Source organism: Myotis myotis, unplaced genomic scaffold, assembly GCF_014108235.1.
Source record: "Myotis myotis isolate mMyoMyo1 unplaced genomic scaffold, mMyoMyo1.p scaffold_m19_p_4, whole genome shotgun sequence".
Classification (NCBI taxonomy): domain Eukaryota; kingdom Metazoa; phylum Chordata; class Mammalia; order Chiroptera; family Vespertilionidae; genus Myotis; species Myotis myotis.
Window position 1 is genome coordinate 82215912 of NW_023416346.1, and position 72089 is coordinate 82288000.

At 41.9% G+C, this 72089-nt stretch overlaps 3 pseudogenes; 2 read left to right on the plus strand and 1 right to left on the minus strand.

Annotated features, from left to right (window-relative positions):
* Window positions 1–4830: 4830 nt before the first annotated feature.
* On the minus strand, window positions 4831–5360 carry LOC118653723 (annotated as a pseudogene).
* Window positions 5361–18241: 12881 nt separating this feature from the next.
* On the plus strand, window positions 18242–33103 carry LOC118653499 (annotated as a pseudogene).
* Window positions 33104–67117: 34014 nt separating this feature from the next.
* On the plus strand, window positions 67118–68419 carry LOC118653500 (annotated as a pseudogene).
* Window positions 68420–72089: the final 3670 nt, after the last annotated feature.

Consider the following 72089-nt stretch of genomic DNA (forward strand, 5'->3'; position numbering starts at 1 on the left):
CTGGCCTCTTAGTGATTATCAGATAAAAACCCAGCCTCAGAGGGCAGGAGAGAGAGGGGGAGAAGAAGAGGAGAGGAGCCAGGAAGGGCTACAACCTTAACCCAAGGACAGAAGGGTGAATAAGAGGTGGAGGAGGGCAGAGGTGATGGGAGGAACCATGGGGAAACCCAGGGTGCAGGGGGCTTGGCATGGAGCCGGACACTCCGTTTCTCTTCTCTTCTCTGCTGCTTCCCAGCTGTATGACTTGGGCCTGCATGCCTACTCTCTGTGTCTCAGTTTCTTCATCCATAATATGGGACAATAAATACTGTCTCATTGAGCCACTGTGATGAGAGGCCTCAAACTGGGGGTAGGTGAGGGGAGTGCCTGCACTGAATCCAGCTCCTGATGTGCTTCTGTGGCCTCCACTGGCCTTTAAAATACTTAATTGCCATGAATAAAAACTTGGGAAAGTTCACATTTTAAAAAAATAAAGTCTATTGTGTCTGGTATAAGTACTGCTATCCTACCTTTCCCCCCCTGTTTCCATTTTCATGAAATATCTTTTTCCATCCCTTTACTTTTAGTCTATGTTTGTCTTTTGATCTGAAGTGGATTTCTTGTAGGCAGCATATGTGTGGGTCTGGTTTTCTTATCTATTCAGTCACCCTAGATCTTTTGATTGGTTCATTTAATCCATTTACATTTAAAGTAATTATTGATAGGTATATAGTTATTGCCATTTTATTATTTATATATTTTTTATCTATTTTTTCTTCTTCTTAAAGAAGCCCCTTTAACATTTCTTCTAATATTGGCTTGGTGGTGATGAACTCTAGCTTTTTCTTTTCTGGGAAGGTTTGTTGTTTTTGTTTTAAAAGATACATTGTGGTATATTTTTATTTCTACAGAAAGTATACCATGCTATATATATTCTGCAAGTTTTTTCATTTGATGTTTTAGAAACACTTTTATTTTGTTACATCTAGGTTTCCTTCATATAGTTTAATCCTCACCCGAGGATATTAGGTATGTGCCCTTGACCAGCAATTGAACCCGAGACCCTTCGGTCTGCAGGCTGATGCTCTAACCACTGAGCAAATGACCAGGGCAAGATTTAATTCATTTTTTAAAATGGGGCAAAAATATAGCCAGCTAATGTCTATACTATGGTTTATTTAATGATTCCTTATTGATAGACTATTAGATTTCCCCCAATTTTCTGCTTTTACAGGTATTACAGGTATACCTCAGAGATATTGCTGTTTCAGTTCCAGAGCACAGTAATAAAGTGAGCATTGCAATAAAGTGAGTCATCTTTTTGCTGGTGGAGGGTCTTGCCTTCAATTTGTAAAAAACACAACACCTGCCCGACCAGCAAGAGGAACCAGGAGGTCATGGTTCGATTGCCGGTCAGGGCACATGCCCAGGATTCGGTCTTGATCCCCAGTGTGGGGTGTGCAAGAGGCAGTGGATCAATGATTCTGTCTCATCATTGATGATTCTTTTTTTAAAAGAACTGTGACCTCCTGGTTCGACACTCAACCACTGAGCCACACCAGCCAGGCCAAGGACAGTCTTAAGTCTGTGGTGGTGAAAAAAACAACAACACACGACTACACTTTGCTGCCACTGCCTTGATGAGCACTAAGGCACCAGCAGTTTTACCCATCTTTGCTTTTTCTTTTCCTTTTACCTTTGCACCATCAGTGCAAATGCCAACACAGTTAAAACAAAACACCAGCAAATAATGTCTTAATACTATTATGAAAATAGTTTTGAATCTCATAGACCCCCTGAAAGGGTCTTGGAAATGCCTGGGGATCTATGAACCATACTTTGAGAAGATCTGATCATCTTCTCTGGGGTATGTACCCAGGAGTGGTAGGTATCATAAATGATTTGTCATCTTAGAGTTACTGCTGAATGCCCCTCCAACATGACTCTACTAGTTTATGCTCTCCCCAGCAGGGTGTAAGAGGTCTCACTTCTCCTTACTCTTACCAACACTGAATATTAAGTTTTGCCAGTATGATAGGTAGAAAATAGAATCTCATATTTTTAGTATTTTGCTTAATAGGGTTGGACACCCATTTATGTTTGTTGGCCACTTGTATTTTTTTTCTGTGATATACCTGCTCATATCCTTTACCTGTTTTTCTATATTGTCTGTCTTTTTCTTATCCAGGATAATTAAAGAAAAACAGTCCTTTGTTTTATATATATACTAGAGGCCCAGTGCACAAAAATTTGTGCACTCAGGGCGGTGGGGGGGGGGGGCCCTCAGCCCGGCCTGTGCCCTCTCGCAGTCTGGGACCCCTCGGGCGATAACGACCGGCTGGCTTAGGCCTGCTCCCAGGTGGCAGAGGGCAGGCCCAATCCCTAGGTGCAGCCCCTGGTTGGGCTCAGAGCAGGGCTGATTGGGGAGTTGGGGCGCTGCCCCCTGTCATGCACAGAGCAGGGCGGATCGGGAGGTTGCGATGCGACCCTCAGTCATGCTCAGGGTAGGGCCGATTGGGGGGTTGAGGCACCGCCCCCTGTCACACTCAAGGCAGGGTCGATGGGGAGGTTGTGGCGCCACCCCCTGTCACGCACAGAGCAGGGCCAATCAGGGGGTTGGGGCGCTGCCCCCTGTCACTCACAGAGCAGGGCCCATCAGGGGGGTTGGGGAGCTCCCCCCTGTCACGCACAGAGGAAGGCTGATCAGGGGGTTGAGGAGCTCCCCCCCTGTCACTCACAGAGTAGGGCCGATAGGGGAGTTGGGGCACTGCCCCCTGTCACACACAGAGCAGGGCGGATCAGGGGGTTGGGGCGCTGCACCCTGTCACACTCAGGGCAGGGCCAATGGGGAGGTTATGGCTCTACTCTGTAACACACAGAGCAGGGCCCATGGGGGGGTGGTTGGGGCGCCGCACCCTGTCACACACAGAGCCGCAGGGCAATCAAGGGGTTGGGGAGCTCCCCCCTATCAGGCACAGAGCAGGGCTGATCAGGGGGTTGGGGCGCCTTCCCCTGTCACGAACAGAGCAGGGCGGATAGGGAGGTTGTGGCCCCGCCCCCTGTCACACACAGAGCCGCAGGGCAATCAGGGGGTTTGGGCGCTGCCCCCTGTCTTGCTGATCCTGGTGCCAGGAGGCATATTACCCTTTTACTATATAGGATAGAGGCCTGGTGCACGGGTGGGGGCCGGCTGGTTTGCCCTGAAGGGTGTCCTGGATCAGGGTGGGGGTCCCCACTGGGGTGCCTGGCCAGCCTGGGTGAGGGGATGATGGCTGTTTGCAGCTGGTCACACACCCTTCAGGGTGGGGGTCCCCACTGGGGTGCCTGGCCAGTCTGGGTGAGGGGCTGAGGGCTGTTTTCAGGCTGGCGGGTGACTGAAGCTCCCAACAGCTCCTTTTTTTCTTTTTTTTTTATTCTGGGCCAGCTTTAGCTCTGAGGCTTGGCTCCAGCTCTTAGGCCTCGGCTGCTTAAAGCAGGTATCTGGTTTGTTTGGGTTCTATAATTGAAACACTGTTTCAACTCCAGCTCTGAGATCCTGGCAGGCTGAAAGCAGGTTTCTGGGGTTTTGTTTAGCTTCTATATTTGTAACAATGTTTCAAACTGCAAGCTCAGAGGCCGGCAGCGGCAGGCGGAGAACGTTGGAGTCCTCCGTCACTGAAGCAAGCAAGCCTCATGTTTGCTTCAAGCTGCCTGGCTGCCAGCCGCCATCTTGGCTGGCAGTTAATTGCATATCGCCCTGATTAGCCAATGGGAAGGGTAGCGGAGTGACACCAATTTGCATGTTTCTCTTTTATTAGTGTAGATATCTTTGTTTTATATACATCAAATATTTTCTTTTTGTTGATCTCTTGCCTTTTAACTTTGTTTATGGGATCTGTTATTGAATAGAAGTTTTAAATTTTGAGGTCAAATTTATCAATCTATTCTTTTTTTTAATTTTGACTTTTGTGTTTTGTTTAATAAGATCTTCCATATGGCAAGGTCATAAACATTCTTCTGTGCTTTTTAATACTTATATGGTGATTTCTTCTTTTTAAAAAAATATACTTTATTGATTTTTTACAGAGAGGAAGGGAGAGCAATAGAGAGTTAGAAACATCTATGAGAGAGAAACATCAATCAGCTGCCTCCTGCACATCCTCTACTGGGGATGTGCCCATAATCAAGGTACATGCCCTTGACTTGAATCGAACCTGGGACCCTTCAGTCCGCAGGCTGACGATCTATCCACTGAGCCAAACCAGTTAGGGCTGGTGATTTCTTCTTTAAAAAATATGCATTCATTTATTGATTTCAGAGAAGAAGGGAGAGAGAGAGGGAAACATTAATGATGAAAGAGAATCATTGATTGGGGGCCTCTTGTACACCTCCTACGGGGGATGGAGCCTGCAACCTGGGCATGTGCCCTGACCAGGAATTGAACTGTGCCCTCCTGGTTCACAGGTCAATGCTCAACCACTGAGCCACACCAGCCAGGCAATGCACCCCAGATTTTTAAAGTAAACAACAGATCCAGTCTGGCCATACAAAAACAAAACAACAACAGATCCAGTCCCTCCAACTTTTTTTTTTTAAAATAACAGAGTTTGTAGAAAGTAAGTGATGAACTCTGCCTTCAGCATACCCCTTTGTTTAAACAAATGTTTAGAATCAAATATTTGAGTTCTCAGATTTTAGGAATGTATTGAAGCACAGAAAAAAGAAGACTAAAGGATTAATGATTACTTGTGAATAAAATCTAACAGGCTTTGTCAGGTTAGCATAAAAATGCATTAGAAATAAAGCTTATGGCTCATGTTAGTAGAAAATAAAAAAATCAAAGATATATTTAGTCTGATCAATTTGATTCTGCTAACAAATCCCATTTAGAAATTACCCAAGTATTCTTTGGAAAGCATCACCTGCATATCCAGTCCACATGACACCAGGCTCTGAGGCCTTTGAGGCCGAAAAGCCACAGAAGAACAGATGTTAGAATGTCTCTTCAGCAACCTGCTAACTTTCTTATTTTCCAAGTCTAGGATTTTGATTGCCTCGGAGTCATCAGCAGAAGCCAGCAGATTTTCAGTTTCATTCAATGAAAGGCAATTGATTTATTCTTCATTCACATGAAAATTGTCCAGGGAACCTTTGAGGGATCTGACATCCAGTATGCTAATAGTTTCTCCATGCAAGGTATAGAGCTTGGTGGGGCAGGAGGGAAAGAATAAGACACATGTAATGTCGTTGGCCCCTTCAAAGCTTGTGTGTCCCAATGGAGTCCCATCCTCACCCCAAGCCATGAGATATCCACCCTCTGCTCCAGAAGCCACTAGCCCTTCTGAACTTGCATTCAGGCAGAGAATAGGAGAAGAATGTCCACCAATCCACTTGACGGCCATAACAGCTCAGAAGACTGCACTTCCTGCTTCCCTCCACAGCACCCCTTATGACCTTCTATATGATGATTTCAATCTTTAATCCAGCTAGGATTTATTTTTGTGGATGGTGTGAGAAACCTATATTTTTTTTGTTGTTTGTTTCCAAAGAACTTTCTGTCTTGGAACATAGCAGAGAATAGCAGGATATTAAAATTGTAAATCTCCAGGACTCCTCAATTAAACTCTTGTCCATGATGTGTTCTAACCTTAGCAATGGGACACACTTGATGGGGGGGGGTGGCATTTCCTATAAAGAAGGATCCCATTCAGAGCCCAACATTCCCACACCCAGCTCTCCTCCACTAATCAGTGAGAACTTCCTATATGGCACTGGTCCTTTCCTGGCCTACATTGTAACGCTGGGAAGAAGTGGCATATGGGTGAGCTTAACATCTTCCTAGAGAAATCCTCATCTGGGTTTCTTTCCCCCTGCTGCCTTCTCATTTGTGTTGACCAAAGGGGGGGAAAGAAGCAGGTCTAGTTCCAGGTATCTTCTGGAGGATGGAAGTGGAAGAGTCATCTAGCCCATTCAGACAAACAGCTCTTAAGGCAAGATAGCAGAAAAATCACTAGGTGCTCGCTCTGCACTTACTCTGGAGAAGAAGTTCTTTAAGCCTTTCTTGTTTTAATGGGTAGTCCTAAGGGTTTTGTTGAGGCCAACCATCTTTTCTTTAGGATCCAGTTTGTTCCTCCATTTTTTCCTTTTAAAATGGGTGTGTTAATTCCTGTTGCTGCTGTAACAAATTACTACAAACTTAGTGGATTAAAACAGCAGATTTATTACCTTACGGCTTTGGAGGTCAGAAGTCCAAAAATAGGTCTTATGGGGCTACAATCAATGTGTTTCTAAGGCTGTGTTCCTTCTAGAGGCTCTAGGGGAGAATCTAAACCTTTCCTTTTCCAGCTCCTAAAGGCTCTCTGCATTCCTTGGCTCATGGTACCCTTCCGTCTTCAAAGCCAGCATTCTCCACTCCAACTTCTACTTCTGTTTTCACATCTCCTTTTCTGACTCACCTGCCTTCCTCTTTCACTTATAAGGACTCTTGTGATTATGTTGAGGCCACCAAGATAATCTCCCTATCTCAAGGTCTTTAACCTAATAATATCTTCAAAATATTTTTTTTCTCTTTTGCCATATAAGGTAAAATATTCACAGGTTCTGGGAATTAGGACATGGACACCTTTTGGCCTTTAGCTACCACAGTGGGTTACTTCAGCTGAAGACTATACTTATTCATTAGATATTGATTTATAGTATAGAGAATAATACCTTGGTTTTAGACTTGTAGGATTATCTGTAACAGAATTTGTAACACTTCCATAATAATTTTCCAATCATATTCTGTCTGCCTTTGGTTGGATATAGAACAGTGATGGCGAACCTATGACACGCATGTCAGAGGTGACACACGAACTCATTTTTTAAAAAAATTATTTTTAAAAGACTCAGTTTCTTTTTTTCCTTTTTTAAAAAATATATTTTATTGATTTTTTTGCAGAGAGAAAGGAGAGAGATAGAGTTAGAAACATCGATGAGAGAGAAACATTGATCAGCTGCCTCCTGCACATCTCCCACTGGGGATGTGCCTGCAACCAAGGTACATGCCCTTGACTGGAATCGAACCCGGGACCTTTCAGTCCGCAGGCCGACGCTCTATCCACTGAGCCAAACCAGTTTCGGCCGTGAACTCATTTTTTTTTTTTGGTTGATTTTTCTTTGTTAAATGGCATTTAAATATAAAATAAATATCAAAAATATAATCTTTGTTTTACTGTGGTTGCAAATATCAAAAAATTTCTATATGTGACACGGCACCAGAGTTAAGTTAGGGTTTTTCAAAATGCTGACACGCCGAGCTCAAAAGGTTTGCCATCACTGATGTAGAGGCATTATGAGGTAGAAGAGGAGAAGCTCACAAAGGAAGCTGAGGAATGGAAGAGATGTAGGAGGAAAACCAAGTGGGTAATGTGTCATGAAAGCCAAGGGAACAGAGTATTAACAGAAGGAAGGAAGGAGTATATTTAATAATGTATTAAATGATTCTGAGAGACCAAAGTAAGATGAGGACTGAAAGGCATCTGTTAGATTTAGTTAGCTTTGCAATAGCTATTTTTGTGGATTTATAGGAAATGGGAAGAACACTGAGTACATAGCTCATCCAAGAATTTTTAAAAATTTATTTTATTAACCAATGTCACCCAATAAATTCAATAAAAAATAAAAAGAATTTTCAAATTTTTCTTTATTTATTGATGAGAGAGAGAAACATCAATTTATCGTTCTACTTATTTATGAATTCATTGGTTGATTCTTTTTTGTAAAATAAATCCTCACTAGAGGATATTTTTCCATTGCTTTTAGATAGAGTGGAAGGGAGGGAAGGAGGGGGAGGGAGAGAGCAAGAAAGAAACATCAAAGTGAGAGAGACACATCGATTGGTTGCCTCCCAAACATGACCTGATGGGGTCGAGAACAAACCTGCAACTCAGGTATGTACCCTTGACTGGGAATCAAACCCAGGACCCTTCAGTGTGTGTGCCAATGCTCTAATCTTGAGCACCCCAGCCAGGGCACGTATACATCCAATTTTTAAAAAATTGTTGACACTGATTGATTCTTGTATGTGTCCTAACTGGGGATCAAACTTGCAACCTTGTTGTATAGGCACAATGTTCTTAACCAACTGAGTTACCTGGCCAGGGCTCAAAAATTTTCTCTGAAGGAGTAGAGAATGGCAGGATAGAGTTGAGAAAGGATTTTTCCCCCTAAAATTGAGAGAGATGTGCCCAGCCAGTGTATCTCAGTGGTTAAGCATCAACCTATGAACCAAGAGATCATTGGATGAATTCCAGTCAGGGCACATGCCCGGGTTATGAGCTTGATCCCCAGTAGCGGGTGTGCAGGAGGCCACCGATCCATCTTTTTCTCTCATGGATGTTTCTATCTCTCTATCCCACTCCCTTCCTCTCTCTCTAAAATCAATAAGAACATATTTTGAAAAAAAGTTGAGAGAGACTTGAGTCTATTTAAATGATGATGGAGAGGAGCCAGTAGAGCGGGTGAGGTTTATGATACAGAAGAAACTTTGAATTCTCATGGGTTCAGTAATCTGATTCCTAAATGTGTGGTTCTAATCAGAGCTCTCTCCCAAATCCCAGACCTGTATAATCCAATTCTCTATTGAACACATCCACTTGAAAATCCTTCTCAAACTTAAAATGTCCAATATTAAACAAGCCTCTGAACTGATGGTCGCCAGATGGGAGGCAGGTTGGGGGTCTGGGTGAAAAAGGTGAAGGGATTAAGTATAAATTGGTAATTACAAAATAGTCTCAGGGATGTAAAGTACAGACTAGGGAATATAGTCAATAATATTGTAATAATTATGTATGATGCCAGGTAGGTACTAGACTTATTGGAAAGATCACTTAGCAAGTTACATAAAGGTCTAACTCTAACCACTATGCTGTACACCTCAAACTAATATAATATTGAGTATCAACTGCAATTGAATTTTTAAAAAAAATTTTAGAAAAATTCTCTGTTGTTCCTTGCCTGCCCCCTTTTATTATTTCTCTTCTGGATTACTAAAGTAGCTTTCAAAGTGGCCTTTTTATGTCTACAACTACTGACCAATTTTTTGCACAGCAGCTAGAGTGATCTTTCTAAAACTTATAGGTGACTCCTCTAAGCTTTAAAAATTCCATATTGTTTTTACTGTAAAAGCCAAATCTTCTTATCTTTATGAATTCTGTGCTTCAAACCTGGTGAATTACCAGTTCCCAGAGAAAGCTATGTTCTCTCATATGTTCATGCTTTCATATAAACAATTGCCTCTGCCTATAATACCCTCTTCATCTTTTTGTTCCCACCTACATTTTTCTTGGCTAATTTCTACTCATCTTTCAAAACTCATTTCAGGCTTTCCTTTCTAATTCCTCTGGAAGCCTTCCTTGTTTTTCCAAGGCTGGGATTAGGTACCCCCCTGTATGTTCGAAGCACCTGTGCTTTCTGGTATGCCTTGTGTCCCCACAGCACCTGTTCATTCTTTACTTACCATACTTTCTGTAGATGACCCATTCATTTTTTCAACTACAATTTATATTCAATATTATTCTGTATTAATAACAGGTGTGCAGCATTGTAGTTAGACAATCTTATACTTTATAAAGTGTTCCCTCTGATATTTCCAGTACATACCTGGCACCAGACATAGTTATTACAATATTGATTATATTCTCTATGCTGTACTTTACATCCTCATGACTATTTTGTAACTACCAATTTGTACTTCTTAATCCCTTCACCTTCTTTAAAATAAATCTTTATTGTTCAGATTATTACAGTTGTTCCTCTCCCCCCCCCACCCATAGCTCCCCTCCATCCAGTTCCCACCCCATTCCATGCCCTTACCCCACCCCCACTGTCCTCATCCATAGGTATAAGATTTTTGTCTAATCTCTTCCTGCACCCTCCACACTCCCTTCCCTCCAAGAATTGTCAGTCCACTCCCTTTCTATGCCCCTGATTCTATTATATTCACCAGTTTATTCTGTTCATCAGATTTTTTATTCACTTGATTTTTAGATTCACTTGTTGATAGATATGTATTTGTTGTTCATAATTTTTATCTTTACCTTTTTCTTCTTCCTTTTCTTAAAGAATACCCTTCAGCATTTCATATAATACTGGTTTGGTGGTGATGAACTCTTTCAGGTTTTTCTTATCTGTGAAGCTCTTTATCTGACCTACAATTCTGAATGATAGCTTTGCTGGGTAGAGTAATCTTGGTTGTAGGTTCTTGGCATTCATCACTTTGAATATTTCTTGCCACTCCCTTCTGGCCTGCATAGTTTCTGTTGAGAAATCAGTTGACAGTTGTATGGGTACTCCCTTGTAGGTAACTAGCTATTTTTCTCTTGCTACTTTTAATATTCTCTCTGTCTTTTGCTCTTGGCATTTTAATTATGATGTATCTTGGTGTGGTCCTCTTTGGATTCCTCTTGTTTGGGGTTCTCTGCACTTCCTGGACTTGTAAGTGTGGTCCTCTTTGGATTCCTCTTGTTTGGGGTTCTCTGCACTTCCTGGATTTGTAAGTCTATTTCTTTCACCAGGTAGGGGAAGTTTTCTGTCATTATTTCTTCAAATAGGTTTTCAATATCTTGCTCTCTCTCTCTTCTTCTGGCACCTTCATAATTTGGATGTTGGTTTGCTTGAAGTTGTCCCAGAGGCTCCTTAACACTATCTTCATATTTTTGGATTCTTTTTTCTTTTTGTTTTTCCGGTTGGTTGTTTTTTGCTTCTTCGTATTTCAAATCTTTGACTTGATTCTTGGGATCCCCTAGTCTGCTGTTGGATCTCTGTATATTATTCTTTATTTCAGTCAGTGTATGCTTAATTTCTGCTTGGTCTTTTTTCATATCCTTGAGGGTCTCACTAAATTTCTCGGGGGTTTCTAAAAGATTCTTGAGTAACCTTATAACCGTGGTTTTGAACTCTATATCCAGTAGTTTGCTTTCCTCCATTTCTTTCATTTGTGACATGTTTCTTTGTCTCCTCATTTTTGCTGCTTCCTTGTGTTGATAGAGTGGCTTTCGATGCTAGGTGTCCTATAGGGCCCAGTGGCTCAGCCTCCCCAATTACGTGAGGAGGACACTCTTGGTGCACCTCTTTGTGGGCTGCATGCACAGTGTTGTTGTAGTTAAGCCTTGATTGTAGTTGGTATCACTGGGAGGAATTGACCTCCAGGCCAATTGGCTCTGAGGACCAGCTGTGTCTACAATGGGAGAACTTCTGTGCTGGAGACACCATTATGTGGCAGGACTTGCTTCAGTGGGGCTTTGGTGCTCACTGAGCCTGCCCCCTGAGTGTGTTGCTTATGGATGTGAAGAGTTGTAATATGGTATGGTCTCACACTGACCACTTGGTAAACTGGCTCCTGGATCTCCAAGGAGGTGCAAAGTCAGCCACTTCCTGAGGCCACCCAGCAGGAGCTACAGTGAGATATGCAGACTCCTCCTCTTTGTTCGGGGTTTGGAAGTGCCCAGATGAGGCCCAGCTGTGAAGCAAGGCAGACTGCTGCTGCCTAGCCTTAGGCATTCTTTTGAAGCTTTGGAGCTCTCTAACCCAGCTGCAGTTTGTTAGGTTAGGCTGCAAAAGGACAGGCTATTCATATGCAAAAGCCGATGTGCACAGCTTGGGTGGGGTTGTGAATTGGGTGGTGCTGGGTCTCAGGGAATCACCAGGGCAGAGCAAACAGCAATGGCTGCCAGTCAACCCTGCCCCAGAGAGGTCCACGGGTCTCTGTGTCCCGCGGCCCCATGCATGAACAATGATCTTTGCGAGCACTTCTGAGAGAAAGCCGCCCTTGTGTTCAGGTTCGATGCCAGACAGTCCAGTTTCTCCACATATGAGTCTGGGTCTCCAGAGTCTTGCCTGGATCTGGAGTTCAGAGCAATTGGGAGCTTGTATCTTCCTCCAGATTAAAAAAAGCAACAGTGCACCCAGTTGCCAGCCCGTTTCGCACATGCCTCCGCACCTCAGCACCTCCTACCAGTCTCAATGCGCTTTTTTCTTTCCTTCTAGTTGTAGAGCTTCCACTCAGCCAGCTTTCCCGTGGTTCTGGATGATATCTATTTCGTCCTTTAGTTTTAGTTTTGATGTGGTTGTGAGAGGCAGCAAGCATAGGTGTTTACCTATGCTGCCATCTTGGTTCCCCTTCACCTTTTTCACCCAGTCCCCCCAATCCCCTCCCATATGTCAGCCATCAGTCTATATCTATGAGTCTGTTTCTATTTTGTTTATTTTGTTTTTTAGATTCCACATATAAGTGAAAGCATACGGTATTTGTCTTTCTCTGTCTGACTTATTTCACTTAGCACAATACCCTGTAGTTCCACCTGTGCTGTCACAAAAGGTAATATTTCATTCCTTTTTATGGCTGAGTAGTATTCCATTCTGTAATTGACCCATTCTTTTAAGTTTTTATAAAAATAATTTTAATTCTACAAGTAATACAATGAATACATTTTTGTTTCTTAAGCCAAATATTTTATTTTATTTTTTAAAATTAAATCTTTATTGTTCAGATTATTACATTTGTTCCTCTTTTTCCCCCCATAACTCCCCTCCTCCCAGTTCCCACCCCACCCTCCACCCTCACTCCCCACCCACTGTCCTCATCCATAGGTGCACGATTTTTGTCCAGTCTCTTCCCGCATCTCCCACACCCCTTCCCCCCCCCCCAAGAATAGTCAGTCCATTCCCTTTCTATGTCCCTGATTCTATTATAATCACCAGTTCATTCTGTTCATCAGATTATTTATTTACTTGATTCTTAGATTCACTTGTTGATAGATGTGTATTTGTTGTTCATAGTTTGTATCTTTACCTTTTTCTTCTTCCTCCTCTTCTTAAAGGATACCTTTCACCATTTCATATAATACTGGTTTGGTGGTGATGAACTCCTTTAGCTTTTTCTTATCTGTGAAGCTCTTTATCTGACCTTCACTTCTGAATGATAGCTTTGCTGGATAAAGTAATCTTGGTTGTAGGTTCTTGGTATTCATCACTTTGAATATTTCTTGCCACTCCCTTCTGGCCTGCAAAGTTTCTGTTGAGAAATCAGCTGACAGTCGTATGGGTATTCCCTTGTAGGTAACTGAGTTTCTTTCTCTTGCTGCTTTTAAGATTCTCTCTTTGTCTTTTGCTCTTGGCATTTTCATTATGATGTGTCTTGGTGTGGTCCTCTTTGGATTCCTTTTGTTTGGGGTTCTCTGCGCTTCCTGGACTTGTAAGTCTATTTCTTTCACCAGGTAGGGGAAGTTTTCTGTCATTATTTCTTCAAATAGGTTTTCAATATCTTGCTCTCTCTCATCTTCTGGAACCCCCATAATTCTGATGTTGGTACGCTTGAAGTTGTCCCAGAGGCTCCTTACACTATCTTCGTATTTTTGGATTCTTTTTTCATTTTGTTTTTCCGGTTGGGTGTTTTTTGCTTTTTCGTATTTCAAATCTTTGACTTGATTCTTGCGATCCTCTAGTCTGCTGTTGGGAGTCTGTATAATATTCTTTATTTCAGTCAGTGTATGCTTAATTTCTAGTTGGTTTTTATCACAACATCGAGGGTTTCATTAGATTTCTTGAGGATCTCACTATATTTATCGGTGGTCTCACCAGTCTTTTCGAGGGCCTTACTAAGTTTATCGGCGACTTCTAGACAGTTCTTGAGAGACCTTAAAAGTGTGGTTTTGAACTCTATATCCTTCATTTCTGTCAGTTGTGTCCTGTTTCTTTGTCTCTGCATTTTTTATGCTTTCTTGGTGCACCCCCTTGTGGTCTTTGTGCGCAGTCTTTTTGTAGTTAAGCCTTGATTGTTGTAGGTAATACTGGGGGGGATTTGACCTCCAGGCCAACTGGTTGTCCTTAAGCCAAATATTATAGATAGTTCTCCTATCCAACCCCCTCATGCAGTGTCCTATCCTAGAGGAAACTGATATTATCAGGTTGGTATTTCTTCTTCCAGATCATTTTCTGCATATTTAAAAATAGAATCATAGTTTTTATTTTTTCCTATATAAATGTTATCATATTCTGTATTTTGTTCAGCTTGCTTTTTACGTGTGTAATATGCTCAAGAGAGTGAGATAGACCCATGGTTCTGACATGGAACACACTGCAGTATATTCTGTAGTATACATGTACTGTTTTCAGTTTCCCTTTTTAAAATTGTGGTAAAATAAGCATAACAGCTCTAACTGGTTTGGCTTAGTGGATAGAGTGTTGACCTTCAGACTCAAGGGTCCCAGGTTCAATTCCGGTCAAGGGCATGTACCTTGGTTGTGGGCACATACCCAGTGGGGAGTGTGCAGGAGGCAGCTGATCAATGTTTCTCTCCCATAGATGTTTCTAACTCTCTATTGCTCTCACTTCCTCTCTGTAAAAAAAAATCAATAAAATATATTAAAAAAATAAGCATAACATAAAATTTGCCATTTTAACCATTTTTAAATGTTATTTTAAATTGATTTAAAATTTTTTATATTGATTTCAGAAAGAAGGGGAGAGGGAGAGAGCAATAGAAACATAAATGATGAGAGAGAATCATTGATTGCCTGCCTCCTTCAGGCCCCACACTGGGGATAGAGCTGAAACCAGGGCATGTGCCCTGACTGGGAATTGAACTGTGACCTCCTGGTTCATAGGTTGACGCTCAACCACTGAGCCACGCTGACTGAGCTTAAATTGATTTTTAGAGAGAGAGGAAGGGAGAGGGATAGAGAGATAGAAACATCGATGAGAGAGTAATATGCTTCTTACTGGGGATGAAGCTCACAACCTGGGCATGTGCCCTGACCAGGAATCCAAACAGTAACCTCTTGGTTCAATCACTGAGCAACACTGACCCAGGCTAAACATTTTTTTTTAAATTAAATCTTTATTGTTCAGATTATTACAGTTGTTCCTCTTTTTTCACCCCATAGCTCCCCTCCACCCAGTTCCCACCCCACCCTCTGCCCTTATCCCCTCCCTCACTGTCCTCATCCATAGGTGCACGATTTTTGTCCAGTATCTTCCTGTACCCCCCCATATCCCTTTCCCCACGAGAATTGTCAGTCCACACCCTTTCTAAGCCCCTGATTCTATTATATTCACCAGTTTATTCTGTTCATCAGATTATTTATTCACTTGATTTTTAGATTCACTTGTTGATAGATATGTATTTGTTGTTCATAATTTTTATCTTTACCTTTTTCTTCTTCCTCTTCTTAAAGGATACCTTTCAGCATTTCATATAATACTGGTTTGGTGGTGATGAACTCCTTTAGCTTTTTCTTATCAGTGAAGCTCTTTATCTGACCTTCAATTCTGAATGATAGATTTGCTGGGTAAAGTAATCTTGGTTGTAGGTTCTTGCTATTCATCAGTGAATATTTCTTGCCACTCCCTTCTGGCCTGCATAGTTTCTATTGAGAAATCAGCTGACAGTCGTATGGGTACTCCCTTGTAGGTAACTAACTATTTTTCTCTTGCTGCTTTTAAGATTCTCTCTTTGTCTTTTGCTCTTGGCATTTTCATTATGATGTGTCTTGGTGTGGTCCTCTTTGGATTCCTCTTATTTGGGGTTCTCTGCGCTTCCTGGACTTGTAAGTCTATTTCTTTCACCAGGCAGGGGAAGTTTTCTGTCATTATTTCTTCAAATAGGTTTTCAATATCTTGCTCTCTCTCTTCCTCTGGCACCCCCATAATTCGGATGTTGGTTTGCTTGAAGTTGTCCCAGAGGCTCCTTACACTATCTTCATATTTTTGTATTCTTTTTTCTTTCTGTTTTTCTGGTTGTTGTTTTTTGCTTTTTCGTATTTCAAATCTTTGACTTGATTCTTGGGATCCTCTAGTCTACTGTTGGATCTCTGTATAATATTCTTTATTTCAGTCAGTGTATGCTTAATTTCTACTTGGTCCTTTTTCATATCCTTGAGGGTCTCACTAGGTTTATGTAGGGTCTCACTAAATTTATGGGCAGTTTCTAGAAGATTCCTGAGTAACCTTATAATCGTGGTTTTGAACTCTATATCCAGTAGTTTGCTTTCCTCCATTTCTTTCATTTGTGACCTCTTTTTTTTGTCTCCTCATTTTTCCTGCTTCCTTGTGTTGATAGAGTGATTTTCTGTGCTAGGTGTCCTATAGGGCCCAGTGGCTCAGCCTCCCCAATTACCTGAGGTGAACATTCTTGGTGCACCCCTTTGTAGGCTGTGTGCACAGTGTTGTTGTAGTTAAGCCTTGACTGTAGTTGGTATCACTGGGAGGAATTGACCTCCAGGCCAATTGGCTGTGAGAATCAGCTGTGTCTATGGTGGGAGAACTTTTGTGCTGGAGACACCCTTGTGGAGCAAGACTTGCTTCAGTGGGGCTTTAGTGCTCACTGAGTCTGCCCCCTGAATGTGTGCCTTATGGATCTGTGGTGTTGTAATCTAGATGGTCCAATCTGACCACTGGGTGCACTGGCTCTTTGATCTCTAAGGAGGTGCTAATTTAGCCTCTGTGTGAGGCTACCCAGCAGGAGCTATGGAGAGATCTTCAGCTTCCTCTTTTTTGTTTGGGGTTTGGAGGTGCCCAGATGAGGCCCAGCTGTGAAGCAATGCAAGCTGCTGTATGGCCTCAGGCCTTCTTTTGGATGTTCTGGGTCTCTCTGACCCAGCTGCAGTTTGTTAGGTAATTTTAGATTGCAAAGGGCCAGGTAATTCATATGCAAAAGCCTCTGCTCACAGTTTTGGTGGGGCAGCTATGGCTGCTCCTCAGCCCTGCCCAAAGAGGCCCCAGGTCTCAGTGTCCTGAGGTAATCACTGCCAGCACCTCTGAGAGAAAGCCGCCCTCGAGTTCTGCCCGATGCCAGACAGTCCAGTTTCTCTCCATATGAGTCTGGGTCCCCAGAGACTCACCCAGAACTGGAGTTCAGAGCAGTTGGGAGCTTGTGTCTCCCTCCCGATTGAGAAAGACAGCTGTGTCCTCAGTTCCCAGCCCTTTCCATGTAAGCCTCCGTACCTTTGCACTTTACTTTCACACCTCCTCTGAGTCTCAGTGTGCTTTTCTCTTTCCTTCTAGTTGTAGAATTTCCACTCAGCCAGCCTTCCTGTGGTTCTGGATGATGTCTGTTTTGTCTTTTAGTTGTATTTTTGAAGTGGTTGTGTGAGGCAGCAATTTCTGGTGTTTACCTATGCCGCCATCTTGGTTTCTCTCTGGCTAAACATTTTTATGTGTATAGTTCAGTGGCATTAACTATAGTCACATTATTGTTGAACCATCACCACCATCCATCTTCAGAATCCTCAATTTCCCAATCTGCAATTCGATACCCATTAAACAATAACTTCCCATTACCCCTTCCCCCAGCCCCTGGCAACCACCATTCTACTTTCTGTCTCTGTGAATTTGATTATTCTAGAGACCTCATATTAGTGGAATCATATAGATTTTTTGGTAACTGCCCTATTTAACTTAGCATAACATCTTCAAGTTTCATCTATGTTGTAGCATTTGTTAAATTTTCCTTCCTTTTTAAGGTTGAAAAATATTCCATTGTATGTCTGTACCACATTTTGTTTATCTATCTATCCATCAATGAGCACTTGGGTTGCGTCCCCCTTTGGCTACTGTGAACAATGCTGCTGTGAGCATAGGTGTACAAATATCTGTTCAAGCTCGTATGTCTAGTTCTTTTGGGTGTATACTCAGAAACTGAGTGGTTGGATCCTATGGGAATTCTTGTTTCCCTTTTGATGGACACTTAGATCAGTGCTACTTGAACTGTATTCCACAGACTGGTGCCATTCATGAACTATCACTCATCCTCAATGAGGTAAGTACAGAAGTTGAGAATAAACATTTAAAACCTTTTGTAGCAAATTGATGTGGCCAAACTCATGAGCACTTTTCGAGTCATTCCTTTTTTCTCTACCATGGTAACGGATTGGAAATTTAAAAAAAGAAAGAAACAAAACTGATCATTTGGACTGTCTCCAAGATGGCAGTCATGTCAGTTTGTGGCATCTTTGCGATCCGGCCTGGGTTCCCGGGGTTCCGGCTCTCTTCTCCCCTGGCATAGATGCACATTTTCCTGCTGGGAATGAGATGTTCTTGAATTTTTTACAACTTTATGAAGAGATTCATATGTGGTGCTATTGAGAAATCTATTGGGAAGCTTGAAAACATTTCAAATAACAAGTTATTTAGGTTTCTAAAGTAAAGTGGGAGGCATTCTATTTTGTGAAAGGAGGAAGGATTTAGGCCAGAAAACTTGTATGCTATGGTTAACTGGTTCCCAGCCTCTGAGAATGTTGTTTTCCATGGTGTAAAACTTACTCAGCATCAGGATAAGGGATAACGACTCTATGGATATACGAATCCTTCACCATGGTAAAACTCGCTAACCCGCTGCATACAGAATGGATTTTGGAGGCCATCAAAAAAGTGAAGCAGAAACAGCGCCCTTCAGAAGAAAGAATATGCAATGCAGTGTCTTCATCCAATGGCTTGGATCGTAAAACTGTTTTAGAACAACTGGAGTTGAGTGTTAAAGATGGGACCATTTTAAAAGTTTCAAATAAAGGTTTCAATTCCTATAAAGATCCTGATAGTCCTGGGCGAATAGCACTTCCTAAACCTTGAAACCACGGAAACTTGGACAATAAACAAAATGTAGATTGGAATAAACTGATCAAGCAGGCGGTTGATGGCTTGGCAGAGGCCAGTGGCTCAACTTTGAAAAGCATTGAACGATTTTTGAAAGGTCAGAAGGATGTGTCTGCATTATTTGGAGGCAGTGCTGCCTCAGGTTTTCACCAGCAGTTCCGATTGGCTATTAAACGCGCCATTGGCCATGGCAGACTTCTTAAAGATGGACCTCTTTATCGGCTTAACACGAAAGCAACCAATGTGGATGGGAAAGAGAGTTGTGAGTCTCTTTCCTCTTTACCTCCAAGTGTCACTCCTTCCACATGAAAAGGATAAGCCAGTTGCTGAACCAATTCCCATCTGTAGTTTCTGTCTTGGTACAAAAGAACAAAACCGAGAAAAGAAGCCAGAAGAACTTATCTCCTGTGCTGACTGTGGCAACAGTGGTCATCCATCCTGTTTAAAGTTTTCCCCTGAACTAACGGTTAGAGTGGAGGCCTTACGGTGGCAGTGCATCGAGTGTAAAACCTGCAGTTCTTGTCGAGATCAAGGCAAAAATGCAGATAACATGCTCTTTTGTGATTCCTGTGACCGAGGTTTTCACATGGAGTGTTGTGACCCACCACTTACCCGGATGCCAAAAGGCATGTGGATATGTCAAATATGTCGACCTAGGAAAAAAGGACGAAAACTTCTACAGAAGAAGGCGGCACAGGAAAACGGCGTTATGCTAATCCAATAGGACGTCCAAAAAAACAGGTTAAAGGAACAAAACACGGTATCAAAAGATCCCTTCAGCAAAGTTCGAACTGGCCCTGGAAGGGGTCGGAAACGGAAAATCACTCTCTCCAGCCAATCAGCATCATCATCAGAAGAAGGGTATTTGGAGCGAATAGATGGCTTGGACTTCTGCAGAGATAGCAGTGTCTCTTTGGAATTCAACAAGAAAACCAAAGGGCTCATTGATGGCCTTACCAAATTCTTCACCTCTTCCCCTGAATGGGCGGAAACCACGAGGGGAAGTGGTAGACTACTCTGAGCAATATAGAATCAGGAAAAAGGGCAACAGAAAATCAAGCTCTTCAGATTGGCCCACAGACAATCAGGATGGCTGGGAAGGCAAACAAGAAAGTGAGGAATGGCTTTTTGAGAGAAAGACATGGAGTTATTTCGTGATTTCCAAGAACAAGCACTGCAGAAAGTTGGAGTGACTGGACCCCCTGATCCACAATCCTGCTGTCCCTCTGTAATTGAGTTTGGGAAATATGAAATTCACACCTGGTACTCTTCCCCATATCCTCAAGAATATTCAAGAGAGAGTGGAAGGAAGGGAGGGAGTGGGAGAGAGAGGGAGACAGAGACAGAGAGAGAAACATTGATATGAGAGAGTCATATCGACTGGTTGCCTTCCGCACGCACACCCAAAATCCAGGCACATGCTCTTGACTGGGAATTGAACCCGAGACCCTTTGGTGTGAGGACCAACACTCTGTAACCACTGAGCAGTATGGGCCAAGGCTGTGTATGCATTGTATATTAAGTAATCTTGCATCCCTGACTTAAAAATAAAGCAAAACAAAGTGAAACAAAAAATCAAAAAAAACCTGATCATTTACACATATAGTTTGAGAATCACTGAGAGGTAGTTTCTATTTTTTTTAAATATATTTTTGGAAGTTATTTTAAAAAAATCTTTATTGTTGAAAGTATTATATATGTCCCCTTTTTTCCTCCCATTGACCCTTTATAGCCTGCCCCCACCCCAGGCCTTCACCACCCTATGTCTGTGTCCATGGGTTATGCACATATGCATACAACTTCTTTGGTTGATCTCTTCCCATCCACCCATCCATCCCTGCCTTCCCTCTGAGATTCAACAGTCTGTTCCATGCTTCTATGTCTCTAGATCTATTTTGTTCAACAGTTTATTTTGTTCATTAGATTCCACATATGAGTTAGATAATTGATACTTGTCTTTCTCTGACTGGCTTATTTCACTTAGCATAATACTCTCCAGGCCTCTCCACGCTGTCTCAAAGGGTAAGATATCCTTCTTTTTTACTGCTGAATAGTATTCCATGGTATAATTGTACCACATCTTTTTAAATCCACTCATCTACTGATGGACACATGGGCTGTTTCCAGATCTTAGATATTGCAAATTGTGCTGCTACGAACATAGGGGTGCACATGTCCTTTCTGATTGGTGTTGTAGGTTTCTTAGGATATATTCCTAGAAGTGGGATCACCGGGTCAAATGGCAGTTCCATGTTTAATTTTTTTTGAGGAAACTCCATACTGTTTTCCACAATGGCTGCACCAGTACACTGCATTCCCACCAGCAGTGTACTAGGGTTCCCTTTTCTCCATATCCTCACCAGCACTTGTCATTTGTTGATTTGTTGATGGTAGCCATTCTGACACGTGTGGGGTGATACCTCATTGTCATTTTAATTTGCATCTCTCTGATGATCATTGGCTTTGAGCATTTTTTCATATGTCTCTTGGCCATCTGTATGTGCACTTTGGAAAAGTGTCTATTTAGGTCCTTTGCCTATAAAATATTTGGTTATTGCTTTCAGAGAGGAAGGGAGAGGGAGAGAGAGAGAGATGTAGAAATATCAATGATGAGAGATAAACATTGATCAGTTGCCTGGGAATGGAACCTGCAACCCCGGCATGTGCCCTAACCGAGAATCGAACTGGCAACCTTTTGGTGCACAGGACGACGCCCAACCAACTGAGTCTTGATACAGTTGGCTAGAAAGGTTGTGTATTCAAAGTGTACATAATTGTTTTTTAGAAATGAGACAGAGGAGGCGTAGCAGATCTACCCAATACATAGTTGCAAACCCAAACAAGAAGCTAAAATGAGGAGACAAAGAAATAGTCCCCAAATGAAAGAACAAGATAATTCTCCAAAAGAAGACATAAATGAAATGGAGATAAGAAATCTATCTGATAGAGGAAACTAAGATGGCGGCATAGGTAAACACCGGGAAATTGTCGCCTCCCACAACAATTGAAAATAACCGCAAAGGACTGAGCAAACATCATCCAGATCAACAGAAAGGCTGGCTGAGTGTAAATTCTACAACTAGAAGGAAAGAAAAGCACGCTGAGAGCCAGAGGCGCTGCGGAGGTGAAGTGCAGAGGTACGGCGGCTCGCGCGCGCGAGGAAAGGGGGTGGCACCTGAGGACGCGGCTGCCTTTTTGAATCACAAACTCCCGACTGCTCTGAACTCCGGTTCCGGGAAGTCTCTGGGGACCCAGGTCTCATACGGGGAGAAGCTGGTCTGTCCAGCAGCGGGCGAACTTGAAGGCGGCTTTCCCTCAGAGGTGCTTGCAGCCGTTACCGGGACACTGAGACCCAAGACTCCGGGCGGAGAATCGGCCATAGCTCCCTGATCCGCCCTTTGATTCCCTGAGACCCCGCCCCACCCAGGCTGCGGCAGAGGCTTTTGCATGTGAATGTACCTAACTGCAGCCCAGCCAGGCAGACCCGGAACTTCCAAGAGAAGGCCCAAGGCCCCGCAGCGGCTTGCATTGCTTCACAGCTGAGCCTCTTCGTGGCTCCTGCTGTGTGGCCTCAGGCAGAGGCTGAATTAGCACCTCCTTAGATCCAGGAGCCACTGGACCATCCAGATTGCAACTCCTCAGATCCATAAGGGACACACTCAGGGAGCAGACTCAGTGAGCACCAAAGCCCCACTGAAGCAAGTCTTGCCCCAGAAGGGTGTCTTCAGCACAGAAGTTCTCCCACTTTAGACACAGCTGATTCTCACAGCCATTTGGCCTGGAGGTCAATTCCTCCCAGTGATTCTACAACAACCAAGGCACCAAGAGTGCACCAAGAGTGTCCACCCCAGGTAACTGGGGAGGCTGAGCTACTGGGCCCTTCAGGACACCTGGCGCGCAGGGCCACTCTATCAACACAGGGAAGCTGCCAAAATGCGGAGACAAAGAAACAGGTCACAAATGGCAGAAATGGAGGAAAGCAAACGATTGGATATAGAGTTCAAGGCCACGTTTATAAGGTTTTTCAAGAATTTTATGGAAACCGCCGATAAATTTAATGAATCCCTCAATAAGTATAGTGAGACCATGGAGGACATGAAAAAGGGCCAACTAGAAATTAAGCATACACTGACTGAAATAAAGAATAATTTACAGAGATCCAGCAGCAGAGAAGAGGATCCCAAGAATCAAGTCAAAGATTTGAAATACAAAGAAACAAAAAATACCCAACCGAAAAAGAAAAAAGAAAAGAGATTCCAAAAATATGAAGATAGTGTAAGGAACCTCTGGGACAACTTCAAGCGTACCAACATCAGAATTATAGGGGTACCAGAAGGAGAGAGAGGGCAAGATATTGAAAACATTTTTGAAGAAATAATGACAGAAAACTTCCCCTACCTGGTGAAAGAAATGGACTTACAAGTCCAGGAAGCGCAGAGAACCCCAAACAAAAGGAATCCAAAGAGGACCACACCAAGACACATCATAATTAAAATGCCAAGAGCAAAAGATAAAGAGAGAATCTTAAAAGCAGCAAGAGAAAGACAGTCAGTTACCTACAAGGGAGTACCCATACGACTGTCAGCTGATTTCTCAACAGAAACCATGCAGGCCAGAAGAGAGTGGCAAGAAATATTTAAAGTGATGAATAGCAAGAACCTGCAACCAAGATTACTTTATCCAGCAAAGCTATCATTCAGAATAGAAGGTCAGATAAAGAGCTTCACGGATAAGAAAAAGCTAAAGGAGTTCATCACCACCAAACCAGCATTATATGAAATGCTGAAAGGTATTCTTTAAGAAGAGGAAGAAGAAAAAGGAACTCTTACCATTTGCCACAGCATGGATGGAACTGGAGAGCGGATAAATACCACATGATCTCACTCATTTGTGGAATATAATGAACAACATAAGCTGATGAACAAGGACTGATCCAGAGACGGAGAGGCATTGATTGGACTGTCGGGACTTGGAGGGAAGGTAGGGGAGGGTGGGGGTAAGGGGGAAAGATCAACCAAAGGACTTATATGCAAGCATATAGGCCTAATCAATGGACATGGACAACGGGGGGGAGAGGGCATGAGCGGGGTGGGGGTGGGGGGGTGGGGGGGTAGAGGGTAACGTGGGGACAAGGACACATATGTAATATCTTAATCAATAAAAAATATATTAAAAAAAGAAATCTATCTGATACAGAATTCAAAATAATGATGGTGAAGATGCTTAACAACATGAGAAAAGATATAGTAACTATGAAAACAAATAAAGAATGACATAGCACAGATATAGAACACATTGGAAGGAATACACAGCAAATTAGGGGAAGCTGAGGATCAGATCAGTGAATTAGAAGACAGGGTTGAAAATATCACTCAATCAGAGAACCAAAAAGAAATAATAATTCAAAAACAGGAGGACAGCCTAAGGGAGCTGTGCGACAATGTGAAATGTAACAATATTCGAATAGCAGGTGTGCCAGAAAAAGCAGAAAGGGAGAAAGGAATAGAGAACGTGTTTGGAGAAAATGGCAGAAAATTTCTCTAACCTGGTAAAGGAAAAAGTCACACAAGTTCAGGAGGCAAGAAGAACCCAAACAGGCTCACACCCAAACATATTATATTAAAATGCCAAAAATTAAAGACAAAGAGAGAATCTTAAAGGCAGCAAGAGAAAAGAAAACTGTTATCTATAAAGGAGTTCCCATAAGGCTGACATGATTTCTCATCAGAAACTCTACAGGCCAGAAGGGAATGGTATGAAGTACTCAAGGTAATGAAAAGCAAGGATCTGAAACCAAGATTACTATATCCAGCAAGGCTATCATTCAAAATAGATGGTCAAATAAAGAGCTCCCCTGACAAAAAAAGGACTAAAGGAGTTCATCACCACCAAGCCAGCATTACAAGAAATGCTAAAAGAACTGCTGTAATGAGAGGAAGAAATAGAGAAACAGGCATACAGAATTAAAATGGCAATAAATAAGTACCTATCTATAATAATAAAAGCATAATATGTTAATTAGACTGGACAGCTGAATGACTTTCTGGATGTCCTTCCAGACAACCTTCCGGACAAAGCTGGGCTGCAAGGGCCGAGGCAAGCCTCTGCAGTTGCAAGGGCCAAGCCCCTTGCACGAATTTCGTGCATTGGGCCTCTAGTCAATAATAACCTTAAATGTAAATGTATTTTTTATGTAATTTATTGTTTCAGGTCTTATATTTAGGCCTTTATTCCATTTAGAGTTAATTTTTGTGTATTCACCCAATAGTTTTAAACATTCGTTGATGATTCTTGCCTTAATCAGTTATTACTATGATGTTTGAAAACTGGTGATTTTCTAAATACATTTCTACTTTTACATTCATTAGCGGGCATTGTACTGTAATGAAGAGCTTTCTCTTTACCTCATGTATTGATTGATTACCAATGGACACGTGGATTCTTATTTACCACATAAGTTATAATGTTTTATTGTCATTATTCAGTTTAATGCTTAAATTGGCCCAGATTTAGACAGTGGGAGCCCCTTCAAGCTGATTTCTGTGTCCATTGACATGTCCCCACCATTTTAAGCACTTCCATATTTTCTGGGACAATAAGAATATTTTAGGGTTGCCCTGACTGGTTTGCTCAGTGGATAGAGCGTCAGCCTGTGGACTGAAGGGTCCCAGGTTAAATTCTGGTCAAGGGCATGTACCTTGATTGTGGGTACATCCCCAGTAGTGGGTGTGCAGGAGGCAGTTGATTGATGTTTCTCTCTCACTGATGTTTCTAACTCTCCCTCTCCCTTCCTCTCTGTAAAAAATCAATAAAATATATTTTAAAAAGAATATTTTAGGGTTATCTTGTATTTTCCCTGCCCCAGCTCTGGAACCAACTATTTCTCCAAGGAACACTGGCTCCCTTAAGTGAGGAATGGTATTTAGAAAACAAGGTCTGGGTGCTAGGTATAATTATTGCTACTGGAGTGTCATAGATTTTGGACTTTTTAAGCAGAGAGACCTAGGATTATCCAAGGCTTTTGAATCTCTCTCAATATCCCCACCAAGTGACAATCTAGGTCTGTGCTTGAACACTTTATTATTTGAGAAAATTTATCCAAAGACAGTTTCTTCCACTGTTCATTGTTGGGCAGCTCTGATACTTGACAACCCTTTATATTTGAAAACAGTAGTCACTGATTTCTTCCCCTAAGTTTTGTCTTCTCTGTGCTATACATCAGCAGTTCCTTTATTGCCATTATTCTTATGGCAGAGTTTTAAGATTTCATCATTCTGGTTATTGTGTTCTCTTCATTAATATCTTTGTAAAGATTGGCATTTAGAATGAAATGTATTATTCCAGGTACATGTTCTGATCAGTACAGAGGAGTGGGTCAATGACTTTCTTTGTTCTAGACCCCGTGCTACTATTCATGCAGGTCAAGATTAATTTAGCTTTTTTCCTTTTCTTTTGTTTCATTAGGTCAGCAGTTCTCAACCTGTGGGTCGCGACCCCTTTGGGGGTCGAATGACCCTTTCACAGGGGTCGCCTAAGACCATCAGAAAACACATATATAATTACATATGGTTTCTTTTTAAATTAAATCTTTATTGTTCAGATTATTACAGTTGTTCCTCTTTTTTCTCCCATAGCTCCCCTCCAACCGGTTCCCACCCCACCCTCTGCCCTTATCCCTCCCCACTGTCCTCATCCATAGGTGTATGATTTTTGTTCAGTCTCTTCCCGCACCCCCAAAACCCCCTCCCCCCTGAGAATTGTCAGTCCACTCCACTTCTATGCCCCTAATTCTATTATATTCACCAGTTTATTCTGTTCATCAAATTATTTATTCACTTGATTTTTAGATTCACTTGTTGATGGATATGTATTTGTTGTTCATAATTTTTATCTTTACCTTTTTCTTCTTCCTCTTCTTAAAGGATACCTTTCAGCATTTCATATAATACTGGTTTGGTGGTGATGAACTCCTTTAGCTTTTTCTTATCTGTGAAGCTCATTATCTGACCTTCAATTCTGAATGATAGCTTTGCTGGGTAAAGTAATCTTGGTTGTAGGTTCTTGCTATTCATCAGTGAATATTTCTTGCCACTCCCTTCTGGCCTGCATAGTTTCTATTGAGAAATCAGCTGACAGTCGTATAGGTACTCCCTTGTAGGTAACTAACTGTTTTTCTCTTGCTGCTTTTAGGATTCTCTCTTTGTCTTTTGCTCTTGGCATTTTCATTATGATGTGTCTTGGTGTGGTCCTCTTTGGATTCCTTTTGTTTGGGGTTCTCTGAGCATCCTGGACTCGTAAGTCTATTTCTTTCACCAGGTAGGGGAAGCTTTCTGTCATTATTTCTTCAAATAGGTTTTCAATATCTTGCTCTCTCTCTTCTTCTGGCACCTCTATAATTCAGATGTTGGTTCGCTCGAAGTTGTCCCAGAGGCTCCTTACACTATCTTCATATTTTTGGATTCTTTTTTTCTTTTTGTTTTTCTGGTTGGGCGTTCTTTGCTTCTTCATATTTCAAATCTTTGACCTGATTCTTGGGATCCTCCAGTCTGCTGTTGGATCTCTGGATAATATTTTTTATATCCTCGAGGGTCTCACTAGATTTATCGGTGGTTTCTAGAAAATTCTTGAAAAACCTTATAACCGTGGTTTTGAACTCTATATCCAACAGTGAGTTAGTAGCAGTAAACACTGGAAAATGCTGCCTCACACAACCACTTCAAAAATACAACTAAAAGACAAAACGGACATCATTCAGAAACACAGGAAGGCTTGCTGAGTGGAAATTCTACAACTAGAAGGAAAGAGAAAAGCACACCGAGACTCAGAGGAGGTGTGGAAGTGCAGAGGTGCGGAGGCGCTCCCGGCAAGGGCTGGCAACTGAGGACATGACTGTCTTTTTGAATGGGGAGGGAGTCACAAGCCCCCGACTGCTCTGAACTCCAGTTCCAGGTGAGTCTCTGGGGACCTACACTCATATGGGGAGAAACTGGACTGTCTGGCAGTGGGCAGAACTTGGAACTCGAGGGCGGCTTTCTCTCAAATGTGCTTGCAGTGATTACCGGGATACTGAGACACGGGGTCCCTTAGGGCAGGGCTGAGGATCAGCCATAGCTGCTTGCTCTGCCCTGTTGATTCCCTGAGACCCCGCCCCACGCAAGCTGTGGCAGAGGCTTTTGCATATGAATGCCCTGGCCCTTTGCAATCTGAAAATTACTTAACAAACTGCAGCTGGGCCAGACAGACCTAGAACTTCCAAGAGAAGGCCCAAGGCCCCACAGCAGCTTGCATTGCTTCACAGCTGGGCCTCATTTGGGCACCTCCAAACCCCATACAAGGAAGGGGAATCTGCAGATCTCCTCGTAGCTCCTGCTGGGTAGCCTCAGGCAGAGGCTAAATTAGCACCTCCTTAGATCCAAGAGCCAGTGTACCCAGTGGTCAGAGTGGGACCATCCAATTACAACACCTCAGATCCATAAGGGACATACTCAGGGGGAAGACTCAGTGAGCACCAAAGCTCCACTGAAGCAAGTCTTGCCTCATAAGGGTGTCTTCAGCACAGAAGTTCTCCCACTGTAGACACAGCTGATTCTCAAAGCCAATGGGCCTAGAGGTCAATTCCTCCCAGTGATGCCTACAACAATCAAGGCTTAACTAGAACAAGACTGTGCACAAAGCCCACAAAAGGGTGCAGCAAGAGTGTCCACCTCAGGTAATTGGGGAGGCTGAGCCACTGGGCCCTATAGGACACCTAGCACACAAAGCCACTCTACCAACACAGGGAAGCATAAAAAATGCGGAGACAAAGAAACAGGTCACAAATGACAGAAATGGAGGAAAGCAAACTACTGGATATAGAGTTCAAAACCACACTTTTAATGTTTTTCAAGAACTTTCTAGAAACCACCGATAAATTTAGTAAGAACCTCGAAAAGACTGGTGAGACCACCGATAAATGTAGTGAGACCCTCAAGAAATCTAGTGAGACCCTTGAGGTTATGAAAAAGGACCAACTAGAAATTAAGCATACACTGACTGAAATAAAGGATATTATGCAGAGTTCCAACAGCAGAGGATTGCAAGAATCAAGTCAAAGATTTGAAATATGAAGAAGCAAAAAACACCCAACCCGAGAAGCAAAAGGAGAAAAGAATCCAAAAATACAAAGATAGTGTAAGGAGCCTCTGGGGCAACTTCAAGTGTACCAACATCCGAATTATGGGGGTGCCAGAGGAAGAGAGAGAGCAAGATATTGAAAACCTATTTGAAGAAATAATGACAGAAAACTTCCCCTACCTGGTGAAAGAAATAGACTTACAAGTCCAGGAAGCGCAGAGAACCCCAAAACAAAAGGAATCCAAAGAGGACCACACCAAGACACATCATAATGAAAATGCCAAGAGCAAAAGACAAAGAGAGAATCCTAAAAGCAGCAAGAGAAAGAAACTCAGTTACCTACAAGGGAGTACCCATACGACTGTCAGCTGATTTCTCAACAGAAACCATGCAGGCCAGATGGGAGTGGCAAGTAATATTCAAAGTGATGAATGCCAAGAACCTACAACCAAGATTACTTTATCCAGCAAAGCTATCATTCAGAACTGAAGGTCAGATAAAGAGCTTCACAGATAAGGAAAAGCTAAAGGAGTTCATCACCACCAAACCAGTGTTATATGAAATGGTGAAAGGTATCCTTTAAGAAGAGGAGGAAGAAGAAAAAGGTAAAGATACAAATTATGAACAACAAATACACATCTATCAACAAGTGAATCTAAAATCAAGTGAATAAATAATTTGATGAACAGAATAAACTGGTGATTATAATAGAATCAGGGGCATAGAATGGGAGTGGACTGACTATTCTCAGGGGCGGCGGAAAGTGGTGTGGGGGATGTGAGAAGAGATTGGACAAAAATCGTGCACCTATGGATGAGGACAATGTGGGTGGGGGGGAGGTGAGGACGGAGGATGGGGTGGAAACCGGGTGGAGGGGAGCTATGGGGGGTGGAAAAAAGAGGAACAACTGTAATAATCTGAACAATAAAGATTTAATTAAAACAAAATAAATAAATCACAAGGACAAACTCTAAAAAAAAAAATTTAGCCTATTTTTCCTGCTTGTCAAGCTTATTTTGAATTTTGAATATCATCCAATTGTACTAACTATCTTTTCCAGCATATTATCTGCAAACTTGATCTGTATGCCATTAGTTTCATCAGACAAGTAATGATTTAAAAATATCAAGAAGGGTAGGGTGGAACTCAAATCTTTTCCACCTAACTAGAGACTTTCTCTTATATTGAAATCAGTCCATCAAATAAAGGCTGCTGCTGTTCATCTGCCTTTAGCTGCTGTTGTATATAGGATCTGAGCCAATAGACCTGTTGCAATACACAAACTAGGTCCAATTTCTAGTTTTCTCATAGGGTCAGTGCTTCGAAGTCATTAGGAGGCCTGTTTATTGTAAAATGGGGACCTTTCACACACTCCAAACTTATTCTTGAGTGGAAATTGGCTTGATCTGGATCAGTCTTTGTCCTCCTTAGTACCAGAGGGCAAAGAGAAATGTTTCAGGGAGCCAAGGCATTCCTATCTAAATTATCAAATCTGAGAAACTTTAGGGCTCATCTAGTTCAAGCTTCAAAAATCTGACCAAAAAAATCTGACTGACAAAATGTCCTATTAATGTGCCCTTCTTTTTTAATATGCTATATCAGTCAACAAGTACTTATACACCTTATTAAAAAGGAGGAAAGGTGCCTTGATGAAGGGTATTCTCAGAATGGCAAATAAGGATGGGGAAAGGTCATTGTCTTAAAATGAAGTACAATAAAATATAATGGATAAAAGCAGCTATCTGAAAGCATGTATCTATAGAATTAACCTACCTTAAGTGAGAATGTCTAAGCTTTCTTTTGATAAGACTAAGGTAATTTTCAAGTTTCAATGAAAGACCACAATGTAGTCCCTGGAAGAAGAGAATAAAATGCAAAGAAATCCTCACTTAACTGCCTTATAACTCAGCCATCTGAAATAATGACCTGTGAATGAAAAGATGAAGAGTAGTTATCTGCAAGGAGCCTGGAAAGAGGAAGAATGTTATTTTGTTCTTTTAACCTTTTCTGGGGCTTCTTTTTGTTGTTTATTTTTAATTATTTAGGTAATATGTGAATACTTCTTCTTGTAAAAATATTAAAACATTATAGGTAAGAATAAATTTCTTTTCACTGGTTCTCTTGCCCCCAGTTCTGGTTAAGTAGGCTTTCAAAATTTTTTATTAAATGTATTGGGGTGACATTGGTTAATAAAATTATATGTTTCATATGTACAATTTTATAATACATCATCTGTATATTGCATTATGTGTTTTCCACCCAAAGTCAAATCTCTTTCTGTCACCATATATTTGACCCCTTTACCCTTTACTACCTCCCCACCAACTCTCTCCCCTGGCAACCACCATATTGTTCTCTGTGTCTATGAGTTTTTGTTTGTTCATTTGTTGTTTTCAGTTTTGTTTCCACATATGAGTGAAATCATATGGTTTTTAGCTTTTTCTGTTTGACTTATTTTGCTTAGCATGATATTCTCAAGATCCATCCATATCACAAATGGCAGTATTTCATCCTTATGGCTGAGTTAGTATTCCATTGTATATATGTACTAAATTTTTATTCAGTCATCTATCAAGGGACATATCGATTGTTTCCATGTCTTCGTCACCATGAATAATGCTGCAGTGAACATAGGGTTACATATATCTTTATACATAAATGTTTTCAAATTTTGGGGGTAGATTAGGTAGAACATCTTGAATGGAGAAAAATAGTTTTATCAGGTCATATAATTTGTTTTAAAAATGTGCTCACAGCCCAGCCGGGTGTAGCTCAGCGGTAGAGCATCGACCTAGGAACCAAGAGGTCACTGGTTCGATTCCCGGTCAGGGCATATGCCCAGGTTGTGGGCTTGATCCCCAGTGGGGGGCGTGCAGGAGGCAACCAATCAATGATTCTCTCTCATCATTGATGTTTCTATCTCTCTCTCCCTCTCCCTTCCTCTCTGAAATCAATAAAAATATATTTTTAAAAAATGTGCTCACAGCCCTAGCTGGTTTGGCTCAGAGGTTAGAGCATCAGCTTGTAGACTGAAGGGTCCCGGGTTCGAGTCCAGTCAAGGGCATATACCTCGGTTGCCTGCTCGATCCTTGGCCCTGCGTGTGAGAGGCAACCAATCAATGTATCTCTCTCACATTGATGTTTCTCCCCCTTCTTTCCACTCTCTCTAAAAAGAAAAGAAAATCAATGGAAAAAATATTGTTGGGTAAGGCTTAACATAAAAAAATGTGCTCACAAATTCACCTTTTAATATATAGTCTGGCTTGCTGAATATGCTTGCTCCCCTAGCAGGACTGCCTTGTACTTGGTCCTGGTTCTTGAGATAAATCTGTTTTCTCTTTGTGAAGCAATACATTGGCGTATAATCCAGCTAGTTGTGGGATTGGCCAGTTTGGCTTGCTGAGCAGCATACCCTTGACCACTGTGATGCCACAATGATATTGCCTACCTAGGAAGTCGTTCTTCTGTAGTCAGCAACTAGGCCTCCTGATCTTAAACAGCTCTTTGACTCCGTGTGTATAGTGGGAGATACAAAGTAAAAAAGGCTCCATAGGAGCTTATAGTTTTACTGGGTAGACTACACATGCATGTGAGGCATTTCTTGAGGAAGACAATACTACATATACTATATAATAAAAGGCTAGTATGCAAATTGACCCAATGGCAGAACGACAGGTCGCTATGATGCTCACTGACCACCAGGGTGCTTACGCTCAACACAGGAGCTTCCCCCTGGTGGTCAGTGTGCTCCAATAGGGGGAGCGTTGCTCAACCAGAAGCTGGGCTCATGGCTGGCGAGCACAGCGGCGGTGGCGGAGTGTGCCTAAGCATCAGTTGGACATCCCCCAAGGGCTCCTGGACTGTGAGAGGGTGCAGGCTGGGCTGAGGGACCCTCCCTCCCCCAGTGCACGAATTTTGTGCACTGGGCCTCTAGCATATTATAACATAGGACAAGGACAAGTAAAGGGTTAATTGGACAGCATGGATGAGTGCTATACAAATTCATATTCCTCAGTTACTCTCATCTGTCCTCTTCCCCTTCATTCACCTTTTTGTTTTCTCCCCTCCTACTCTTCAATTCACTGATCTGGCTTATCTTCTGCTTTTAGCCTGGAATTGCTAGGGATGGAAGATATGGGCCTGTGGGGACATATCTGTTTTTTTTGTTAGGGTCATCTTATCCATTCTCATGGCTTCAACTGTTTACTATACACTTACTTCACAACAAATGTATATAGAAACCAGACCTTGTTCTTGAGCTTCAGACCCCTTGTATCCATCTGCTTATGTGGATAGGCATCTCCAATTCACCATTTCCTGTACTCTGTCTAAACCTGTTTCACCTCTTTTGTTCCTTATCTCAGTGAATGGCACCACCATCAACTCAGGTGCCCAAGCCTGAAACCTTCATATCATACTACCTCTAGATATTCTACCACCAAATCCTTTCAGGTCCATTTGTTAAATATTCATTGTATCCATATACTTCTCTCTATTCCTACTGTCACTATCCTGGTCCATGCCATCATTACCTCTCAACTGAACTATTGCAACTCTCTCCTAATTATCTACCTGCCTCCACTCTTTCTTACCCCCAAATCATTCTCCACTTTACATCCAGAGAACACATTATTTTTTAAAAATAAATCTTTATTATTCAGATTATTACAGTTGTTCCTCTTTCTCCCCCCCCCATAGCTCCCATCCACCTGGTTCCCACTCCACCCCCTGCCCTTACCTCCCCCCTCACTGTCCTCGTCCATAGGTGTACAATTTTTGTCCAGTCTCTTCCTGCACCTCCCACACCACCTTCCCCCTGAGAATTGTCAGTCCACTTCCTTTCTATGCCCCTGATTCTATTTTATATTCACCAGTTTATTCTGTTCATCAGATTTTTTATTCATTTGATTTTTTTTTTAGTTTTATTGCTTAAAGTATTACAAAGAGTATTACATATGTCTCCTTTTTTCCCCCACCCTTGACAATCCCCTGGCCTCCCCTATCCCCAGTGTCTTATGTCCATTGGTTATGCTTATATGCATGCATATAAGTCCTTCAGTTGATCTCTTACCCCCCCCGCCCCGCTTCTGCCCTCCTCCCTTCCCCGGCCTTCCCGCTGCAGTTTCACAGTCTGTTCGAGGCTACTCTGCCTCTGTATCTATTTTTGTTCATAAGTTTATGATGGTCTTTATTATCCATGAATGAGTGAGATCATGTGGTATTTTTCTTTCATTGACTGGCTTATTTCACTTAGCATAATGCTCTCCAGTTCCATCCATGCCATTGAAAATGGTAAGAGTTCCTTCTTTTTTACAGCAGCATAGTATTCCATCGTGTAGATGTACCACAGTTTTCTAATCCATTCATCTACTGATGGGCACTTAGGCTGTTTCCAGATCTTAGCTAAGGTGAATTGTGCTGCTATGAACATATGGGTGCATATATCCTTTCTGATTGGTGTTTCTGGTTTCTTGGGATATATTCCTAGAAGTGGGATCACAGGGTCAAATGGGAGTTCCATTTTTAGTTTTCTGAGGAAACTCCATACTGTCTTCCATAGTGGCTGCACCAGCCTGCATTCCCACCAGCAGTGCACGAGGGTTCCTTTTTCTCCACATCCTCTCCAGAACTTGTCATTTGTTGATTTGTTGATGATAGCCATTCTGACAGGTGTGAGATGGTACCTCATTGTTGTTTTGATTTACATCTCTCGGATGATTAGTGACTTGGAGCATGTTTTCCCTTGGCTTTCTGAATGTCCTCTCTCGAAAGGTGTCTATTTAGATCCTTTGCCCATTTTTTGATTGGATTGTTTATCTTCCTTTTGTTAAGTTGTAGGAGTTCCCTATAAATTTTGGAGATTAGGCCCTTATCAGATATGACATTGGCAAATATGTTTTCCCACACAGTGGGCTTTCTTGTTGTTTTGTTGATGGTTTCTTTTGCTGTGAGGAAGCTTTTTATTTTGATGTAGTCCCATTTCTTCATTTTCTCATTAGTTTCAAGTGCCCTAGGAGCTGTACCAGTAAAGAAATTGCTTTGGCATATGTCTGAAATTTTGTTGCCTTTGGATTCTTCTAGAGTTTTTATGGTTTCTCGTCATACATTTCAGTCCTTTATCCATTTTGAGTTTATTTTTGTGTATGGTGTAAGTTGGTGGTCAAGTTTCATTTTCTTGCATGTATCTGTCCAATTTTCCCAACACCATTTATTGAAGAGACTATCTTGACTCCATTGTATGTTCTTGCCTCCTTTGTCAAATATTAATTGAGCATATTGGTTCGGGCCGATTTCTGGGCTCTCTATTCTATTCCATTGATCTATATGTCTGTTCTTGTGCCAGTACCAGGCAGTTTTGAGAACAGTGGCTTTGTAATACAGCTTGATATTTGGTATTGAGATCCCACCTACTTTGTTCTTTCTCAGGACTGCTGCAGCTATTCGGGGTCTTTTTTATTCCAGATGAATTTTTGGAGAGTTCGTTCTAGATCTGTGAAATATGCCATTGGTATTTTAATGGGAAGTGTGTTGAATTTATAGATTGCTTTGGGTAGTATGGACATTTTAATGATGTTGATTCTACCAATCCATGAACACTGTATGTTCTTCCATTTGTTTATGTCTTCCTCTATCTCTTTTTTCAACGTCCTGTAGTTTTCTGAGTAGAGGTCTTTTACCTCTTTAGTTAAGTTTATTCCTAGGTAGCTTAATTTCTTTGGTGCAATGGTAAATGGGATTTATTTTTTTAGTCTCTGTTTCTGAAAGTTCACTGTTGGTGTATAGAAATGCCATAGATTGCTCGGGGTTAATTTTGTATCCTGCTACATTGCCAAATTCATGTATTAAGTCTAGTAGTTTTTTGATGGAGTCTTTAGGGTTTTTTAAGTATAATATCATGTCGTCTGCAAATAAGGAGAGTTTTACTTCCTCTTTTCCAATTTGGATGCCTTTTATTTCTTCTTCTTGTCTAATTGCAATGGCTAATACTTCCAGTACTATGTTGAACAGAAGTGGTGAGAGTGGGCATCCCTGTCTTGTTCCTGTTCTTAGGGGAAATGGTGTTAGTTTTTGTCCATTGAGTATGATGTTGGCTGTGGGCTTGTCATATATGGCTTTTATTATGTTGAGGTATGATCTACTCCCACCTTGCTGAGAGTTTTTATCAAAAATGGGTGTTGGATTTTGTCAAATGCTTTTTCTGCATCAATTGATATGACTATGTGGTTTTTTTCTTTCAATTTGTTTATGTGATGTATCACGTTTATTGATTTTCGTATATTGTACCATCCTTGCATCCCTGGGATAAATCCTGCTTGGTCATAGTGTATGGTCTTTCTGATGTACTGCTGGATCTGATTTGCTAAGATTTTGTTGAGGATTTTGGCATCTATGATCATGAAGGATATTGGCCTGTAATTCTCTTTCATTGTGTTGTCTTAACCTGGTTTTGGTATTAGGATGATGCTGGCTTCATAGAATGAGCACTTGAGAAGAACGTATATTTTGTGGCTTTGGGGTGAAGCGTTCTGAAGATGTCAATTAAGTCCATCTGATCTAGTGAGTCATTTAGGATTGCTGTTTCTTTGCTGATTGTTTGTCTAGAGGGCTTATCCAGTGATGTCAGTGGTGTATTAAAGTCCCCTACTATGATTGTATTGTTGTAGATCTCTCCTTTGATATCTTCCAGGAGTTTTTTTTTTATGTATTTGGGTGCTCCTGCATTGGGTCCATATATGTTTATCAGGGTTATATCTTCTTGTTGTATTGATCCCTTTAGTATTATGAAGTGGCCTTCCTTATCTCTTGTTATGGCCTTCACTTTGAGGTCTATTTTGTCCGATATAAGTATTGCTACCCCAGCTTTCTTTTCCTTTCCATTTGCCTGAAAGATATTTTTCCATCCCTTCACTTTCAGTCTGTGTGAGTCCCTTCTAATGAGGTGGGTCTCTTGTAGACAGCAAATGTATGTGTCATGTTTTTTTTTATCCATTCAGCCACTCAATGTCTTTTGGTTGGAGCATTTAGTCCGTTTACATTTAAAGTTATTATTGAAAAGTACTTGTTTGTAGCCATTTCTTTTTATGTGTGGCTGTTTTCTTTCTGAGCTTTTCATTTCTTCTTTTTACACAAGTCCCTTTAGCATTTCTTGCATTGCTGGCGTGGTGGTGGTAAACTCCCTTAGCCTTTTTTTGTCTGTGAAGCTTCTTATTTCCCCTTCAGTTTTGAATGATTGCCTGGTTGGATAGAGTATTCTTGGATTCAGTCCTTTGCTTTGCATCACTTTGTAAATTTCTGTCCATTCTTTTCTGGCCTGATGTGTTTCTGTTGAGAAATCATTTGACAATCTAATGGGAGATCCCTTGTATGTAACTTTCCGTCTCTCTCTTGCAGCCTGTAAGATTCTCTCTTTGTCCTGAACATTTGCCATGGTAATTATGATGTGTCTTGGTGTGGGTCTTTTTGGGTTCACCTTGTTTGGGATTCTCTGGGCTTGTGTGGCTTTTTTCTTCCCCACCTCAGGGAAGTTTTCTGATATTATTTCTTCGAATAGGTTTTCTAATCCTTGTTCCTCTTTCTGTTGTTCTGTCACCCCTATTATTCGTATGTTGTTTCTTTTCATGTTGTCCCAAAGCTCCCTTAGACTCTCCTCCTGTCTTTTAATTTTTTTCTCCAATTTCAGTACAGTTTGGGTGTGTTTTGCTTCCTTGTCTTCTAATTCACTAATTTGGTCCTCCACTTCTCCTATTCTACTGTTGATACTTTCAATGGTGTTTTTTATTGCAGCTATATCACTCTTCATTTCTTCTTGAGTCTTACATAAGTTATTGATTTTTTTTCTTCTGTTTCTTCTGTTTCTTCTTGCTTCTTGCATAAGTTGTTGATTTTTTTCCTCCATCTGGTTTATGCACTCTAGGACCCTTATTCTGAATTCTTTTTCTGTCATGTTGAATGCCTCTGTATCACTTAGCTGCTTTTCTGGTGAGTCCTCCTTTTCTTTCCTTTGGGGGTTTCTTTGTCTACCCATGTTTGATCTCACTGACATATCTAGATGTTGAGTCATTCAGTGGCTGCTCCCTGGGTAGCTGTGGCTCCTCGGGCTGTGGTTGCTCCTCAGGTGGTTGCAGTAGCAGCTGCTCCTCAGTTGGCAGCAGCTCCTCTGGTGGATGCTGTTCACAGCTGTGGTGACTCTTCTGGCTGGTTGGGGGAGGCTTCACGTACAGCTGCTGTTCCTCAGACAGAGGGTGTGGTGATCACGAGGCTGCTGTTGCTTGGATCTGCTTCAAGCGAGACCTGACCTTTCCGTGAGAAGCAGAACTCCACGTAGTTGCGCTGTCCCAGATCTGGTGTCTCCGGGTTAGCAGCCGATCTCTGGATACCGGGTCTTTGGGTGTACAGTATACGTTTCCAAAAAACAGCCACTCAAGATGGTGTGGTCTCCGCGGCTGAGCCGGCGCACCTGGAGAGATTTCAGCCCCAGTCTCCAACTTTCAATCCGCTTTCTCAAGGATTCCTCTGTCGTTCCCGGCTGCAAACTCTCTCTCAGCTGAGTATCCTCTGCTTATTCGGGCTGTATGTTACCCGCTTCAGCTGCTCACCCTAACAGCTCTGGGACAAGGCATGGGGCATGTCCGTCTATACCTCCGCCATTTTTTCTCCCCCCATTCATTTGATTTTTAGATTCACTTGTTGATAGATATGTACTTGTTGTCACTTTGTTGTTCATAATTTTTATCTTTATCTTTTTCTTCTTCTTCCTCTTCTTAAAGGATACCTTTCAGCATTTCATATAATCCTGGTTTGGTGGTGATGAACTCCTTTAGCTTTTTCTTATCTGTGAAGCTCTTTATCTGACCTTCAGTTCTAAATGAAAGCTTTGCTGGGTAGAGTAATCTTGGTTGTAGGTTCTTGCTCTTCATCACTTTGAATATTTCTTGCCACTCCCTTCTGGCCTGCATAGTTTCTATTGAGAAATCTGCTGATAATCATATGGTACTCCCTTGTAGGTAACTAACTGTCTTTCTCTTGCTGCTTTTAAGATTCTCTCTTTGTTTTTTTTGCCCTTAACATTTTAATTATGATGTGTCTTGGTGTGGTCCTCTTTGGATTCCTCTTGTTTGGGATTCTCTGCACTTCCTGAACTCGTAAGTCTATTTCTTTCACCAGGTAGGGGAAGTTTTCTGTCATTATTTCTTCAAATACTTTTTCAATATCTTGCTCTCTCTCTTCTTCTGGCACCCCTATAATTCAGATGTTGGTACGCTTGAAGCTGTCTCAGAGGTTCCTTACACTATCTTCATATTTTTGGATTCTTTTTTCCTTTTGCTTTTCTGGTTAGGTGTTTTTTTCTTCTTCGTATTTCAAATCTTTGACTTGATTCTTGGGATCCCCTAGTCTGCTGTTGGATCTCTGTATATTATTCTTTATTTCAGTCAGTGTATGCTTAATTTCTACTTGGTCCTTTTTCATATCCTTGAGGGTCTCACTAAATTTCTTGGAGGTTTCTAGAAGTTTCTTGAATAACCTTATAACCATGGTTTTGAACTCTATATCCAGTAGTTTGCTTTTCTCCATTTCTTTCATTTGTGACATGTTTCTTTGTCTCCGCATTTTGCCTCCCTCCCTATGTTGATAGAGTGGCCTTAAGTGCTAGGTGTCCTATAGGGCCCAGTGGCTCAGCCTCCCCAATTACCTGAGGTGGAAACTCTTGGTGCACCCGTTTGTGGGCTGTGTGCACAGTGTTGTTGTAGTTAAGCCTTGATTGTAGTTGGTATCACTGGAAGGAATTGACCTCCAAGCCAATTGGCTCTGAAGACCAGCTGTGTCTACAATGGGAGAACTGCTGTGCTGGAGACACCCTTATGGGGCAGGACTTGCTTCAGTGGGGTTTTGTCGCTCACTGAATCTGGCCCCTGAGTGTGTCTCTTATGGATGTGAGGAGTTATAATCTGGATGGTCTCACTGTGACCACTGGGTACACTGGCTCTTGGATCTCTAAGGAGGTGCAAAGTCGGCCACTGCCTGAGGCCACCCAGCAGGAGCTACAGCAAGATATGAAACTCCTCCTCTTTGTTTGGGGTTTGGAGGTGCCCAGATGAGGCCCAGCTATGAAGCAATGCAGTCTGCTGACTAGCCTTAGGCCTTCTTTTGGAAGCTCCGGGGTTCTCTGACCCAGTTGCAGTTTGACCTTGTTCTTAGGTGGAGAAAGGCCAGGCCATTCATATGCAAAAGCCTCTGCACACCACTTGGGTGGGGTTGTAAATTGGGTGGTGCGGTGTCTCAGGGAATCACCAGGGTGGAGCAAACATCAATGGTTTCCCCATCAGCCCTCCCCCGGATAGGTCCCTGGGTCTCTGTATCCTGCGTCCCCGTGCAGGAACAATCACCGCTGCAAGTACCTCTGTGAGAAAGCTGCCCTCATGTTCTGGCCCGATGCTAGATAGTCCATTTTCTCTCCATATGAATCTGGGTCCCCAGATTCTCACTCAGAACTGGAGATCAGAGCAGTTGGGAGCTTGTATCTCCCTCCCGATTGAAAAAGACAACAGCATACCCAGCTGCCAGTCCGGTTTACGTGCGCCTCTGTACCTCCATACTTCCACACCTTTGCACCTCCTACCAGACTCAATGCGCTTTTCTCTTTCCTTCTAGTTGTAGAATTTCCACTCATCCAGCCTTCCTGTGGTTCTGGATGATATTTGTTTTGTCTTTTAGTTGTAGTTTTAATGTAGCAAGTTCAGGTGTTTACCTATGCCGCCATCTTGGTTCCTTCCAACACAAGAGTCAATTTCCGATACAACCCCTGGGTGGCAGTGTTTCTGTCTTAATATCCAGGCCTAAAAGGCCTCTCTACCCTGGCACTGCGGGCCAATTTCCCCCCAGGCTCTGTGCGTGTCTCTGTGCGCATCTCTGCATGCGTCTTTTCCCCGTGGCACTGCGCAGATGGTAGAGGATTTCAGGCTGCCTTTCTGTGCCCAGTCCAGCTGCAGGTTAATACCTAGAGTTCCCTTTTGCCAGCAGCCCTGTGGACCCCCTTCCACATTTGAGGGCTATACTGACCTCAATGGCTGCAGATTTTGTGGGGTGTATTCTTTCTCTGAGATTCTTGTTTCTGCTGCATGCATTTCTCCCTTCAGCCTGGCTCCCAGACCTCACCTTTCTCTAGGTCAGTGGTTCTCAACCTGTGTGTCGCGCGGGGTCGAACGACCCTTTCACAGGGGTCGCCTAAGACCGTCGGAAAACACATATATAATTACATATTGTTTTTGTGATTAATCACTTTAATTATGTTCAATTTGTAACAATGAAAATACATCCTGCATATCAGATATTTACATTATGATTCATAACAGTAGCAAAATTACAGTTATGAAGTAGCAACGAAAATAATTTTATGGTTGGGGGTCACCACAACATGAGGAACTGTATTAAAGAGTCACAGCATTAGGAAGGTTGAGAACCACTGCTCTAGACGATATCTGACCTTTCTGTCCACGGATTGCCTCACCTGCTGTGTTTGATTTGCCAGTTCTGAGTGGGTGCTGTTTGATTCAGCTGATCCTCCTCTCCGCTCTGTGAGAAGGCACAGAGCCTGTCCACGTTTTCTGTGCTGCTTTGTCTCCCCCTGAGCAGACCTCCCAGGCACCCATGGTCAGGGAGACTGGAATTCCAGCGTTTGGGGGTTTGCAGCTGAGGTAACTGGTCCCTGGGTATTGTGGTTGTAAGGTCCCAGGAAGGATCTGAGGGCTCCCCGGTTGAAGGTAAGGCTGGGGTTCCAATCACAGTTGGTCTCCTGATCACAGCCGGTCTCCCCTTCAAGATGGCATGGCCTTTGTGGCAGAGCCGGCAACCCTGGGAGAGATTTCAGCCGCAGTAGAGGCTGCCCGGTCAGGGGGGGCCAGTCTGGCAGTCCCCAATAGTCCCTTTGAATATAGCTGTCCATAACTCACAAAAGCAGAGACTCCCCGCACATCCATGCACTTTCCTTCGTTCTCTCACTCACACACTATCTTGCAGCCTGCTGTCCCATTGGCAGCTATCTTCTGAAATGGTTGTTTTTGACAGTGTTGTACAGTTATATCATTGGTTTTTTGGAGGGAAAAAATTTGCTGATCCCCTCACTCTGCCATTCCTAAAGTCCTGCTTAATTTATGTTTAAAAGATCATTCTGGTAGCAGTCAGTGGACAATCAGTTTGGTGGAGGGGAAGCTGATGGTCAGTAGTCTAGGGTTTTACTCAGTAGTACTTTGTAATTTATAAACAGAATGGAAAAATATAAATAGTTTGGTTGATTTGTGAGTGAGGATTAGCAGAATAGATATGATGGAAAATCAAGGGGATAGGAGAATTAAGAGTTCTGACTACTATAATTGAAGTTTCACTGTCCATGGAATCTTTCCTAGGTAGAGTAGGAATTGAAGTCCACATGGACATGGTGCCCTTGGAAAATAGGTAAGAGGCTTGATAAGTTAAAGTCCTAAGGAAGTTGGAGAGTAAATTCAAGGAGTGTAAGGTATAGGAGAGATAGAAAATCTAGTAGTTCAGACTAGAGAATGGATTCTGTGTTTGGTTTTGGAGGCAGAGCCATTACAGTTGTCACTACAGAAATGGACAATTGAAATAGAGTTGAGATTAAATTAGAATAAGATTTGTCTAGGAGCTGTGATGTTTGGATCTTAGATCATCAAGGGGGATGATGAAGGCTTTCAGGATGAAAGGGGGAAAAGGGAAAGACTTGGTCCCAAAGTCTTCAGTGAAGGTAGGAGGAAAAACCTGGAAGTTGATATTTAACATTGATTGAGAGGGTAATAAAATTGAGTAGTATGAACTTTGAAGAAAGACAGGCTGTTGAGTGAAGATGGTAAAATAATACTTTGAGGATCCAGTGAAGAAGATGCTAACCTGATCTTGATATATGGGGAGAGGTGAGTAAAGTAAATGATCAGCCTTCAATTAAGAGCTCTGCAAAGGAAACAGTAGAATTTGTGATGCGCAAAGTTAAGGAGAGGAGATGGAGGCTGAATAGATGAGCAAGACCAAAAGCAAGAAACTTTTAGGAAAAGGTGGATAGATTTTTATCTTATCTTATCTTATCTTATCTTATCTTATCTTATCTTATCTTTCTTTCTATCTATCTATCTATCTATTTATTTATTTATTTATTTATTTTTGCTTAAGCAAGGGATACAATTATGGGTATAATAGACCATTGGAATCTATGTGGCTTGTTTGAAACTAGAATACAACTAGAGCCATTATTGTTAAAAATATTGTTATTTAGATGATATGCTAAGGAAACTGAACTTACTTATTTTATTTAGATATTAGGGAAATTTTGGAACTGGTATTGGTAGCTGAGAAGCTGTTTGACAGTTTTGAAATACTTTGACTATGACAAATGTGAAACTAGTATATAATTAGTACATTTTTAATGACACCATTGGAATTGAAGTTGACTATAGATCATAATTTTGATAGGAATGTGTTCAGTAGATAGTGGTGAATTTTGGTCTTTCTGTAATTAAAAAATTAGAGCTTTAAAAATGTATTGACTTCTTGGAATAATCTTTTTCTATTCTTCTCCAGAACCATCTGCAACTGCAATATATAGAGGACTGTATAAGATCTGCTTCAGTGTGAGGGTTTTGGCCTCAATTGCCCTGACTCTATTTCACAATTGTGTCTATGTATAAGTAAGATATGTAGCTAGAATGAAAGGAAAAGAGAAAATGTAAAGCAAAAATGATACTGAATTGGAGATGTAGAGCTCCAGTTTTGGAAACCTTAAGAAGATTAACTGCCATGATGACTATTCGGCACATTTTCAGTTCTAGCTATCATTTGTTATGAACTGAAAGAACATTGAAATACTTGCATACAGAGGTACATAATTAATTGCTGGCAATGGGATGGAGGTAGGGAGTTGGTTAGCTGGCAAGGAGCCTTCGAACTAACTGTTGTTGTTTTTTTAAATAATACAAGTTATTTTTTTAAACTATAGGTTTTTAGACCTATACATGACAGTGTAATTTTTTAAAACATATTTTTATTGATTTCAGAGAGTAAGGAGAGGGAGAGAGAGATAGAAACATCAATGATGAGAGAGAATCATTGATCGGCTGTCTTCTGCACTCAATTTCCTACTGGGAATTGAGCCTGCAACCCAAGCATGTGCTCTTGACTGGAATTGAACCTGGGACCCTTCAGTCCTTAGGCTAATGCTCTGTCCACTGAGTCAAACCAGCTAGGGCAGAGCTAGCTGTTTTTATATTAATACTGTATATTTGGTATTGGTTGATAACAATGGAAAAATTATTTATGATCACTCTTGGTACTTATATTGATTTTTACTGTTATAATATGAATGTGATTAATGGTTATTATTCTTATAAATGTAATATTTATTTTTTTTGTCATTCTAGCAGCCATCTGAAAAGAGATCACAGAAAAGCTATTGCCTGTACAGTCCTCTTAATCATTTGTGACCTGGGATATTGAGCTCTTAGGCTGTCAGAATTCCAGTTCATGAGGCAATCTGTATCATTCTGGTCTAGCCAGGTGAGTAGTCCCTATGGACTAGTTTCATGTTCTCTAGAAACAAACAAACAAACAAGAAAAAACTCAAAGAATGTGAGTATAGAAAAATATAGATATGTTTCTCAGATGCTAGAGGAGAAGTTAAGGCATGGGCCATAAGTAGCTAAATGGGGAGAGAACATCAGGGGTTACATACAATCTCAGTAGAGTGGTATCCATGAAACAAACACTGGGAGAACTAAGTCTGTTTTGTGACCTGGCTTGACTTCAGGAATGAAAACTTAGACTGAACTGCAATAAAAATATCTATGAAGGCAAGGTTAAATAGGAAGGAAGTATGTTTTGAAGTTAAAATAGAAATTTAATTGTAACGAAGTATCTTTTTCAAATGAAATATTAGCTATATAGAGATGGTAGTCATTTAAAATATTTCTTTAATATTTAATAGAATGAATCCTGGCTCTTTCACTTATTATCTGTATGATCATGGGAAAATTACTTACCTTCCCCAAACCTCAGCTTCTTTATCTATCAAATAAATTAATGAAATTTATATGGTTATTGTCAGAATTAAATGAAAAAATATGTAGTATATAACAATGCCTGGCACATACTTAGAGCTAAATATATAGTCACTATTATCAGGCAGTGGAAGGGAGAATTAATGAGATGGATGTTCAATAATGTGATGAATTATTTTTCACAGGTAGGTATGCAATTAGTTAATTTTGTTAGAGCAGCTTGCAGCAAGAAGTTTCAGGATCAGAACCTCTTGGAGATCAGGCTACAATGAGTGCAAATTAGGTCATTTTGAAGGAGGATAATTTCTATTGTTTCTTGAGTTTATAACAAATTAGGTCTTCTATATACTTTTCTTCTAGAATAATGCTTTTAACATTAGTATTTTTTAAAAAATCTTCACCCAAGAGTATTTTTTCCATTGATATTTAGAGAGAGTGGAATGGCGAGAGAGAGATAGAGATAAGCACCGATGTGACAGAGACATCTATTGGTTGCCTCCCTCATGCCCCTAACCAGGGCTGGGAGCCTGCAACAGAGGTACATGCCCTTGACTAGAATCAAACCCGGGACCCTTCAGTCCGCAGGCCAATGTTCTATCCACTGAGCTAAAGCAGCTAGGGCTAACATTAATATTTTTAATTAGATTTACCATTAGTGTTTGTAATATTTTTGTTTGTTTAACTTGTATCTTGAATTTTGGAGAAGATGGCAAAATGATGAACAGGTCAGGTAGACAGGCCATGCTAGTTGAAAACAGAAGATGGTATAAAAGGTTAAAAAAAGAGTATAAAAGGTAAAGATTTCTCCATAGTTAGTGTGGATCACCTTTCCATTCAGGTCACTTGTCTGGGTGAAGTGTAGCAGAATGCCTGAAGTTGAAGTGTCACAGGGATCCTAAAACAGGTCCTAATGAGGCTCCTGGCCTGCATATTTAAGTTAAGAAGGAAGAGGTAGTCTTCTCATCTAGATAGCTTTTTATGAACCTAGTTTTGTTGGCCCTAAAAGGAAGAGAAAGTATAAAAGTACAGGATTTTTTTAAAATTTATTTTTTAATTAATTAAATCTTTATTGTTCAGATTATTACATTTGTTCCTCTTCCCCCCCCACATAACTCCCCTCCACACAGTTCACAACCCACCCACCTCCCTCAGTCCCCATCCACTGTCCTCATCCATAGGTGCATGATTTTTGTCCAGTCTCTTCCCGCATCCGCAGCACCCCTTTCCCCCCCAAGAATAGCCAGTCCATTCCCTGTCTATGCCCCTGATTCTATTATAATCACTAGTTCATTCTGTTCAACAGATTATTCACTTGATTTTCAGATTCTCTTGTTGATAGATGTGTATTTGTTGTTCATAATTTGTATCTTTACCTTTTTCTTTTTCTTCCTCTTTTTAAAGGATACCTGTCAGCATTTCATATAATACTGGTTTGGTGGTGATGAACTCCTTTAGCTTTTTCTTATCAGTGAAGCTCTTTATCTGACCTTCAATTCTGAATGATAGCTTTGCTGGGTAGAGTAATCTTGGTTGTAGGTCCTTGGCATTCATCACTTTGAATATTTCTTGCCACTCCCTTTCCGGCCTGCAAAGTTTCTGTTGAGAAATCAGCTGACAGTCGTATGGGTACTCCCTTGTAGGTAACTGAGTTTCTTTCTCTTGCTGCTTTTAAGATTCTCTCTTTGTCTTTTGCTCTTGGCATTTTCATTATGATGTGTCTTGGTGTGGTCCTCTTTGGATTCCTTTTGTTTGGGGTTCTCTGCGCTTCCTGGACTTGTAAGTCTATTTCTTTCACCAGGTAGGGGAAGTTTTCTGTCATTATTTCTTCAAATAGGTTTTCAATATCTCGCTCTCTCTCATCTTCTGGCACCCCTATAATTTGGATGTTGGTTCGCTTGAAGCTGTCCCAGAGGCTCCTGACACTATCTTCGTATTTTTTGATTCTTTTTTCATTTTGCTTTTCCGGTTGGGTGTTTTTTGCTTCTTCATATTTCAAATCGTTGACTTAATTCTTGCAATCCTCTAGTCTGCTGTTGGGAGTCTGTATAATATTCTTTATTTCAGTCAGTGTATGCTTAATTTCTAGTTGGTCCTTTATCACAACCTCAAGTGTCTCATTAGATTTCTTGTAGATGTCATTAAGTTTATTGGCAGTTTATAGAAAATTCTTGAAAAACTTTAAAAGTGTGGTTTTGAACTCTATATCCAGTAGTTTGCTTTCCTCCATTTATGTCATTTGTGTCCTTTTTTTGTCTCCGCATTTTTTATGCTTCCCTGTGTTGATAAAGTGGTTTTCTGTGCTGAGTGTCCTCTAGAGCCCAGTGGTTCAGCCTCCCCAATTACCTGAGGAGGGCACTCTTGGTGCACCCCCTTGTGGGCTTTGTGCACAGTCTTGTTGTAGTTAAGCCTTGATTGTTGTAGTTATCACTGGGAGGAATTGACCTCCTAGCTATTGGCTGTGAGAATCAGCTGTGTCTGCAGTGGGAGAACTTCTGTGCTGGAGACACCCCTCTGGGGCAAGACTTGCTTCATTGGGGCTTTGGTGCTCACTGAGTCTGCCCCCTGAGTGTGTCCTTTATGGTTCCATGGGGCTGAAAACTGGATGGTCCCACTCTGACCTCTGGGTTTCCTGGCTCCTGGATCTCTAGGGAGGTGCTAATGTAGCCTTTGCCTGAGGCTATCCAGCAAAAGCCTCCCTGCAGGGCTTGGGCGGGGCGGGTCCCACGGGATCAGCAGGGTGGGGCTAGCAGTTATGGCTGCTCTCAGTCTTGCTCTCAGAGGCTCTGCTTCTCAGTGTCCTGGTAATTGCTGCAAGCCCCTCGGAGAGAAAGCTGCCCTCAAGTTCCGACCAATGCCAGACAGTCCCGCTTCTCCCGTATGAGTCTGGGTCCCTAGAGACTTGCCTGGAACTGGAGCTCAGAGCCTGAGACTCCCTCCCAATTGAAAACAACAACTGTGCCCTCAGCCACAAGCTCGCTCCACATGCATCTCCGCACCTTAGTATTTTACTTCCATACTGCGCCTCCTCTGAGTCACGGTATGTTTTTCTCTTTCCTTCTAGTTGTAGAATTTCCACTCAGCCAGCCTTCCTGTGGTTCTGGATGATGTCCGTTCTGCCTTTTAGTTGTATTTTTGAAGTGGTTGTTTGAGGCAGCAAACTCCGGTGTTTACCTATGCCGCCATCTTGGTTTCTCTCAAAGTACAGGATTTTTGTTGTTTTTATTTCACATTCTATTTGAAGAGCCTATTAAACTCCCCCCCCCTTTTTTTTTTTTTAAAAAAACTAAGGTACCATCATTATATAAATGCCTCAGTTTTTTTAAAAAATATATTTTATTGATTTTTTACAGAGAGGAAGGGAGAGAGAGATAGAGAGTTAGAAACATCGATGGGAGAGAAACATTGATCAGCCGCCTCCTGCACATCTCCTACTGGGGATGTGCCTGCAACCCAGGTACATGCCCTTGACCGGAATCGAACCTGGGACCCTTCAGTCCGCAGGCCGACGCTCTATCCACTGAGCCAAACCGGTTTCGGCTAACTTTTTTCCCTTTTAAATACTCTATTTTTTTTAGAGCAGTGTTAGTATCACAGCAAAATTGAACTTAAAGTACATAGAGTTCCTATATACCCCTGTCCTCAAGAGAAATCTTTAAAAATCCCATATAATAAAAGTCTAATATCAGAAAAAAATGGTGGCAGAATTGGTAGATGTGTCCTGAGCCTTGTCCTGGAACAGATGGAAGGAGCAACTAAATCGAATAACATCCGCCCCGAATTGGTGAATTAGACACAGCTGGTGAGACAATTAGCAGCCGGGAAGGGCAGAGGACGCCTGGAGAATGGTAAAGTCAGGGATCTGGGCTGGAGAGAATTATGAGACCTCCAAGCCCAGAGGGTCAGAAGGAAGCTGCATGGCACCAAGGCCACGTCCCTTGGGATAGGCGTAACATCTGACTGTGGAAAGGAAGTCCACAGAGCTGCTGGTGGCAGGGGATTCTAGATCTAAGCCTACAGCCACAAGAGGCTGAGCCTGGAGGGGGCAGCCTGAACAACTTCCCAAGCTGTGCCATGCTGGGGGGAGAGGGGTTTTCAGTGATGCAGCTCTTTCCCCTCTTTGGTCTTTGCTATTATTCACTACACCCAGTTCATAGGACCATTCAAATACAAACACTCACCTGTGGCTGAAGTGCGGACTTGTGGAGTCTGGGGAGAGGTGGCTGGGAGTCTGGCACTGAGGCATACCTGACATGCTGGACCTAAGCAGTCATTTTCCCCTGAAGAGACAGCCCCTCCCTGCAGTCTCCAGGCAACCAATACAGCCACACCCAGACTAAAACCTGAGTGCTACAAAGGATACAAAAAAATCTGAATAGTACCTGAGAGCCCTCAGGAACTGGCCTGAAGAGAGGCCATTCAGTCCCAGAAAGCCATACGGCAACCTCCCCAACTATAGCCCTGTCAGAAACAGCCTCTTGAGAGATTAAGATTGAAAGTGGGCAGACAGGAGCAGTGGACTGCTTAGAACTTCAACAATCTAACAGGAAACTGAGAAGTGGCAGACAGTACAGAAGAGTGGGATCTTAAACCAGCCCCAATGGGGCATTAAAACTTGCTGGACACTTCACTTTTTCATTTTTATTTTATTATTATTTTGTTATCTCTCTCTCTTTTATCTTTTTTCTATATTTCCTTTTTTGTTTGTTTTTTAATTTTTATTTCTTCTCACGTTATTTTTCATCATTCTATTTTTATTTTTCTATTTTTAATTTTTATTTTTTTACTTTATTCTATTTTTTAATTAATTTTATTTTTTCTTCTTTCTCTTTCTCTTTATTCTTATCCACTCATCCTCTTTCTACTTCCTCTGTACTGAACTGAGGTCCTCCCCATTTCATCCAATTCCTTAACCTTACTTTCTGTATATAAGCTCCGACTCTACAGATTCTGCCCCCACCCTATTTTCTGGGTGTTTGGTGTTTGCATTTTTTGGTTTATCTGTTTGTTCTGTGGTGTTTTCTCCATATATATTCTTTCTTTCTTTTTCTTCTTTTTCTTTTCTCTCTTACCATTTTTTTCTCTCCTTGATATCATTTGTGCTCTCTTTTCTCTCCCCTAATTCTCTTTTCTCTGGTGGTCTAATAACTTATATTGGGGTTATTTGTGTTGTGAGTACATTAATGTTTTGTTCCTTTGGGTCATGTCCTTTTGAGTTGCATTTTGTCCTGTTTGGTCAATGTGGTAGACAGCGAGCCACATCACCAGACACCTGGAGAGAAGACTTCATCCACGAACAGATCAATAACATCCAGACACAACTTCAGAGGCAGGAAGATGGTGGCAGTGAGGGAGAGTGTGAGTGAGGGAGCAAAAGGGGAGTGTGAATGTGTGTGTGGGGGTGTCTGTGTATGTGAGTAAGGGACAGTTAGATCCTGCTGGACCTTTGAGGGCAGGCAGACCAGGCTCGTCTAACCAGGCAGCCTCTGCTACCATTGCAAACAGTCCAGGGGTGGCCAGATCTACTGCAGAGGCCATACTTTCTTGAACAGGAGAGCTGCTGTAACTGGAAGCCCAGCCTTACCTTAGCCCAGGCTGCCCTCAGACACCATCTTGGACTCTACAGCTGCCACCCCTGCCAGAGACCTGCTGCCTTGGCTGTGGTCCCATGGTCACAGAAACTCCAGCCGCCTGGGCCACGGGATCCTGTGAGTTCCAAAGTGCACTCCCCTCTGGCCAGCCCAACCATGTGAGCAGCAGGAATGTGAGCAGCCCACCCTCATCTGAGGAATAGCAGCCACACAAGCAGCCCGCCCCTGTCCAAGGAGCAGCAGCCTCATGTAGCTTTCCCTCATCTGAGAAGAAGGAGCCCCACACAGCCCACACCCATCTGAGGAGTAGCAGCCTGGCAAGAAGCCTGTCCCTTTCTGAGGAGCAACAGCCTGGAAAGCAGCCTGCTCAGTCCAAGGAACAGCAGCCCTGTGCACCCCACCCCCATCTGAGGAGCAGCAGCCATGCGCAGTGTGCCCCTGTCCAAGGAGCAGCAGCCCCGCAAGCAGCCTGCCCCAACCGAGGAGCAGCAGCAGCATGCAGCCTGCCCCCATCCAAGGAGCAGCAGCCCGCCCCTGTCTGAGGAGCAGCAGCCAAGCACAGTTGGCCCCTATTTGAGGAGCAGCAGCCACGTGAAGCCTGCCCCCATCTGAGGAGCAGCAACTGTGTGAGTTGCCCACCCCCGTTTGACAAGCAGCAGCCGCATGCATCCTAGCCCGTCCAAGGAGCAGCAGCCACATGAGCTGCCCACCCCATCCGAGGAACAGTAGCTGCGCACAGTCTTCCTCCGTCTGAGGAGCAGCAACCTCACTAACAGCCTGCCCCAGTCCGAGGAACATTAGCCAGGCAAGCAGCCTGCCCCCACCAGCCAGAGGAGCCACCACTAATGCCAGCAGCTGTGCAAGCAGCACCCACCAGAGGAGGTGCCACCAACTGAGGAGCAGCCGCTGCTATGACCTCCCAAGGAGTAGCTGCCACCTGTGGAGCCACTGCTGCCCAAGGAGCAGCCCCCACATGACTCAACACCCATATCCTTCAGTGAGAGAAAAAATGGGGAGACAAAGAAATTCTCAAAGGAAAGATAAGGAGGAATCACCAGAAACGTAGCTAAGTGAAACAGAGGCATGCAATATGTCAGAAAAAGAATTCAGAATAAGGGTCATACAGTTCATAAACCGTATGGATGAAAAAATCAACAACCTATGTAAGAATCAAGAAGAAATAAAGAGTGATATAGCTGCAATAAAAAACAATGGAAAGCTTCTACACTAGACTAGGAAAAGCGAAGGGCCAAATTAGCGAATTAGAAGATAGGGAAGCAAAATGCACCCAAAATGAACTGCACTTGGGGAAAAAAATTAAAAGGCAGGAGGAGAGCCTAAGGGAGTTTTGGGAAAACATGAAACGAAGCAACATACGAATACTAGTGATGCCAGAATGGCAAGAAGAGGAACAAGGGTTAGAAAACCTATTTGAAGAAATAATGTCAGAAAATTTCCCTGATGTGGGGAAGAAAAAAGTCACACAAGCACAGAGAGTCACAAACAAGATAAACCCTAAAAGACCCACACCAAGACACATCATAATTATGATGGCAAACGTTCAGGACAGAGAGAGAATCTTAAAGGCTGCAAGAGAGAGACAAAAAGTTATGTACAAGGGATCTCCCATTAGATTATCAAATAATTTCTCAACAGAAATACATCATGCCAGAAAGGAATGAAAGGAAGTTTACAAAGTGATGCAAAGAAAGGGACTAAATCTAAGAATACTCTATACAGCAAGGCTATCATTCAAAATTGAAGGGGAAATAAGGAGCTTCACAGACAAAAAAAGGCTAAGGGAGTTTATCACCACCAGCCAGCAATGCAAGAAATGCTAAAGGGATTGGTGTAAAAAGAAGAAATGAAAAGGGAAGAAGGAACACAGGCACAAAAAATAAAAATGACTACAAACAAATACCTATCCTATCTAATAAAAGACAAATAGGGTAATTAACTGTACCTCTGATACACTTCCCATTGGCTAATCAGGGTGATATGCAAATTAACTGCCAACCAAGATGGTGGCTGGCAGCCACGCAGCTGAAGTGAACAGGAGGTTTCTTGCTCCAGTGATGGAGGAAGCCAAGGTTCCCCACCTGCCTTGGCCCGGCTCTGAGCCTGAAAACAACAGCTCCGAAAGCAACTATGTTTCAATTATAGAAGTTAAACAAACCCCAGATACCTTCTTTCAGCCAGCCGAGGTCTCAGAGCTGGAGCTGCAACAGTGTTTCAATTATAGAAGCCAAACAAACCTCAGATACCTGCTTTCAGCAGCTGAGGCCTCAAGCTGGAGCTGGGCCTCAGAGCTGGAGCTGGCTCTCAGCTCCAGTGACAGCCATAGAAGGTAAATAAATCCCAGAATAAAAAGAAAAAAAGAAAAAAAGGAGAGGTTGGGAGCTTCAGTCACCCACCAGCCTGAAAACGGCCCTCAGCCCCTCACCCAGACTGGCCAGGAACACCAATGGGGACCCCCACCCTGAAGGGGGTATGACCAGCTGCAAACAGCCACCAGCCCGTCATCCAGGCTGGCCAGGCACAGAAGCGGGACCCCCACCCTGATCTGGGACACCCTTCAGGGCAAACCAGCTGGCCCCCACACATGCACCAGGCCTCTATCCTGTATAGTAAAAGGGTAATATGCAAACTGACCCTAACAGCAGAGAGACTGGGAATGACTGGTCAATATGACACACACTGACCACCAGGGCACAGACGCTCAATGCAGAAGCTTCCCTCTGGTGGTCAGGGCGCTCCCACAGGGGGAGCTCTGCTCAGCCACAAGCCAGGCTGATGGCTGCCAGTACAGCGGTGATGGTGGGAGACTCTCATGCCTCCTTAGCAGTGCTAAGGATGTCCGACTGCAGTTTAGGCCTGCTCCCTGCTGGCAAGTGGACATTCCCCGAGGGCTGCCGGGCTGCCAGAGGGATGTCTGATTGCCATCTTAGGCCCAATCCCCGGGGAGCAGGCCTAAACCAGCAAGTGGTCATCTCCCAAGGGGTCCAGACTGCGAGAGGGCACAGGCCCGGCTGAGGGGACCACCCCCCCCCCCGAGTGCACAAATTTTTGTGCACCGGGCCTACAGTCAATAATAAACTTTAAATGTAAATGGACTAAATGCTTCAATCAAAAGACACCGGGTGGCTGAATGGATAAGAAAACATGACCCATATATATGCTGTCTACAAGAGACCCATCTTAGAACAAGGAACTCACACAGACTGAAAGTGAAGGTGTGGAAAAATATCTTTCAGGCAAATGGAAATGAAAAAAAAAAGCTGGGGTAGCAATACTTATATCTGACAAAATAGACCTCAAAGTGAAGGCCATAACAAGAGATGAGGAAGGCCACTTCATAATACTAAAGGGATCAATACAACAAGAGGATATAACCCTGGTAAACATATATGCACCCAATTCAGGAGCACCCAAATACATAAAAAAACTCCTCTAAGATGTCAAGGGAGAGATCGACAACAGTAAAATCATGGTAGGGGACTTTAATACCCCATTGACATCACTGGATAAATCATCTTGACAAAAGGAACAGCGATCCTAAATGACTCAGTAGATCAAATGGACTTAATTGACATCTTCTGAACATTTTACCCCTAAGCCACAGAATATACGTCCTTCTCAAGTGCAGATGGGACATTTTCAAAAATAGACCACAGGTTGGGTCACAGGCAATGTCTTGCCATATTCAAGAAGGTTGAAATCATATCAAGCATCTTTTCAGACCACAATGGCATAATATTAGAAATCAACTACAAATAAATTCAAACACTGGGAAGCTGAATAGCATGCTAATAAACAATGATTGGGTTACTAAAAATCAAAGAAGAAATTTAAAACATCCTGGAAACTAGACAATGAAAACACAACAATTCAAAATCTATGGGACACAGTGAAAGCAGTCTGGAGAGGAAAGTTTATAGCTCTACAGGCCAACCTCAAAAACAAAACAAAACAAACAAAAAAACCCAAAAACAAAAACAAGAAAAAATCGTAATAAATCATCTAACTGTATAACGTAAAGAATTAGAAAGAGAGCAATGGGAAAAGTGTAGAGTGAGCAGAAGGAAGCAGATAATAAAGATCAAGCAGAAATAAATGACATAGAGACAAAAAATAAAAACCCCCACAAAAGATCAATAAAACCAAGAGCTGGTTCTTTGAAAGGATAAACAAGATTGATGAACCTCTAGCCAGGCTCACCAAGAAGCAAAGAGAGAGGACCTAAATAAACAAAATCAGAAATTAAAGAGGTGAAATAAAAACAGACCCCACAGAAATACAAAGGATTGTAAAAAAAAAAAATACTATGAACAACTCTATTCCAAAAAACTAGACAACCTAGAGGAAATGGACATATTCCTAGAAAAATACAACCTTCCAAAACTCAATCAGGAAGAATCTAAAAATCTCAGTAGGTTGATAACTATGGAGGAAATTGAAGCAGTCATCAAAAAGCTTCCAGCAAACAAAAGCCCAGGGACAGATGGCTTCACAGGGGAGTTTTACCAAACATTCAAAGAAGAACTAAAACATATCCTCCTCAGACTATCCCAAAAAATTCAAGAGGAAGCAACACGCCCAAGCTCATTCTATGAAGCCAACATTACCCTAATTCCAAAACCAGATAAAGATAATACAAAGAAAGAGAATTACAGGCTAATATCTCTCATGAACATAGATGCCAAAATCCTCGACATAATTCTAGCAAATCGGGTCCAGCATTACATCAGAAAGATCATACACCATGACCAGGTAAGATTTATTCTGGTATGAAAGGATGGTACAATATCTGCAAATCAATAAGCGTGATACATCACATAAACAAATTGAGAGATAAAATCGCAGTCATATCAATTGATACAAAAAAAAAGCATTTGACAAAATCCAACACCCTTTCTTGATAAAAACCCTCAGCAAAGTGGGAATAGAAGGATCATACCTCAACATAATAAAAGCCTTATTTGACAAACCTACAGCCAACATCATACTCAATGGGCAAAAACTGAAACCATTTCACCTAAGAACCAGGAACAAGACAGGCATGCCCACTTTCACTGCTCCTGTTCAACATAGTAATGGAAGTGCTAACCATAGCAATTAGACAACAAGAAGAAATAAAAGGGATGCAAATTGGGAAAGAAGGTCTAAAACTCTCCTTATGTGCAAATGAACATGATCCTGTACATAGAAAACCCTGAAGACTCCATCAAAAAATTATTAGACTTAATAAATGAATTCGGAAATGTAGCAGGATACAAAATTAATGCCAAGAAATCTATGGCATTTTATTTTTTTATTATTTTTTTTAATATATTTTATTGATTTTTCACAGAGAGGAAGGGAGAGAGATAGAGAGTCAGAAACATCGATGAGAGAGAAACATCGACCAGCTGCCTCCAGCACATCCCCCACTGGGGATGCGCCCGCAACCCAGGCACTTGCCCCTGACCGGAATCAAACCCGGGACCCTTCAGTCCGCAGGCCGACGCTCTATCCACTGAGCCAAACCGGTTTATAAATCTATGGCATTTTAATACACCAATAGTGAACTTACAGAAAGAAAGATTTAAAAAAAATAATCCCATTTACTATTGCACCAAAAAATTAAGATACCTAGGAATAAACTTACTATGGTTGCAAATATCAAAAAATTTCTATATGTGACACAGCACCAGAGTTAAGTTAGGGTTTTTCAAAATGCTGACACACCAAGCTCAAAAGGTTCACCATCACTGTCCTAGGGCAATGGAAACTAAAGAGAAAATAAACAAATGGGACTTCATCAAAATAGAAAGCTTGTGCATCAACAAAACAACAAGAAAACCCACTGTATGGGAGAACATATTCGCCAATGTCATCTCTGACAAGGGTTTAATCTTCAACATTTATAGGGAACTCATACAACTTAACAAAAGGAAGATAAACAACTCAATCAAAAAATGGGCAACGGACCTAAATAGATACTTTTCAAAAGAGGACATAAGGAAGGCCGAGACACATGAAAACATGCTCAGTCATTGATCATCTGAGAGATGCAAATCAAAATGACAATGATGTATCATCTCACACCTGTCCGAATGGCTATCATCAAGAAATTAACAAATGACAAGTGCTGGTGAGGATGCGGAGAAAAAGAAACCCTCGTGCACTGCTGGTGGGAATGCATACTGGTGCAGCCACTGTGGAGAATAGTATGGAGTTTCCTCAAAAAACTAAAAATAGAACTTCCATTTGACCCAGTGATCCCACTTCTAGGAATATATCCCAAGAAACTAGAAACACTGATCAGAAAGGATATATGCACCCCTGCATTCATAGCAGCACAATTTACCATAGCTTAGATGTGGAAACAGCCTAAGTGCCCATCAGCAGATGAGTGGATTAGAAAACAGTGGTACATCTACAAAATGGAATACTACGTTGCTGTAAAAAGGAAGGAACTCCTACCATTTGCAGCAGCATGGATGGTCCTGGAGAGCATTATGCTAAGCAAAATAAGTCAGTCAGAGAAAGATAAATATCACATGATCTCACTCGTTTGTGGAATATAATGAACAACATAAACTGATGAGCAAAAAAAGATTCAGAGACAGAGAAGCATCAATCAGATGCTCAAACCTCAGAGGGAGGGTTGGGGAGGGTGAGGGTAAGGGGGAGAGATCAACCAAAGGACTTGTATGCATGCATATAAGCATAACGAATGGACACAGACACCAGGGGGTTGAGGGCATGAAAGGGGGGGCAATGGGAGGATAAGGACACATATGTAATACCTTAATCAATAGAGAAAAAAAAAGAACCAACAAAAAACAAGAAAAAAAAGGCTAATATGCAAATCGACCGAAGGGCAGAATGACTATTGTCTATGACGTGCACTGACCACCAGGGGGCAGATGCTTATGCAGGAGCTGCCCTCTGGTGGTCAGTGTGCTCCCACAGGGGGAGCACTGCTCAGCCAGAAGCCAGGCTTACAGCTGTCGAGTGCAGTGGTGGTGGTGGGAGCTTCTCCTGCCTCCACAGCAGTGCTAAGGATGCCTGACTGCCATCTTCGGACCCTCCCCATGGGGAACGGGCCTAAGCTGTCAGTCGGACATCCCCTGTGGGCCCCTGGACTGTGAGAGAATGTAGGCTGGGCTGAGGGACCCCCCCTCCAAATGCACGAATTTTGTGCACCATGCCTCTAGTAGCAATATATTGATTATACAATAGAATTGTACAGTTTAAGTGGGTGAATTGTGTGGTGTGTTAATTATACTTTATTAAAACTGTTTTTTAAAATCAGATTAAAACTATGTTAACAGTAAAAAGATAAATAGTTTTCAGGGGTTAGGGAGTAGAGAGGGATAAATAGGCAAAGCACAAAAGATATTTAGGGTGGTGAAATTATTCTGTATGACACTATAATGGTGGATAGATGTCATTATACATTTGAGACAGCATGGAGGGACCTGGAGAGTATTATGCTGAGCAAAATAAGTCAATCAGAGAAAGACAAGTATCACATGATCTCACTCATATGTGGAATCTACAGAACAAAATAAACTAATGAACAAGATAAATCCAGAGACAGAAGCATGGAACAGACTGATGAATCTCAGAGGGAAGGGGGTCAGGGGCAGGAAGAGATTAGCCAAAGAACTTGTATGCATATTATGCATAACCCATGGACACTGACAATAGTGTAGTGAAGGCGTGGGGGAGGGTAGGAGGAGTAGAGGGTGGTCAATTGGGGAAAGGGGGACATCTGTAATACTTTCAACAATAAAGATAAACTTAAAAAAATCTTAAATGGTGAGGTGGGCAGAGATTTAGGATAAGAAGAATATTGAAAGACGGTGACTTGGGATGAAGCAGGGACTATTTTGTGTCAGGCACTGTGTTGCATGCTTGAATTTATAGACAAAAACACAAGATACTTGCTTTCAAGGAGTTTACAGATTATTGGGAAAATGAACACATAATTATAAGTCAATCTTTTTCATCTAGAGTAGGAGAGAATAACATATGCAAGAAGACCATGTTGTCACATATGCCAGTGTCTTCTTCACCATAAGTTTTGGTGAGTTATTCTGTGTATTCTCCAAGAAGGGTTTACTTATTTTTTTTCCATGACTTAGGTGTTCTTAGGAGCTCTAGGTCCAAAATGTCTAAATTGACAGCTTCCCCCCATACGCCCAAATGAGGCCACAAGCCTCCAGCAAATCCATGTGTTTATACATAAGTGTCTCCCACTAGCTTGTTCTATCCAGGATTTTATTTCTGAGTAACTGCCACATATCTGGTCTCTCACCTCTTGCCTAATGTGGATTAACTTCCTATGCAACTGGGAGGAAGACTCTTCACTCTGGATGTTATCAAATGAAGGAGCATCCTTGGCTCCACTCTGTCTCCCAGCATCTGCTTCCAGAATCCCAGCAGATTTAACTTTTCATCCTCTGCTTATCTGAAAGAAAAGATAAAGCAAGAAAATATTTTCCATAGATTCTGATGTGATAATAGATTCAAATTCTACTTGAAGCAAAAAGCGAAAAGTGGCAAGCTTATTTTGTTTCTATATGTTGTAATCAAAGTGTAAATAACAAAAAATAAAATACATAGATAACAAAAACAAAACAACAACAACAAAAGAAACAAACAAAAAAAGAAAATAACATTCCTCTTCTTAGATGGAGTATTAGGATATGTTGGAACTAAGATTTTTAAATCTAGGTTAAAAAACTTATTTCAAATTTTCCTCTAGCTTCTTATCTCCCAGTTCCTTTCTGGCTGGCATAGTGACTTGTTACAGAGTATGTTTAATGGACACCAGAGGGTTTTAGTAGTAGTTTTAGCACCTAAAACTAACACTAATATCAGTTTGGGAAAACTGATAATTTGGAGGAAGCATGTAGGCAGGAAATTACAAACCTTTTTGGTTTCACCAAAATGACCTGAAAAAGTAACATTATATTAAGGCCAGGATCACTTCAATGGAAGATTGTGTATTTATCAGAGCTACTACAAGAAGTTTTTGGGTGAAGCTGTTACCTCTAGGGCAGTGGTCGGCAAACTCATTAGTCAACAGAGCCAAATATCAACAGTACAACGATTGAAATTTCTTTTGAGAGCCAAATTTTTAAAACTTAAACTATATAGGTAGGTACATTGTTATTAACTTAATTAGGGTACTCCTAAGGCTTAGGAAGAGCCACACTCAAGGGGCCAAAGAGCCGCAGGTGGCTCGAGAGCCGCAGTTTGCCGACCATGGCTCTAGGGCAGTGATGGCGAACCTATGACACACGTGTCAAAAATATAAGTCTTTGTTTTACTATGGTTGCAAATATAAAAAAAATTCTATATGTGACACAGCACCAGAGTTAAGTTAGGGTTTTTCAAAATGCTGACACGCCGAGCTCAAAAGATTCGCCATCACTGCTCTAGGGGAACCATTTTTAAGAGCTGGGTTATGAATATAAGAGAAAGCACAACTAGTATTTTTTTTTTCTTCTCATGTGAAAACCCTCCAGTCAAGGGTCCTTACAAAATATTTGAAAGTATAATATATACAACAAGGGCCTCTTTGCATTCATCTCGTTTGGGATCTCTGCGCTTCCTAGACTTGTATGTCTGTTTCCTTTACCAAGTTAGGAAAATAATGACAATTTCCGTCATTTTTTCAAATGTTTTCAATTTCTTGCTCTGTCTCTTCTCCTTCCAGCACCCCCATGATGTGAATGTTGGTATACTTGAAGATGTCCCAGGGAGACCTTACATTATCCTCATTTTTTAAATTATTTTTTTCCTTTTGCTGTTCTGATTGGGTGTTTTTTGCTTCCTTATGTTCCAAATTGTTGATTTGATTCTCAGCTTCATCTACTCTACTGTTTATTCCCTATAAATTATTCTTTATTTCAGTTAGTGTAGCCTTCATGTTTAACTGGGTCTTTTTAAAATATATATTTATATATTTATTGATTTCAGAGAAGAAGGGAGAGGAAAAGAGCGACAGAAACATCAATGATGAGAGAGAATCATTGATCAGCTGCATCCTGCAAGGCAAGCACTAAGGCTCAATCCCACAACCTGGGCATGTGTCCCAACTAGGAATCAAATCGTTACCTCTTGGTTCATAGGTCGACACTCAACCACTGAGCCACGCTGGGATAACTGGCTCTTTTTAATGCTGTTGAGGTCCTCACTATGTTCCTTTAGCATCCTTATAGCCAGTGTTTTGAGCTCTGCATCTAGTAGATTGCTTGTCTCCATTTTGGTAAGTTCCTTTTCTGGAGTTTTGTTCTATTCTTTCATTTGGGACATGTTTCTTTGTCTCCTCACTTTGGCCACCACTCTGTGTTTGTTTTTACATATTAGGTAGAGCTGCTACATCTCCCAGGCTTAGTAGCATGGCCCAATGTAGTAGGTGTCCTACAGGGTCCAGTGGCACAACCTCCTGATCACCCCAGCTGGGCACTCAAGGTGCACCCTCATGTGGACTGTACACCCTCCTGTTGTAGTTGAGCCTTGATTGCTGTTGGCACATCAATGGGAGGGATCAACCTATCCCAAGCTGATCAGCGGCAAGGACTGGCTGTGACCAATGACCACCAACCTCCAACCACTTTGGAAGATCAGTTATGACAGAGACCCACCACACAGTGTAGGACTTACTTAAGCAGGGCTCTGGTACCCACTGAGTCTGTCCTTGAGTGTGTCACTTATGGAGGTGGTGCTTCAAAGTGGTCTGAAGCTGTCTGAGATATGGCACCTGGCTCTGGGTCCTCCCACAAGGTACAGGCCAAGGTCAGACTTCACCTGTGTTCTGCCTGGAGCCACCTGGCATAAATTACAAAGCAATTTGCAGATGGCTGCTTCTTTTGCTGGGCTTGGAGCTGCCCAGGCAAGATCAAGCTGTGAACCAAGACTGGTTGCTGCTAGTGCCGGGCCTGGGGTCACTTAGCTAGAGTTATGGGGCTCACTAAGGCCAGTTGCTGCTCATTTGAGAGATTTTAGGAAAATCTGAAGCCTGAGCCAAGATAGTCCATTCCTATGTTAAAACCACTGGAAACAGTTGGGTGGGCCTGAAAGTTGGGTGGGGCAGGGCCTCAGGGAGTCACCATGGTGGAGAAACAGTGTGAGCCAAGTTGATGGAGTCTCAGATATGGTACCTGTCTGCTGGCTCTCTGGGAGAAGGGCTCATCAAAGGAACAATGGCCTCTGTCATTACATCTGTCTGGGAGAAAGTTGCCCCTCCAGCTCTTGCCCTGATACCAAACAATTTAGTTCTTCCCCATATGTCTCTGGTGTCTTTCAAGAGGAGGCCATCTGTCCCCACACTGGAGCTCAGGGGGAGTGAATCTGAGTAACTCCATGCACAGGCCCTTTAAGGGGAATTGCCTGGGACTCCAGCTACCTCAGCCTCAATTCCTGTTGGTTTTTACAGCCAGATGTATGGGGACTTCTCTTCCTGGGACTAGAATCCTGGGCTGGGGGGGGGGGGGGCGGGCGGGCGGTGGTGTGGGACTGGGATCCCTTGCTCTTCAGGGGGGACCTCTATAGCCAAGGTATCCCTCCTGATTTTTATCTGCCACATGTGGGTGTGGGACCAGCCCTTCCACCCCTTCACCCTTCCATCCCTCCTACCAGTCTTGATGTGGCTTCTTCTTTAATTTCGTAGTTGAAGGACTTCCATTCAGCTTAATTTCAGGCAGTTCTGAATGATGATTGTTCTGTAGTTTAGTTGTGATTTTGATGTGGTTATGCAAGGAGGTGAGCACCGCGCTTACCTACGCCACCATCTTGGCTGGAAGTGTCCATGTTTGTATTAAGGTTAAATCTCCCTACACAGCTCAACTTATCCCAAGTGCTGTGTAAATTCAGCCATGTGCTCTCAGCCCTTATGATCCTGATATGCTCAGCATTGCTGGAGTAAATATCACAGTCCTGAAGATTGGAGCTACTGCAAAATTAGCATTCCCAAACTCAGCTGGTTTTGCTGTACTGTTCTGAAGGCTTTTACTTATCTCTTGTCAACTCTTTCTCACTCTCCCGTTTACCTCTTCTGAGAACTTGCCATTTTTCTTAAGTCTTCTACTGGCGCCTTCTTACTGTCTTGTGAACCTGTCTTCTACTTCAGAGAACACACTGGTCATTGGGCGAGAAGTTTTCTCTCTCTACTTCCAAGATGATTAATGGTGACCCCCATCTTTATACTTTTCTCTTCAGACTCAGGCCTTCCTGTCTAAGGCTCACTCTTCTACCATTTTTTTTCTTACTTAAAGCAATGAATTTGATGGTTTACAAAAATGATACAGGCTTATGAAAAGTTAAACAATATAAGAAATAAGAAAAAGCACTCTCTATCTTGCTCTTGATGGCCTCCTCTCTATTTCTCCATGACCTTGTTCCATCAACTATCCTTTTCTTCTGTATATTCATTCTTTTACTCTCTATTACTTCCTTCTTTCCTATTGACAAATACACTCAAATCCTCAATCCGGAAAAAAAACGTTCTGCCTATTTAAAACTATAATTGCCCTCTTTCCTTTCACTCTGATTTTTTTGGATAAATTTGTCAAAACATTGACACTGCCCTTCCTTACCTCCCGTTTGTTCTCTTCTCAACACACTACAAGATGTCTTCTACCTCTCCTACTCTAACAAAGGAGACTTCAAGTAGGCCAGTACTGCTGCTTACTTCTCTGACTTTGTTGAACTTTGGACAGCACTGAGAAGTAGCAAGTGGCAAGTGACTGAAGATGAGGATAAGGCAGCTAAGGGCTAGGACTGCTGCCCCCATCAGTGCTGTGGTTATTGGAGAAGAGCCCTGTAGGACTTCAAATAGATTTTTTTCTTTTTTAAAAAAATATATTTTTATTGATTTTTTTTTTTTTTTTTTTTTTTTTTTACAGAGAGGAAGGGAGAGGGATAGAGAGTTAGAAACATTGATGAGAGAGAAACATCGATCAGCTGCCTCCTGCACACCCCCTACTGGGGATGTGCCTGCAACCAAGGTACATGCCCTTGACCGGAATCGAACCTGGGACCCTTCAGTCCACAGGCCGACGCTCTAGCCACTGAGCCAAACCGGTTAAGGCTCAAATAGGTTTTAAGAAAATGTAATAGAATTTCATTTTAAGCAGATAACTATGGTGGATGAGAATAAAATGGGAATTGGCCAAGATCCAAGGCTGGGAGACGGGTGAGGATTCAATTGTTATGCTATGTACAAGATGATGAGAGTTTGAACTAGGGCACTTGTAGGGTTGGAGAGGATGGATTCTAGATATCTTTAGAAGAGTAGAATAAAACATTAGTGAGAAGTAAGATATGTACATGTTGGTGGTGGCAGTTGATCAAGAGGATGACTTCCAGGTTTCTTGCTTGACCTGGAAGGAAAACAATACTACCAACTAAGATAGAGAATATAGGAGGAACAGGTTTGGTGGTCAGGGTGACAATAAGTTTAGTTTGAGACATGTTCAGGGACATTAAAGAAGAGGTGTTCATTAGGCAAAGGAATATAAGAATTTGAAGCTCACAGGAGAGATAAAGCAGAAAATAGATATTTAAGAACTATCAGTACTTAGGTAATATTTAAAAGCATGGGAATGTATGAGATTGCTTAGGGAGATTATAACAAGGGGAATAGGCTAAGGTTGGTAACCAAGGGAATGTTTAGAGGATGGGTTAAGGATAGTCCAGGAAGGAGATTTCTATCCTTGGTTCTTTTTTGGTCTTACTTATACATTTTATGTGAGAAATCTCATCTACACCAATGAATTTAAGTACCCTTTTCTTTCAAGATTCAATTTAGAATTTCTAACTGCCTACTGGACTCTTTTTCCCTAAAGGTTTTAGACTTAGCCCCTTAGACTTAGATTTTCACCTCAAATAGCATTATCATCAACAATAATAAAAATTAACAGTAGGGATGTTTATTGAGCATTTACTACAAGTTCAGTACTATTCTAAATGATTTATATATTTAACTCATTTTATTTCTCACAACAAGTTGATGAAGTGATATATTATCTCCATTTTCCAGATGAGGAAATTGACACATGGAAAGGTAAGTAACATGCCAACGGTCACACAGCTAGTTAGTAGCTATGCCTGAATTTGAACCCAAGAAGTCTGGCTATAGACACAATGCTCTTAACCATTGTGCTCTACTCCTTTCTTAAGCTTCTTTGCCATCTTATGTTCTCAGTTTCAGTTAATGTCACCATCACTCTGGTTTTCTCTCTCCCTCTCTTTTTAAAAAATATGCTTTTATTGATTTTAGAGAGAAGGGAAGGGAGAGGGATGGAGAGATAGAAACATTGATAAGAGAGAGACATAAATTGGCTGCCTCCTGCATGCCCCCACTGGGGATTGAGCACACAAACTGGGCATTGTGCCCTGACTGTGAATCGAACTGGGGACTTCTTCGCTCATGGGTCAATGCTCAACCACTGAGCCACATGAGCTGGGCACCATCCCTCTGGATTTCTAAGCTAGCAAATTCACTGTCATCTCCTTGAATTATCCCTATTTATGACCCTGAACAACATTACACACACTGTTATTTTACCTCTCCTCTAGGCTCTTTTTTAGAAAAATTCTCACCTGAGGATATTTTTTTCCATTGCTTTTCAGAGAGAGTGAAAGAGAGGGAGGGAAGAAAGGGGAGGGAGGGAAAGAGAGAAATACCGATATGAGGCACATCAATAGGTTGCCTCCCACATGCACCCTGACCAGGGAGTGGGGAGCAAGCCCACAATCCAGGTATGTGCCCTTGACCAGGAATAGGACCCTTCCATGCATAGGCTGATGCTCTAACCAGCAAGCAACACAGGCTAGGGCTCTAACCTCTTTTTAATTCAAAACCCTTATCTACTCTTACTACAATAGCCACCTCTGTGGTCTTCCTCCCTCCTATCTCTTCTCCATTCCAGTTTTCTTCTACACTTTGCTGTTGTTACTATCATTTGTTTGCTTAAAAGTCTCTGTTGGGGTTCTTCAAAAAGTTAATCTCTCTCTCTCTCTCTCTCTCTCTCTCTCTCTCTCTCTCTCTCTCTCTCACTGGGTTCCTGGCTCTGTGACAGGGGAGAAACTCCCCTGCACCCATGTGGCTTATGGTCATGTGGGACTTCACACATGGACTAATGGACTTTAATTAGTTTGGATGCTGAGCTACACCAAGCTGCAACATAGAACAGAAGCTCTGGACACTAGCCTGCTTTTGGCTTTCCTGGAACCCCATCTGCATCTTTTCCAGGTCTGAAAAGGGGGCATGGGACTTTGGAACCTGACAAAGAAGGAGAGTGGCCTGATGAAAGTTGTGCTTTAGGAAGATTTTTCCAACAGCTGTGTATCAGATATACTGGGAAACAATAAAGGGAGACCAGCTAGGAATCTGTCATAGTAATCCATGTGTGAAGCAATGAAATCCTGGATGGTAGTGGCCCCAATAGCACTGAAGAAGGATGTGTAAATGAAACACATTATGATGGAATAAATGAGAGATCTATTTTTGAAACTGTATCCAAAGATGAGGCCAAGACTTTACCTGAAAGACTGGAAGAATTGTGGTACCACTAATGAGAAAGGGATGTTTGAGAAGAGGAGCCAATTTTTAGGGTAAATAATCTATTCTGAATTATTGAAAGTTCGAAATAGCTGTGGCTTGGTGTAAGATGCTGATTCTCTGAATTTGTCATCTTCCTAAGATACAATCAGGAACTAGACAATACTGGAACTGTGTGTATAATATATATATATATATATATATATATATATATATATATATATATATATTATAATGCCATTTATTTCTTCACTCAACACTTATTTACTTGTAGTCTGGTGAGATTAGAGTGTGAGAGTTTGGCAGGGTAGAGGTGAAGTTGCAGATGTGCTAGAAAGAAAGATATTTGTCAAGGAGATCCTTGCATGGTGTACTAGGAGTTTTGACTTTATTTTGTAAGTAACGAGGAGCCATCAAAAGCTGTATGAGCCAACAAAGTAGTATAATCAAATCTTTTTTTCAACAGTAGATTGTTAGTTTCTTGTGGACAGTGACCATGTATTATTTATGTTTGATCAAGTCACTGGGGGTGACATATTACCTTTGTTTATTAAACATCTACTGTCGTCCAGTTACTGTGCTAAAGGTTTAGTGGTAAGTAACAGACCCACTTGCTACTCACAAACAACAAACAAAAATGCACCTAGAATCTATCTCCATTTCTACTGCTACCATACCAGTCCAAGTTGATAAATTCTACTTGTTTATTTTGATAGCCTATTCTCTCTGCTTCCACTTTTGTCCTACAATTTTTTTCCAGAGTAGATACAGTGATCTTTTCAAAATGGTAAGGACTGCCCTAGCTGGTTTGGCTCAGTGGATAGATCTTCAGCCTGTGGTTCTGGGTTCGATTTCAGTCAAGGGCACGTACCTCGGTTGCAGGCTCAATCCCCGGCCCTGGTTGGGGTGCATGCGGGAGGCAACCAATCAATATCTCTTTCACATTGATGTTTCTCTCTGTCTCTCCCCATCCCTTCCACTCTCTCGAAAAATCAATGGAAAAATATCCTTGGGTGAAGATTAACAACAGCAAAAAAGGGTAAGGACTTATGCTTCTGGTTTCAATGGAATAACTGGATTTACCCTTTGCCCTTAAACGGCTACTAAACTAGACTCCTTCCCCAGACTCCTTGCTAGTCTGTCCATAGGAGGTCCTTGTCACCGTCCCCTTGCCTCCTCCAGCTCCCAGAGCCCTATAAGTCTTAGTTATGCATGAGTGCATCTCCATTCACATTGGCCAGGCTGATGTCCAGGTCTACAATGCCTGCTGGGAGCTCTACTGCCTGGAAACAGCATCCAGCCAGATGCGAAGTGATGAGACCATTGGGAGGGAAGAGAAGATAACTCCTTCAACACCTTCTTCAGTGAGACAGGCGCTAGCAAGCATGTGCCCAGGGCAGTGTTTGTAGACCTAGAACTCACAGTCACTGATGAAGTTTGCACTGGTACCTACCGCCAGTTCTTCCATCCTGAGCAGCTCATCACAGGCAAGGAAGATGCTGCCAATAACTATGCCCATGGACACAGCACCATTGGCAAGGAGATAATTGACCTCGTCCTGGACCTAATTTGGAAACCGGCTGATCAGTGCACAGGTCTTCAGGGCTTCTTTGTTTTCTACAGCTTTGGTGAGGGAACTGGTTCTGGGATCACCTCCCTCCTGGTGGAATAGCTCTCTGTCAATTATGGTAAGAAGTCCAAGCTGGAGTCTTCCATTTACCCATCCCCGTAGGTTTCCACAGCCATAATTAAGCCCTAAAACTGCATCCTCACCACCCACACCACCCTGGAGCACTCTGATTATACCTTCATAGTTGATCATGAAGCCATCTATGACATCTGTCATAGAAACCTTGATTTTGAGAGCCCAAATCACACTAACCTTAATTGCCTTATTAGCCAGATTGTGTCCTCTATTAATGCTTTCCTCAAATTTGATGGAGCCCTGAATGTTGCTTTGAGAGAATTCTAGACCAACCTGGTACCCTAACCCTGAATCCACTTCCCTCTGGCCACATATGTCCCTGTCATCTCTATTGAGAAAGCCAACCATGAACAGCCTCCTGTAGAAGACATCACCAATGTATGCCTTGAGCCAGCCAACCAGATGGTGAAATGCAGTCTCTGCCATGGTAAATACATAGCTTTATGCCTATTATACTGTGGTGATGTGGTCCCCAAAGATGTCAATGCTGCTATTGCCACCATCAAGACCAAGAGTACTGTCCAGTTTGTGAACTGATGCCATACTGGCTTCAAAGTTGGCATTAATGACCAGCCTCCCATTGTGGTACCTGGTGAAAACCTGGCTAAAGTACAGCGAGCCATGTGCATGCTTAGCAACACCACACTGTTGCTGAGGCCTGAGCTCACCTGGACCACAAGTTTGACCTGATGTATGTCAAACGTGCCTTTTTCACTGGTATGTGGGTGAGGGCATGGAGGAAGGAAAGTTTTCTGAGGCTCATGAGGGCATGGCTGTCCTTGAGCAAACTTCAGAGATAGTGTGAGAGGCTGAAGGTGAAGAATATTAATTTGTGTGCTATAATGTTACACTCTGATGTCTTGGGACTGTCTTGTTTCTGTTGTTCTGTGTGTCTCTAACTTGTCAATTAAAAATTGCTTTTTAAAAATAAAAACTACAAAACTGGACAAATATATGAAGCAACAGTTAAGAGAGAGGGAGCCTAGCTAGAGCTTAATAGTTTCTCTGCATTCTCTCCATTTAGGAGACAGCTGAGAATTCAGGAAGGCTGAAGTGGCTAAAATTCACAGGACACAATACCAAAGAGGAGAAACTTGCAGAGAGAGAGAGAGAGAGAGAGAGAGAGAGAGAGAGAGAGAGAGAGAGAGAGAGAGAGAGAGAGAGAGAAAGAGAGAGAGAGAGAAAGTGAAGGAGAAGGAGAAGGAGAAGGAGAAGAAGGAGGAGAAAGAGAAAGAGAAAGAAGGAGAAGAGTATTTCCTCAGTGAAAGGTTTGGAGTGGGCCGGGGTCGCGCACCAATGACATGAGGCTGTAATGTATCAAAGAAGCTTTTATTTCAGGTGCCTGGGTGCAGACACAGAAAGGAATCAGTGGAGAGTGAAGGGAGGGGGAAGGCTTTTATCAGCTATTGCTGGCTGCAAGCAGTTCGGCTGACATAAGGGTCTGGTTCTTCATTCCTCCCATGCCAGATGTCTTCTGGTTATCTGAGCTATGCTGTGTTCAAGACTGCAAGCTTTTTGCAAGAATTCTGCTAAGCACAATAAATTTTCTCTGTCCTGTTTTATTCTCTTTAACCCTTTCATTCAGTAGTGGTGACATATTTGTTCTAGACTAAAGGTTGCTCTAGTGCTGCCTAAGGAAACTTAAGAGAAAGCCTTGAAAGGATTAAACTCTTTCTAACTAACTTAACTCTATCCTGAACAAATCTCATAAGTATTTAAAGAAACAATAAAGAAAAAAAAATCCAGCACCAAATAGCATAAGATCCACAATGCTGTGCATCCAATAACATATGATCAAGTATACAAAGCAGGAAAATATGAGCCAAATCAATCAACAGATACAGACCCAGAAATAACACAGATAATAGAATTAATAGATAAGGAATTAAAACAGCTATTATGAATATACACCATTTGTTCAGTAAGGTAGAGGAAATATGATTGTGTTAAGGAGAGACATGGAGGATATAAGAAAGACAGATTAAACTTCTAGATAAAATAAATACAATATATGAGAAAAATACACTTGACCTGATTAACAGATTAGACATTACTGAAGAAAATATTACTGAACATGAAAACGCGGCAATGGGAACTATCCAAAATTAAACACATAGAGAAAAAAATGACTAGGGGAGCAATTAAAAGAGCATCAATGTGCTGTAGGATAACTTCTGGTGGTCTGAACTTGGGAAAAATATTAAAAGTAGAGATAGAGCCTGGCTTATGTGGCTCAGTGGTTGAGCATTGTTGACCTATGAACCAGGAGATCATGTTCAATTCCCAGTTGGGACACATGCCCAGGTTGCAGGCTTGATTCCCAGAAGAGGGTGTATAGGAGGCAGTCGATTGATGATTATCGCTCATCATTGATGTTTCTGTCTCTCTCCCTCTCCCTTCCTTTCTGAAATCAATAAAAATATATTTAAAATAGAAATAGAGATAATTATAATAGGTAGTATTTGAAGTCATTTCAAAGGGGAAAAATAGTACCAGCAAAACAGAAGATGGCCAATGACAAAATATTGGGAGAATGGCTTTGTTTAAGTAGGGGATACCTTTCTGCAGTGTATATTAGCAGATTTCAGAATATCTGATTTCAAAATTTTTAATTGACAACAGATGCTCAGCCTTCACAGCCAGATTTTTTGAAAAATAATTGTATATTCACAATGCCACTGCTTGTATAGTATGTTGTGAAGATATAGAGTATAAGAAAAATTTGATGGTGCAGGGGGTATGTTCCAGGCAGAGGGAGCAGTGTATAGATAAGCACAGTAGTGTGCATAAGTATAGTATTTGGGGAGACCAAGTAGTATGTTATTACTGTGTAAGGATTCTGTAATGGAGTAGCAAGAAATGAGGCTGCAAAGATCAACATGGGCCAATGGAGAATCATGACAGGGTTTTAAGCAGAGAAGTTATATAACAACATGTATATTTTAGAAAGAGACATCCTGGTGGCAGTGTAGAAAATGGATTGGAGGGAAACAATCTAAGTCAGGAAGATCAGTTAGATTTTAAGTAGAGCACTCATGGTTAAATTTTCATTTTACAGAACTCACTCTGGTGGTCATGTGAAAACTGGATTGGTAGAGGAGGCAAAACTGGAAGTTTAAAGATCAGTTAGAATAATTCTAGCAAAAATTTCAGAGCTTGAATACACAGTGTCAGTGAATTCCATTTAATATAATTAACCTACCAAAACAAACATCATAGCTTAGTCTAGCCTACCTTAAATGTGCTGAGGACACTTATCTTAGTCTAGTGTTGGGCAATGTCATCTAATGCAAAGCCTATTTTATAATAAAGAGTTGAATTTCTCATGTAAATTATCATGCACATCACTTTCGCACCATTGTAAAATAAAAAAATTGTAAGTTGAACCATCATAATTGAGGGGCTTATAGTATACCAGTACAGCAGGAGTAGGGAACGACTGGCCCAAAATCATTTCGTCTGGCCCTGCCAAGACATTAAGGGTGAGTTAATTAAATGTTTGACCAAATATAGAAGGCTAATTCTTAAGTTGATAATTTTGTATGGTCTGTGAATGATGTTATAAATATTCAAATGGCCCTTGGCAGAAAAAATGTTCCCCACCCCTGGTATAAGGGTGTCCCCCCAAAATGTATACACACTTTAATAGCTGGTAGCTCAGTTTTGAAAATGAAATATATTTTGCCCAGCCGGTGTGACTCAGTGGTTGAGCAACCCATTAACCAAGAGGTCATGGTTTGATTCCTGATCAGGGCACATACCCGGGTTGTGGACTCCATCCCCAGTAGGGGGCATGCAGGAGGCAGCCGATCAATGATTCTCTCTCATCATTGTTGTTTCTAATCCTATCTCCCTCTCCCTTCCTCTCTCTGAAATCAATAAAAACATATTTTTTAAATAGAAAATGAAATATATTTTAATAAACACTGCCTTTATAATTATTCAAAATGTCTGTATACATTTTTGGGGACACCCTATATATAATTACTTTATATTTTTCATCCAGATTTCCCAAATGGAAAATTTTACTTACCACATTTGCTTTATTATTCCACCCTCTCTTCCTATCCCTCCTCCTTTTCCTCCTTTCTTCTCTCCCGCCTACCTCCTTTCCCTCATTTATTTCTGGATCATGAAAATTATAGACATAATGCCCTTCTGCCCCTAAATATTTCAGACCATTTTTCCTAAAAGCAAGGACATTCTCTTAATATAACTACAGTACAATTATCAAAATCAGGAAATTAACATCAATACAATACCCCTATCTAACCTACAGATCTTATTCAAATTTTACCATTTATAGCACTAAAGCCCTTTATAGAAAAAAAAAAAAAAGTCTAGTCCAGGATAATAGATTACACTGAATTGACATGTCTCTGTTAGTTGCCTTTTTGAAAACTGAGCCCTACCCGTTTTGGCTCAGTGGATAGAACATTGGCCCACAGACTGAAGGGCCCCAGGTTCGATTCTGG